Source organism: Callithrix jacchus, chromosome 16 (genome assembly GCF_049354715.1).
Source record: "Callithrix jacchus isolate 240 chromosome 16, calJac240_pri, whole genome shotgun sequence".
Lineage (NCBI taxonomy): Eukaryota > Metazoa > Chordata > Mammalia > Primates > Cebidae > Callithrix > Callithrix jacchus.
In genome coordinates this window covers 69,136,065-69,208,153 of record NC_133517.1, presented here as the reverse complement: position 1 = coordinate 69,208,153, position 72,089 = coordinate 69,136,065, and the positions used below count along the sequence as shown (strand labels likewise).

Genomic DNA, 72,089 nt, shown 5'->3' with positions numbered 1-72,089 from the left:
TGGCCCAAACTCATCTTATATTCTCATTTTGATGAATGTATTACCATTTTAAGGTTTCCAATGTACTCATGGTACCAAAAAATCAAACTATACAGGAACATTAGAGAAAATAGCAAAAATTCCTCTTTATAACTCTTCTAATTTCTTTTGTCTCTCCAAAGATAATCACAGTGAAGAGTTCTCTGTGTACCTCTCTAGACATTTTACTGAGGGATTTGAAACATGCATGTCCAAATGTATAGACTTCCTCACCAACACTATGAATGAGCCACGAGTTGAATGTTCCTGAAACTTTTGTGACAAAAATAAAATGCTGGCTAGAGAGAACAGTCGAATGGGCTCCACAATCTTGTTTTTCCATGACTTTGGGCCTGGGTTGGATATTAACAAATCCAGATGCCAACTGAATTTAGAAAATGGTGGGAATCCTCTTGACATTCTAACATTTCCATATGACCAAAGCTTTTAGCTCTAGTTCTTATGCTTCTGCTTCAGAAGACATTGCCTCAAACCAGATCTCTCTCCTGAAGGACTTGACTCCTTTAGCCAGAAGGATCCTTCCCCATTCAAGGGGAAAGAGTACAGACCCAGGAGGAAATACGTGCCTGAATGACAAATTGCATGAGTCAAAGACACTTATGAAAATGACAAATGCTATTTCAGAGGAGGAAGGTAGTTGCTTCTGCTTTCTTTTCTTCTTTTGAGAATGGGTGAAAGCCTTTCAGAGATGGTGTTGAACACAGTGCTTTGCAACGAGTAACATTTAAGGGATAATATTAGCATTAATGCTTCCTTTGGTTCCTCAGTTTTGGAGAACCGTAGTAATTGGGGCCAATCCAAGGGGATTGTGGGGTTGAGGAATAGCAAAAGCTACAAGGAGTTTCATTTTATAGACTCTTTACCTCTCTGCCTCAAGACATTTATTGTGATATGTGATTCTAAAAAAAAAGGCAGAGGCACAATGCCTTACACTAAGTAGGCACCTAATTGCTACTGATTGATTTACCTCAATTGTCAGCATTCTTACAGACCATTCATTTATTCATCTGCTCATTAATCAAAATGTATGGAGGTAACACTATTTGCCAGGCACTGTGTTCTGACACAAAAGAGGAAGTAATCAGTTATCCTCAAGGCTGTGGCAGGGATAGGCTTTCAGAGGAGAAGACACCTGAGAAAGCTTTCAAAATAGGAATTTACTAGGCAAATGTTGGGGGAGGGCATCTTATAAACGGGAGCAGAGTTAACCAATATAGGAAATATAGGAGGAGGGGCAAGATTGTGAGGTTGAAAATCATGGCCCTGACTAATTGACCAGCTTGAGCTGTCTGTCCTATAGGGAAAAAAAAAATCCCAAATATTCACTGGAGAAATATCTCCTTTAACTCAACTCAAAACTAAGTTTCATTGAGCCACCAATTTACTCAGCAAACATTTATTCAACAGCTTTGCATGTGCTTGATGCTAGCAATATAATGCCGACAAGTTTCTAGTGGCAATTTTCCTAAAAGCTCAGTAGACACTGTTAGATTTTAACCTGACAGTGATTACCATTATATTGGACACATGTCAAAGCACACCCCTATTTAAGGGACATCCACTGTAAGGACGACATTCTTCTGCATGTCCTGCACAATGCAAAGATAAATTTCTTTTCCTTTTTTTTTTTTTTTTTGAGACAGAGTCTCACTGTGTCTGCAGTGGCACAATCTCAGCTGACTGCAATCTTCACGTCCTGGGTTCAAGTGATTTTCCTGCCTTAGCCTCCCAAGAAGCTGGGATTACAGGCTCCCGCCACCATACCCTGCTAATTTTTGTATTTTTAGTAGAGACAGGATTTCACCATATTGGCCAGGCTTGTCTTGAACTCCTGACCTCAGGTGATCTGCCCACCTCGGCCTCCTAAAGTGCTGGGATTACAGGCTAGAGCCACCATGCCCGGCCACAGAGGAGAATTTGACACACTCTTTTACTACTTTCTCAAACTACGAATCTAGATTTCAATGTGACTCATTGTTTTATCTATTGCCATATATCCTAATTGTACTCTGTCTTCTAAGAGATAACATATAAAATGCCTTTGTCGGAATCATAACCATGGCTTTAAGCGTAATCTTGGGTTTGGCTCTTTTGTTTCATGAGGAAGAAGTGACTTGTCTGATGTTACATAATGAAAGTTATCAGATTATGATGGAGAACTAAGGCTGCTGATATCTATGACACTACATTGTGTTGCCTCCATAAGTAAAACATTAACGTCACCCAGTCAGTTCATAACCAAAACCATACTGTGATCGGCTCTGAGCTCAGAGTTACTGTGATCCTGTCCTCTGTCCCCACCTCCCTCTACCTCCTCCCTAATTCTAGAGTTTAAAGGGCAGTACCCTCAATTTTGAACACAGTGCCTTTGGTTTCCCTCAGTTTGGCTATCTGATTTTTTGTGCACCTGTCAGTTTTCCAAAAAGACACCTTCACCCTCACCCTAGAATCTTCGTTGGAAAGCCCTTTCACTTGCTACTTTATGTGTCTTTTTGGTAGACAAAACCACAAACGCAGATAGGCAATTAGGCATTAAGGGCAACAGTGGTTTGGGATTATTTCAGCTAATTGCTGTCCTGTGTGAAAGACTGCATCATCTCTGACAGCTGGCCCATGAGTAATCATTGCTGTTTTAGCAGTAAGTTTTCACCTTCTGTGTGATAGGAACTGCCAACACTATTTTGACTCGTTCATCATCAGAGTGGTGAATGGGAAAACTATTGTATATATCCCATTGGTGGTTGGGACAATTAAATGCAACAAAGCCATCACATTGTTACTGCCTGCCTGTTTCTGCATTTGATTTAGCTTGGCTGTTTTTACTTTTTAGAATCTGTGTATCCCTGACCTTCGTGAACATTGCACCCTGTGCCATTATTTTCTGCTGTTGATGGCAGATTGGCTGTGATGCCTTCCTTTCTTCTGTATTGGGGGTGGGGGGGGTGATGTGATTTGCATATGGTTACCCAGAATGCTCTGCCAATGATTATTTCTCTGCTGGCTGGGACACTGAGCTCGGGAACAAGCTGCAAGATCTAAATGGGTTTTTGGGTATGCTGAGTTATGTTCTCATTTATACTCGTGTGACAAGGATTTACTACCCTGACTATCTTAGCTGGGGTGGAAAAGGTCCCTGGACAGGGGCAGGATGGGGAATTTGATGTCCATATATATCCACTTTTAGAGTTTTAGACTTCTTTAGAAATAGGGATTTTTTTTTTTTAATGTCTCAGACTGCCAAGTAGAAACCCAGAAAAGGAGGAAGTTAATTCACATTCTTGCTTTCTTCTAAGGGCAAAAAAAATGCACCGGCTCATTTTCCATCTCTGCTTGGCTCATCAGTGTGCATTGTGAGCCTGTACAAAGGCCTTGGAGGGGGAATGCTGCTGAGAGCCTTACCTTCTGTGTCTTCCTTTAAACGAAATGTGCCACTTCCCTGCTAACCCTGGCTCTGGGCTCTGCCCTGCTCTCCTGATGGTGTGTTTACGGTGGATTCAGCATGCTGGGCCACACAGGGAAGCTGCACGGGGTGTCCAAGTTCGCACATCCCCACATTCCAGGCGAATGTTTCTGACATTGAGCAATGCTATGACTCTGCCAGGTTTAGGTCTGTCTGATTGGAATGCAACCCGAAAGGAAAGTCCCGGAGTGATTCAAACACTCACCTCCCCACAACCCCTTCTTGCTTTTTAAAAATTCCTTTTAATTCTCCAATGACAAACTCAGCCCAGCACTCTTGCTGACCACATGGCACTTGTTGATGCTGATAAGTGCAACTTCCCAAGAGATAGGAATGCAAGTCGTAATATTTTGTTGAGTCATGTGTACTCTGCGGCTCTTTCCCAAACATTGCATCAGACCCGTAATTGGCAGCTCCCAGGACTCTGCTGGATGACACCAAATGTCCAGGAAAAGCTCAGTCCATTTCTCGAAAAATGTAGTCTCACTCTCTCCATCTGCCCAGTTGTAATATCCTGTTCTTAAGGAAGCAGAACTCCTAAAGGGAGCAAGGGCAAAACCGGTTTTGCAGATAAGTTTGAAAAATAAGGCTGTTGGCCTTTCCCACCCACTCTGGTCTCTTAGCAACAAGACAGCTGATGGTATCCACTAGGAAAAAAAATATCATAGAACATGTGGGAGAGCCTGTCTGAATTGTTGCCTACAGCCTGATTTATTTAAACTTCCACGACATTCTTGGATGTGAAGACTTAGGAGTCAAGTCATGGGAACTTTCCCTTGCCCTTTTCTTGACCTCCATGAAGCAGATAGAGGAAAATCTCGGAACGAGAGGAACTTTCTTCCTCTGTAAGAGTCTGCCTTGTCCCGGATGGCCTTTTCCTTTGACCTCAGGAGTAACCACTTGAAAACCAGACACACTGATAGAAAATATGGGCTCCTGGGATGCAGTGCTGGGAAAATCACAGTGCTGAGGGGATGCAGCTTGGGGTACCAATGGTGACAGTCTCTCCCTCCCTGTGGAAGCACAGGCAAGAAATCCGTAGTGCCCTTGTCCCCACCCAGGGTTGATTCTCTCCACTGCAAAGGAAGGAGATTGAATCAGATCTTCTCAGTCTTCTCTTAAAGTGCCTTTAACAATGAGTCTATGGGGGTGGTGGTATGTGCGTGTATGTGTGTGTGTGTATGTGTGTGTGTGTTGTATGCCTATATATGTGTGTGTATGGGTGTGTGTATTTATGTAAACTTTATACTATATCGTGTTTCAATCCAATTCTCTCTCTCTCTCTCTCTCTCCACAGAGCTAAGTGGTACCACAAGAATTCAAACCTAGATCTAGCCAAGTTTGAAATCCATGTTCTCAGCTCCCACCTGATACTGTTACAATCTACACAGACAGGCACCATGTAGCTAGAATTTTATATCTGGTGAATTTTCTATCTGTGTTTATCCATTTATAGGAGTAGAATTGGGAGTGTTGGGGCTCAGAACATGTTATCCCAAAGTATGGCACCATGGCCTACTGGGTACTTTGAGCTGAAGGACACAGGGAGCTCACAGAAGTGAGATCCTTCTGAACTTCTCCTGCTCCCACTCCCTTTTGGCCCAGACCCAGCCATAGAAACTGGAAATACTACTCTAATTTTCACCTACCTTAATGTGGAGGAGCTGGCCAAAAATGAAATTCTCTGGCCTACCTTATTGGATAGTAGGTCATCAGACTCTCATTTTGGAGGAATCCTACCCCATACCTGGGAGGGAGAAATGCCACACAGAGAGGACAAGAAGAATAGAAACAGACAAGTCATGATGAATTTCCCCCATTAGATCATACCCTCTGGCCCAATCACATTTCTACATGGCGGTCCAGTCTTCATTCAGTCTAAGCATAAAAATGGATAGTTTTCTCTAGGTCACTGGATCTTCATTTCTGAAGGTTTGAATGCCACATCAAACTTACATTTAAGAAAATTGTCCTGCTTTTCTCTTGGCAACCAGTCTTTTGTTATAGGAATGTCATCCTTAGGACAAGTAAGGGTGAGGAAATGTATCACACCTTTGTGCTGCTACAGGGAGTCATAGAGGATTTAGGGGTTAATAGTCAGAGGAACCTGAGTCCACATCCTTGCTCTGCCTCTGAAGAGTTATGTGGCCTCAGGATTCTTTACTATGAAATGCAAATAACAAAGCCTATCTGATCAGCTTGCTATGAGAATTAGGTGAAATGATGTAAAAAACCTGGTACAGTACCTATAACTTAGTAAGTGCTGTATAAAAAGGGGAGAGAACTTCAGAGAGACAGAGAGGGAGATGAGATATTGATAGACTATAGGTTCCTTGATGAGAGGAACTTGCCTCAACACATTGTGTGGCACACTGAAGACAATTGTGGTTGCTGAGCCAAACAGATGTCTCTCTCTCTCTCTCTCTCTCTCTCTCTCTCACACACACACACACACACACACTCACAAAAGAGTGATGAATTTCACAACTTTATGTTGCTGGAACTTCTTAGTAGGGCTTTCATTTTAGAGCAATGCATCACAGTTAAAATAACCAACGTGATCTGGCTGTGGTTATTTCTTTAATTATTTAAAAATAGCAATGTGGTGGGAGTGTAAATTAGTTCAACCATTGTGGAAGACAGTGTGGCACTTCCTCAAGGACCTAGAAATAGAAATTCCATTTGACCCAGCAGTCCCATTACTGGGTATATACCCAAAGGATAACAAATCATTCTATTATAAAGACACATGCATATGTATGTTTATTGTGGCACTGTTTACAATAGCAAAGACCTGGAACCAACCCAAATGCCCATCAATGATAGACTGAACAAGGAAAATGTGGCACATATACACCACGAAATACTATGAAACCATAAAAAAGGATGCGTTGGTGTCCTTTGTAGGTACATGGATGAATCTGGAAACCATCATTCTCAGCAAACTGACACAAGAACAGAAAATCAAACACTGCATGTTCTCACTTATAAGTAGGTGTTGAACAATGAGAACACGTGGACACTGGGAGGGGAGCATCATACACTGGGGTCTGTTGGGGGGGCAAGGGAGGCACAGTGGGGGGATGGGGAGGTTGGGGAGGGATAACATGGGGAGAAATGCCAGATATAGGTGATGGAGGGAGGGAGGCAACAAACCACGTTGCCATGTGTGTACCTATGCAACAATCCTGCATGATCTGCACATGTACCTCAGAACCTAAATACAATAAAAAATTTTGTTAGCACTTACTATACATCAAGTCCTGGATCAGGTGTCTTATATTCATTGTTTTATCATTATTCCAGCTATCCTCCTAGCAACTCTATCAGATGGGTTTTCCTATTTCCCTGTCTCAACTGAGGATCTTGAAGCTCAGACCACATACCTGGTCAGTGGCAGAGAAATAATGAACGTACATCTTCCTGCTTATTAAAGTGTGTGGGTGTGGAGGGGGGGATAATTTATACATATTTGGTCTTGATAATTGAGCTTACTCCTTTGGAAAAAACAATAACCATTTACTTCCTATTAATACTGGAGAACTTGGAGCACTTGATGTTTTCCTGCACTGAACTACATTCAGTGTACACTATCTTATTTAATCCTGTTAATGACTCTGCAGGGTAGGTACCAATTATTAGGCATAAATTTCAGAGATGATAATTACTGACATGCAAGTTAAGTAATAAGCCTGAGTAACTGGGATTTAAACTTAGGTAGTCTGACTCTAGAGTGAGTTTTCCTCATAAGAGTGATCCACTGATTTTGTTCATGCCCATGAGGTTATGTGGTCTTCATGCACTTGGGAAGGATTATTGTGGCTTATCTAGAACCTAACTTCTGCTCTTTTTGGAGGTGTCCATCACCTCCTTCTCTGCCCTGAGAATAGACAATGGAAACTGAGGATACAGAAGCTGTGGAACCATAGGCCAATAGTTTAAAACTTGAAAGACTTCTTTAAGAGATCGTCTCGTCTGATGGTTTCCAACTATGGAGCATTGCTTGTTTAGTGGGTTGTAAAACTAATTTAGTAGTTCATGGCTGACATTCAAACAGTGAGGTGAGTAGAATAGAAAACATGAGATTGTGTTGTGCTTAGGGTGAAGTTGTCTCGAGAGCAGTAGCTTCAGTTATCTATATGTTTGTGTGTTCTGGGTCACTATGTGAAATGCATTTCTTACTGAGGGTTATGTTTGTGAAAGTTTAAAAAATGTTGATTTCATCCAGTGTTTTTCAAATTCTATTCCATGGCATCTGAGGAGGCCTCTGATATCTTATGGGAGATTTGGATGGAAAAAGTTAAGTAGAAAGAATTTCAGAAATGTCTTCTCATGTTTATCTGCCTTTCATGTTGGATTTTCATAAAATATTTTATCTTAAAAAGAAGAACTTTATTGAAAATAAAAAAGAATTCAAGAACCACTGACTTACCCCATTGGAATTGTGTTGTTTTGAGTATTGATTCATTCTTATATAATTTCATGTGGTAACCAAAGACCAGCTATGTGTTCAGAACAGCAACGGCTACCGAAGAATGTGCAGGAAGACGAGAAAATGTGGTTATCCCTGCCCTTAAACTGTTGATAGAACCAATCTGTTATCAGTTTATTGCTTACATCAACTATAATAAGAAAATACATGAAGAGGTTATTCAGAATTCGACAATGTATTTAAAGAGCAATCAAATGATTGCCGCAAGAAGTGATATAAAGGGATCAAGGCTGGCTGAAGCAATGGAGATGAAATTGAATATGAAAGGTTATAATTTGGTTCTGATCAGCTGCATAAATACAAGTGTAATATGAATTTAGTTGGCAACAGTTCATGAATAAAAGTGTACGTTTGTTTATTGACTTCTCTGTGAGTTAACAGTGTGTGATGGGCCAAAACCTACGTCAAGCTTGGTTATATTCAATGCATTCGTCAACATACAGTACAGAATACTTCTGTTGTGGAATTGCAGAAATGATCACTGTACGTTCCAGCTTCTCCTATATGAGGTTCCAGCTACTTTTCATTCTGGTTTGGCCCCATGACTTGCTTTGACCATTAGAATATGGTAGAAGTGAGGTTGCGTCACTTGAGCCCATTTTTCAAACATGTAGTCTCCATTCTCGAACTTGTGGAACCCCGATACAGCAATGTGAATAAGTCCTGGTTAGCTTTCTGGAGGAAGGCAAATAGTGTTGAGAAAGATCCCACCTGTACTAGCCCAGGTCGCCTTAGACCAGCCAATCTCTAGCTGATCTGCAGCTGATGCAGAAGCATGAATGGTCACAGCTGAAATCACCAAGCCCAATCCAGACCAGAAGAATTGCCTGACCTCTAGAAGTGTGAGCTAACTTTTTAGAATGTTTTGTTAGGCATCAAATCCTAACAGATGTACCCATTGGCTTGCACTGGCAAAGCCACTCTGGAAGACAATACCATGACCACATTTGATTGCTAGAAACATTCACAAGCAATGGCTACAAATGTTTATGAACTAAATGTGTTCAGATCAGGGCAGTGGGGGGGAGAAAGACTCTGAAAACCTGCTGGGTAAGGAGTTGAGAAAGCTGAGCTTGAAAAGTAAAGATAATTGTAGAAACATAAACTCCAGTTTCTGAGATATGAAATTAGTAGGAAAAGTGAGCTGAATAATTTGTGACTTCTGTGGCTGGCTCAATGTTTGGCTGCAATTCTTGTCCCATTGCATCCATTTTGTCATAGCCATATAATAGGCAGCATGTATTTTCCTACCCCTTTACCTTTGGTTTAGATGTGTGGCTTGCTTTGGCCAGTGAAATGTAGGTGTCTGTTGCAGAGTGCCAATTCTGGCCCTATAAGGAACATCTCACGTTTCCACTCATTCTCCTATACTTCTGCTATCACTGTGATAACCTGCTCTACTTGGCCCACTGGTCCCACACAAGGTGAGAAACATGTGGAGCAGGGCTACCTCCCACCACCCTGCAGCATGCTCCAGAGCCTTCCCAGCTAGCCCATACCTTCATAAGTGAGGAATTAATGCTTATTGTACATGCCTCTGACATCATGATAGTGATTCTTACCCAGAAACATACTTCTAAGATAGGATCAGGGGGAGAAAATAATTAGGATCAAGGAATAGCTGCACCAAGGAAGCAGACTTCCATTGCATTTAAGGAGGAATTGCTTTGCCAAGAAAGAAAAACTGGTAAAATTAGAAATTTTGTATCCTTGGGGATGTTCAACCATCAGCAAGATGTACGTAGTCTTTGTAGCTGGAGTGAGAATCAGACGTTCATTTCCCAGTGACCAAGATATTAAGTAATTTGGGGGATGAATAGCAGGCCATTTCAGCTGCATTTCAGCGGAGAGGGAGGATGAGCATGGAAGTTTATGTGTGTGTGCAGGGAAGCTGTTGCTTAGGAGAAGCAGAGACTGGAGAGCTTTGAATGCCTCATCAAGGTGCTGACCTTTGATTCAAACCTGTGTGTATTTGTTACTCAATCTGGAATTACTCCCTCTTACCAACAAATTCTGCTCCTGAAGATCCAGCTCAAGTCTAACTTTCTCTCTGCCAACTTCCTTTGACCTTTCTAGCCGGTAGGGACCAAAGCATCTCCGATTTTTTATCGTGGCTGTAACTTATATGCTGTGTTTTCCTTGACTTTTTTTAAGGCTGAGTTAGATGTTTTCCATGTACTCATGTAGTGTTTTCTCAAATTAAAGCCTGTTAGGCTGACCATGATCTTGTCTCTTTCCTGAAACCTGTGAACTGATGGCTTATTCACTCTAATGCCCCTGTATTACCACAATGCCCAGCATGCCATAGGGCCTCAGGAAATAGTTCTTGAATTAGTGAATATGGATTTGTCTTTTTGATGCAAGTAGAAATTCCTCAAGGGCTACTGGTCCTTACATTCTCATAGTTCTCCAAGGCCTGTGCATTTATTCATTGAACACATATTTGATGAATGATTCTTACTGTGGCTTACAAAGTCCTGTGTCACCTGGCTCCTAACCATCTCTTTGACATCATCTTCTGTGACTCTCTTTCTGAATCACTGACCTTTGCTAGTCACCTTCATTTTTTTTCTGTTTTTTATTTTTATTTTTTTTTTAGCCCTTAAATTTCCTTTCCATGTCAGAGTTTTGCAGTTTCTTTGGCTACGATTTCTTCTCCTTGATTTTCTGTGGCTTCTTCTTTCTTGTCATTCAGGTTTCAGTTTTAAGGTCTCCTTTTTTGGGGAATCCTGTTCTAAATACCCAATTTGAGGTATCTCCATCACATCTTCCAATCTCAGTTTTCTGCATGATATGCCTCGCTTTTTGATAACTTCCCTTTTTCCTTCTTTTCTTCCTCTCTCCCTCCCTTCATTTTCTTCCTTACATTTTTTCAACTTGCTTATTTATTAATTGATTGTCTTTGTTGCTAAAAATGTAAGCTTCATAATAACAAGCACCTTTTTGATTTTGTTCACTGCTGTATTCCTGTTGTAAAGTAAATAGGTTTTGAATGAATAAATGAATGAATATGAGTCTAGTACTCAGATGAATGTTGGGAATAGAGAGGGATAAATTCAGACAAAGTTATTGTCTTCGAGTATTTTACAATTTTTGCTGAATGAATGATTAATGTGTAAATGACAAAGCAAAACAAGCAAAACCCTAAACAAAATAAAACAAAAAACTGACCAACCAATCAAACATCAAAAACAAAACAGACTGGATTGTGTGTAGCCCATCTGAAGTATTTAAGCCTCAGCTTTCTCTGTGAAATAGGAATAATAATACCTGGTTTGCATGTTTGCCATGAGGATTAAGTGAGGCAGTGAATGGACAGCAGCATACCATACCTAGAATATCATACCTGGAATTCAGCAGGTGCTCCAAGAATGGTATTCTTTACTTCCCTGCCTCATCTCCCTTCTGATATGTGAAATAAAGTATATTAAGAAGCTCATATTAGTCTCCCATCTGAACCGCTTCAGAGAATTGAACTCCAATTCCAAGTATGACTTCTAGTTTTAAATCTAGTTATGAAAATCTCTCTGTGCCATGTTCTCCAGAGCGTTAACAGTGGAGGTGGAACTGATTATAGTTCATTTGTGCAGCAGGCACTTTGATTCTTTCAAAGCCTTTGTGTGACCTGGGAAGTCTTGTTAGATGCTGTTCCAGCACAATGTGGTGGGGAACTATGTGATAATTGGCTACAAGCATAAAGAGTCTGGAAATGCTACAGACAGGGCTGGTCTTTTGCAGAAGTGCAGTTGACAACGGCTGGTGTTTCCTGAAACACCACAGTTGAAGAGTCAGTCCTTTAGGTTATATCATTGCTAGATTAAAAAAAAAAACTTTAGTAGTGATTTGTATGTTAATACAAGTTTGATGAATAGCAGTGTTTAGTTCTAGACCCTTAAATAGAACTTGTTCAGCCCTGACATTCAAGACAATTGTAATATTCTACGAGCAGAACCCTGGCATGACTATAATAAGGTTAAGTGAATCCGTATTTTGGTATATTTCTTTCTGAGGCTGGGTGGCTGTGTCTAGTGAAGAGGTCCCACAAAAGCCGTGGAGAAGGGGCAAGTTTAGCCACTGGAAGGGGCAAGGTCAAGGGCAGTTACACAACAGAACTCCCAAAGTAAACCCATATCTGTTCCTAATCTATTTCCCTCCACCCTCCACCTACACGGATGTGCCCTTTAAATATTGATTTGCCCACCTTTGCGGTATGTGGTAGACTTTGTCTCAGAAGTCAGCTTGATCCCTTTGAAAGTGTTTACTAATTAAATCAGACTGGGAGGTTAGGCAACTTCAGATATATTTATCCTGTGTATCCCTGAACCCAGGACTCCTAAACAGCCCCAGAGAGGTCAGGTACAGTTTCCTGCTTACTTTCTTTATTGGAGGAAGTCCTAACCATTGCCCAATTAAGCTGAATGACACTGCTGCTTTTTCTACCATTAGCACCTGATATATTTCTAAGACAGACGTCAGAATGGCTGGAGCTAGAATGCTAAATGCTCTTAATGAGCATGGTTACGGACCAGTTTCCCACACAGCCGTATGAAATTCTCACTCAGTGACACAGCATTTGGGCCACAGACACTGACTCAAATACAATTTTGGCTTGGAAGGAAAAGTGCTGCTGTAGTAATTCACAGGTCATTTCCTTCTAATATTTTAAAATAATATTTGTTTCAGGAGAATCTGTGCACATGCATGGATGTATGTGTCTGAGTGTATGTGAGTAGGGCCTGTGTGTATGCATTTGTATACATCTTTAGCTAGGAGAGCTTTCAGAAGAGGCGAAACACAAAGTGAGAGGGAGAACTCCATTGTTTTGGGTCTTAGGGCAGTCACTGCCTCAATACAACTCCATTTCTTGAGTTCAGGCTTATTTCATTCTCTTTATCTGCTTTGGTCATTTTCACTGGTCTGATAGAGAGTGAGAAAGAGCTGACCGTGATTATAGGAAATGTCTGTTCTTGGTCTCAGGGAATCCCCTTAAGGATTCTTGTCTTAAAGGTCTTCATTAGTTCCAAGAGCAACGCCAATCACTTCATTTCTGGAGCAGTGGGCTGAAGCACTTTGGGGTGCCTGAAAGCACACTGACAATCCTGCAGTTAGCACTATGACAAAGCTGTGGGTGCTCATTGGGCTTTGCTAGGCATGGCCCTCCTCTCATGAACAGAGTCTGGAGCATTCTGCTTTCTGCATCTATGGGTCATTGTTCACAGGGCTGCTATGTCCATAATCCACAGTCTCTTAGCATTTTTACCATGAAGCTCAGAGCACCTTAACTCTCTAACCTCAACCCCTAGCTCTGTTCCTGTTAGCATAAAATAAATAGCTAGTAGTGGTGTTTCTAGTTTGAAGGGATTGCGCTTTTTAAGGTTTTGATGAATACTGCCTAATTATTCTTCAGAAAGGCTTTACCAAGCTTCTTTCCCAATAATCTATGGCAATAATTTCAATCTTCCCTACCCCCTCCCTTTTATTTTAACTTCTAGGTACACATAAGAAAGGACAAGTTTTGTATGATGAACTTGGCTAAAGAGAAGGATGTGACATCTTTGGGAACTTGAGCTGCTTGTAGGAATGAGAGCAAAATTCTGACATAACCATGATTCATCAATAATCACCATTATGCTGCTCCATTCTGTCTGGATGCACTAGTGTATAATAGTTTTTTTTTTTTTTTTTTTTTTTTTTTGAAACAGAGTTTCCCTCTTGTTTACCAGGCTGGAGTGCAGTAGTGCAATCTTGGCTCACTGTCGTTTCTGTCTTGTGGGTTCAAGCTATTCTCCTGCTTCAGCCTCCCAATTAGCTGGGATTACAGGTGCCCACCACCACGCCTGGATAATTTTTGTATTTTTAGTAGAAATGGGGTTTCACCATATTGGCCAGGCTGGTCTCGAACTCCTGACCTCAGGTGATCCACCAGCCTCGGCTTTTCAAAGTGCTGGGATTACAGGTGTGAGCCAGCATGCCCAGCTATCATAGTTTTTATGCATCCTATTAACTCTGGGTTTTTGTTTCAGAAGAAGCCTTTTTTTCTTCTTTCTTTTCTTCTTCTTTTTTTTTTTTTTAAGAGGAGCAAGGTTGAATGGTAGGTTAGCAGAGGACTGGAGAAAAGGCAGTCAGTGCTACAGGTGAAGAGATATGAACTTCAGTAGTGCCCAGTGGGATCCAACCAGCTGTTGGGGCTTAAAACTCAAGCACATTTCTTGGGTGATAATTTCCAAGAAGTAGTTAGTTTTGGTTGAGACGGCCTCTGGACTATCCCCAGCTTGTCAGTGGAACTCGGTGGTCCTGAATGAATCATAATGAAGAAGCATTACTTGTGGGATGTGGCCAACCTTTCTGTTCAGCTTTTTTCGGAGAGCTGATGGCAGCAGATGGACTTTATGAAGGCGACGGTGACTCAAAGCCTTTCTGCTCCACTATGTCCCATAAAGCTTTTATGAAGCTTCAGTCATCTTTTCAGCAGATCCTGTGTCATGAATAAGGATGCAGAAAGCACAAGGAACACCTTATCCATGGTGCATCCCAGGTTTCTAAACTTTCCAAAGAGGGGAAATTAGTATTGTTGGCTCTGGCTACGAAACCAGATTGCTGAAGCTATGGGACTTGTTCCAAACTTCAAGATCTTGTTCAGTGGGAACGATTGTAGCTTTAGGTAACTCTAGGGCTTATTGGCTTGGGTGAGAGTTCCCTAGCATCTGCTGGAATGTGATGACTATATGATGCAGGGAGGAGAAATGGAAAACGTGGGTCTTTATTGACCCAACAGAGCCTTGTAAAAAAAGTACCAACTACATACATGCAGTCTGTGCATTTCAAAAGCAACAAACAAAATCAATTTACCAACTCTCTGGAGAGAAAATGAATTATCATTCACTGCAAATTCTCCTAGGTAAGCAGGAGGGTGCTATACCTGTGTAGAGAGAAAAGTTTTATATACCCTCAGCTATGGGTCCTCACTATAATACAGTCCCATCATGTATTTCTGGAGACATCTACTTTGGAGGCTTCCTAGGATTGAATCTTTCTCATCTTTCTTCTCTTTTCTTCCTCGAGTCTTGTGACATTGATAATAATCAAAAAACAAAAATAAAACAAAACAAAAATGGTCTTAGAATAAATTTACCTGGAATCAAGTCATTGTGAAATGTCCGGCTTCTTTGACCCTCAGTATTCCCATCTGCAAACTAGGAATAATAAGACCTGCGTTTCTCCACTGACCATCAGTAAATTGAGCTTCAATTACATAGTTAGAGAAACAGTGAAATATTGCTTCCAAAGTTTAACACAAATTTTAATATTTTTACTTTCTGCTTTTAAAAATATGCTTCTCATTTTCTTCCCCTGACTAGATCTTTGACTGCCAGAGAGATGTATAAGCATCTTGAGCTCTACTGGTAGAGTTATGAGTTCTTGAATTTAGAGGTTATTAGAAAAATTTTCCCTACTGTTTTCATGTAAATTACCACTCATGGTGAAATAGAATGGTGAAATAGAATCTATTTTTTTTTCCTTTCACAGTACCTTTTTCATTGCTTCCAAACTTTTCGTACCTTTTCTACCTCTACCAACACCATCCTACACCATCCAGACTGCCACCTCAATACACTCTTAACCCTTTCCATGCCAGCACATTCTATACATCTCATTGATTCACTCATTTGCTCACTTAGCAAACATACCTGGTAGAGCCCAAACATTGCAGTAGGTACTAGATATATTAACACGTTCAAATATCTTCTTCAGATTCCTATCACCTGTCATATAAATGTCAAGGCCCATTGCCTATGATTCAAAAATCTCTGCGTTTACTTGTTTCAACCTGCTTTTATACCCTTAAATTTTTCTCCCCCTTTTCTCCTTTTCTTTAAGAAACAAGTTCTTGCAATGTTACCCAGGATAGATTTTAACCCTTAAGCTCAAGGGATCTTCCTGCCTCAGTCTCCTGGTTAGCTGGAACTGTAGGTGCATGCCACACAATCAGCTCTGCTTTTTAATTCTTTCTCTCACTACATGGTATTATGAACTCTAAGCCCCAGGTCGGCTGGTCTTCTCTTATGTCTGTGCCTTCACTTTAGTGGTCCTCTTCCAGGTGTGCCTCCCATCATGATTTCACTTGTTCAAACCTAATATTCAGTGGGGAGTTCCCAGTGTTGCTGCTTTTGTGCAACTCCCCTGACTACCCCTCCAAAGGACCCTTGTTGCTTAATATCTGAAAGTATATAATTCAAACTGCTAGTTATCTTTTTAAGCATATAGGAAAAACGACATGATTTCAAGGTAGTTAAATGAAAAGAAAGAAAGATATTGGCTTATATGTTCTCTTACCCTCCATAGAATCTAATACAGTCTTACTCAACAAATGCTTGCCTATTTATTGTTGGAGCCATATAATAACACATAAAAATGTAAAGTGATGTACTGTTTGGGTTATTCTAGTAGTATATTGCTTCCCTCTTATTTATTTATTTTTTGTATGACTTCAGATACCAACTTGATTCAAACCCTTCTCAAAAATGACCTTTCCAACTTGGCTCCTGTGGAGCCATCATCCTTCTTTTGTCCTTGCTACAGAAATACAGGATTGCCTTCTCTAATCTGGGGAGCACAGTATCAGGTAGTAAAAAGAGCTGCAGCTTTGCACAGAAAACTAGATCTGAGTTCTAATTCTCCCTGCAAATTGTTTGACTCTAGAAATATCTTGCCTTGCTGAACTTCAAGTTCCTCTTCTATAAAGCAGAATCAACAAAACCCATTATAGGGCTGTTGTGAAAATAACATATGATACTATATGAATATAGTACCAGTTTTGCTCACTACACAGTAGGGGATCACTAAATTACAGTTATTAGTTATATCAACCATGAATGCTATAGTGCTTTGTATCTTCTAGGGCTCTGAAAGAACCACTAAACTTGCCGGGATGCATACCAGCCTGCAGTGTAGTGGGCTTTTGTAGACTTTAATTTTGGGAGCTGTCCAGCATGCAGACTCCTTCCTGGTTGGTACAGAGCCTCTTTTTTGTAGTATTGTTAGAGAATAGTGGCCTCCACTTATCACAGATGTCAGAGACTTTAAATCCTCCCTCTCTTCATCTCTAGGTTGATAAAGTTTAACAAATGCCCAAAATTTGGCCCATTATATTTCTCTGCCACCTTGCCTTTGGGATTTTGAATCCTGACTGTGTGACTTGCTTCTGGGATTTTGAAGCCTGAGCCTATGTTCTGAAGCTAAATATGCACGTAAAATTTATTCACAGCACAGGCAGCTGCAGAATGGTATTCAGCCTTTTTCTTCTTTCTTCCTACAAGATCATCCCTGAGCTTCCTCTTTAAGCATCCAGACTGCTATATAGGGTTCTTGTTTTCTAAGTCTTCTGTTGCTGTGACTATCTGATAAACTTCCAGTAAGTCAATAACCCTTCTTTCCCAATTTTTTTTTGCTTATGTTACTTGAAACCAAGAACTCAGAGTGACATACCACATGTCCCAGGCACTTCATTCAATGACAAAGGATCTATGATGCATTGGCCTACCCTTTGATCTTGTTCCCGTGACTGGCTGTAAGGGTTGGTGAGGACTTCTGCTGTCATTTTTTTTTTTTGTATCATAGTTTTCATCGTTTTTAAGGAATCCTGGAGCCAGAAAGACTGTTGAAGTGCCCGCTAAACCATTGGCTTTCGAGTCACCTCCTGTCTATTTTCACAGGATGACATTTCTCACCCTGAATTGTTCCCATGTTCCAGTTTTTCCCCGCCTTTTTTAGAAGAATGGCTCAGCCAATGAAATTCTGGCACCTTCTCTTTCACACCTGAACAAGTTATCAGGAGATAAAGATTCTCATGTAACCTTTGCTGTCAATAGTCTTTGTGTAATCCGGTTCATCTCTTTGTCCTTCAGTCTTCTCACCTATAAACTAGGCTAAGTAACAGCAGAGGGTCATTTTCAGGGGAACATTTAAAAAAATTGTCATGGTAGACTGGAAGTAATAAGCAGATGGAGCCCTGAATATTTTTCACAGAGCAATGATAATAAAATGAATGGTAACAACCTTAGGAAAGATTGGGTGACTTTTGGGTTTGGATATTAGCCACAATTAGAGAAATGTGCATTCAGTGGCAGTGAGGGGCTGGGGGCTAAACAAAAGCTACGGTTTTTCTTAATCTGGTAGTGACCTCTTCTGGGGAAAGAAAGAGTCTAGCAGGGCCTCAGCATTAGGAGACACGTACAACGTTTGTACCAAGGCAACCAATGAGAGAGAGGATGGTCCCCAGAGGGAAAACCTCTCTGGTTAGATGTTTGTCCTGGGCAGCCAGGTGGAAAACAAAAATAAATGAACTGAAACTAAAAATCACTTTTCCGGGTAGCCTTACCCAAAAGAGCCCTCATTGAGAGAGCTAATGAAACCTTCTGGACCTGTGTATGCTACTGTCTGTGCAAGCTGGCCAGATCCAAGAACCAAGGTTGGTTTTTAGGGAGAATGGTTCAAAAAAGGTCCAGATAGGATATGTATTTGTGTGCATTCCTAACTGGAGGGGAAAAGAAGGGCTCTGTCAGAGACACAAGGCAAGATTCAGGTGGATGGTGACATCTCGAAGAGCAAGCCATCCTTGCTCTTCGGATGGTCCTTTAGTGGGTAGAAAATGCTCAGGCTCCTATTTCAGTCTTGTCAATTAAACTAGAATAGTACAAACCGTAAAAGTTTTTTTTTTTTTCTCTACTACACACCACTATCTTCATCTGCTACTTAAAGGTCTTGGAAGGAGGAAGAAAGAAAACCTCCAGGAAGTCTTCTTGGTGACTTCAGCAACAATTGTATTCCCCTTTTCTGGCTACCTAAATGACTTAAACTGTGCTACAGAATGGAACATTAAATCAGACAGGTTCTGTCTTGAAGAGTGCTGCATGACATTACTGAAGATACGAGCTATTGCTTCCACTTAGACCCACGGGCAGCAAGGTGCAGGGCTGATGAAAACCATATTGCCTTATCTATTTTTGAATAGCATGGGAAGAATGGGTCTTGAAGGTGAAGGGACTTGCTCAGGGCCAACTCAGAAACATGTGGGCATGGCTCACCTTAGACCTGGGACTTCCAGCTGTCTTTTTTGTTTTGTTTGGTTTTCTGTTAGCAGTTACTCCTCTTCCACCTTTCTCCAGCCCCACACTGCATTATTTTAAATTGCATTTTGGGTTTTGGGGTATATGTGAAGAGCATGCAAGACTGTTGCATAGGTACACATATGCAGTGTGATGTGCTGCCTTCCTCCCCGTCACCTATATCTGGCATTTCTCTCCATGCTATCTCTCCCTAACTCCCCACCCCGCGCTGTCCCTCCCCTATTTCCCCCCAACAGACCCCAGTGTGTGATGCTCCCCTCCCTGTGTCCATGTGTTCTCATTGTTAACACCCGCCTATGAGTGAGAACATGTGGTGTCTTTCTGTTCTTGTGTCAGTTTGCTGAGCATATTAAATAGATTAGTCATCTCTTAATATCACCTGCATATTAGATTGATTAAAAACATGGTAGCTACAATTTAAGCAAATACCACTTGATAGTCTCTGTCCATTCATGCATTCAACAGATATTTATTGGGTGCCTACTTTGGGCTCGGCACTGGAGATACAATAGCAAGCAAAAATGACAAACTCGGCCATTGTCAAAAATGTCATCAACAAAGATATAACGATGTGGTAAGGGGTTATGATGGTAAGGGTGTGGTTATTATTCTAGGGAGAGCTTCCTGAAGGAAGTGAAAAATTCTCTTCATGTGTAGCTCAGGCCTAAAAGTCTCAGCGTCATCCTTGACTTCTCTCATTTTCTTACGCCCTATATCCTATCTACCAGCAAATCTGATTGGCTCTGCATTTGAAATATGTTCAGAACCCACCTGCTCCTTACCACCTCTGCTGCCATCCTCCTTTGCCCAAACACTTTTTGTCTCTTGTCTGTATTGCTGGCATATGGTGTCTCCGCTTTCACTCATGTCTTCTCATGCTCAAAGGTATTTGGACAATACTGGGTCAAAATAAATTTCCAAGTCTTGTACTGCTGCAGGACTTCTCAGAGGCTTTCATATGCTAACTAAGGTACTGACTCTCCAAGAAATGGGTACAGAATAGAGCACATTACAGACATTTGACCCCAGGACTCTTTTCCTATAGTGCATTTCACACAACTGCTGGAAAACACAGAAAATGTTTAAGAAAATATAAATACATCACATAAAATGTTATTATTTCACAGGAGAACACGATGGGACATGGAACCACCTACAACAGTTTCATGGAACAGGGAGTCAGGTTTACTGAGTTCTAGCTGTAGTTACCTTTTCCTGACCTGTGCAGCATTCGACAAGTTATTTAATGTCTCTGGGTTTCCTCATCTGTGAAACACAGACAATAATTCCTGTACTGTCTTCTTTGCCAGGCTGTTGGAAGAATCAAATCAAATAAAAAATGTTAAAGTAAGAGCATCCCTTTCCCTCCACTACACCAAACATGAATTAAATCCAACACCATTACTGTGCTAGTGTGGACACTTAGAAAATCATTAGTATTTTCAGTTACACGATCTCTGCACTTAATCAATGAAAACAAATTAACATTTGGTTTATTTATTTAAGCAACCAGGAGTAAAACCCAAAGAGTTGCTGGCTGTTGGCTGGAAATCAAACAAAGAATTAATTGGAGCTAAGTCTGTGGAGAGTGCCAGTCTGTGACATTCATGGGAGAAAGTAAGAAAAGTCTGGAGTGACCTGGACTGCATAGTAGAAAGAAAAGTCCCTGCAGGGACCGTGTGAAAAAGACTAGAGAGGTAAGAGAACCTGAAAATACAGCACTGTAGGTAGAAAGCTGTAAAACTAGAATGACGCTGACAAAGACTTTCTTATTACCTTAGCTGATAGCGGTGGCATAATGGCCCACACAGAATCATTGAATAGCATCAGCCATGGTAATTCAGGGAAAGCCAGTGGGGCAATGGGAAACTCTAAGCTGGCAACGTTCTGTGGTTTTCATAAAGTGCCTATCCAGAGTACATGGTCCATTCATGCCAGGTCAGCAAGAAGCAGCTGCTGATGTGATGATGATTTCCCTTTTGGGCTAAACCTCAACAGAGTTCCCTTTTTCTCAGGGGCTTTTGGCTGTGACTGATGAAGTTGCCTTAGGCTCAGGATTCTGACACCCTGCAAAAGCAAAATTTGACAAATGGGATCTCATTAAACTTAAGAGCTTCTGCACAGTAAAAGAAACTATCAACAGAGTAAACAGACAACCTACAGAACAGGAGAAAATATTTGCATACTATGTATCCAACAAAGGTCTAGTATCCAGTGTTTTCAAGGAACTTAAACAAATCTATGATTAAAAAAACCAACAACCTCATTAAAAAAATGGGCAAAGGACATGAACAGACACTTGAAAAGAAAACACATATGAGGCCAACAAGCATATGAAAAAAAGCTCAGTATCACTGATCATTAGAGAAATGCAAATCAAAGCCACAATGAGATACCACCTTACACCAGTCAGAATGGCTATTATTTAAAAAGTATAAAAATGGCCAGGTGCGGTGGCTCACACCTGTAATCCCAACACTTTGGGAGGGTGAGGCAGGCAGATCATGAGGTCAAGAGATTGAGACCGTCCTGGCCAACATGGTGAAACCCTGTCTCTACTAAAAATACAAAAAACAGTTGGGCATGGTGGTATATGTCTGTAGTCCCAGCTATTCTGGAGGCCGAGGCAGGAGAATTGCTTGAATCCAGGAGGCAGAGATTGCAGTGAGCTGAGATTGTGCCACTGCACTCCAGCCTGGCGCCTGGTGACAGAGCAAGACTCTGTCTCAAAAAAAAAAAAAAAAAAGTATAAAAATAACCGACAATGGCAAAGTTGCAGAGAAAAAAGAAAAATTATACACCATCAGTGGAAGTGTGAATTAGTTCAATCATTGTGGAAGCAGTGTGGTGATTCCTCAAAGACCAAAACACAGAACTATCATTTAGCTCAGCAATCCCATTACTGGGTATATACCCAAAGGAATAGAAATCATTCTGCCATAAAGACACACACTTGCATATGTTCATTGCAGCACTATTCATAATAGCAAAGACATGGAATCAACCTAGGCACCCACTAATGGTAGACTGGATAATGAAAATATTGTACGTATACACCATGGAATACTATGTGGCCATAGAAAGAATGAGATCATGTCCTTTGCAGGACCACAGAAGGAGGTGGCAGCCATCATCAGCAAACTAACACAAGAAGAGAAAATAAAATACGGCATGTGCTCACTTATAAGTGGGACTTAAGTGATGAGAACACACGTATGCAAATGGGAACAACAGCCAATGGGGCATACTTGAGGGTTGAAGGTGGGAGGAGGGAGAGGATTAGAAGAGACAACTATTGAGTACTATGCTTGGTACCTGAGTGATGAAATAATCTGCAACAAACCCCATGACAAGAGTTTAGCTATATAACACACTTGCACATGTTCCCTTGAACCTAAAGTAAAAGTTGAAAAAAATAAATAAAAATAAAAGATTCTGATGCCTCAGACTAACTTACACTCAGTAAATACATTCCGATATATTTGTGGGCCAAAGGTCCTAACGGAGTTGGTGATGATGATGATGATGATGATGATGATGATCTTTGTATTGATAATGGTAATGCTAATAAAAAACAGCTTTCATATGGAGTCAGGTTTACTGAGTACATGAGATACAATACTCTTTCAGAGGGACAAAGCAGGATTTGGAGGATGGTGAGGGTGAGTTCTAGAGGAGCAAGCTACTTGCCCAGTGGTCATATAGCAGCTTAAAAACCACACTACAATTCACCATTCTGAATGGTAATTGTCTGGTCCTAGTAGACTAGCAGGTCTTGGAGGGCAGGGAACATATCTCATTCATTGCTATATCTCTAGGACCTGGTGTATAAAAAGTCTCAGAAAACAATCATTGATTGACTAAAGGAATAAATAAACATACGAATAACTGTTTAACGTAGCCTATTAAAATGAATTAGGTAAAATATTTTTCATTACTTGTTTTCTGATTTGTGAAGAGTCATAATTTCTTCTGACAGTAAAAAAAATTAAAAAGCAAGAGGTAGGTATCTTTTTAAAGTTTCATCCTTCCACATTCATACATTGACCAATACAAATTAAACTACTGAAGGAGACAGAGCCAGTATTTATTGGCCAAATACTCTGCAATTAATTATTTCTATCATCTAGAATATTCTTTGATTGGGTATTAATACAAGAGGGCAGAGCCTGTGGTATATTCTCTGTTATATTCCGAACAGCTAAGAACTGTGCCTGCCACCCAGTAACCACTCAATATTTTTTAAATAAAGAAATTACTGCTATGTGTTCTTTCATTTTTGTTATAAGCCCATTTATAAGGAAGTTTAAATGCAAAGTACTTTTTCCACCTACCCCTGGACCTTAACATTGAGCCTTCGTGTCACAGGCAAGAACCCAATAGAATTAAAAGGTTTTTGTTTGTACAATGCTATTTGCCAGGATTACTAAGCAAACAGGAGAAATGGAACAAAATGATAAAAACAATTTGTGGTGCTTTCCTGTGGGATTTTTGGAGGTTTTTCAAGGCATGACTAGTGACTAATGTAATTGACTTTTGGAGGAGAAGGGGAAGAAAAATGGGCACCCAATTATGGACTTTGTCTCCTGTGAGGTTTGTGGTTCTGTCCAGTCTTTGCAAAACACCACTTTTTTGGAATAGCCTGTAGCTGGGTACATAGGCCAATGACATTCACTGGAAATACAGGGAGCCTGGTCTTTCTCAGAAATGAGGGTTCATTATATAACAGAATTCAGGTGGCAGCAGAATCAAGGGACAGGGAGCAGTGGCTGAACTCAGGTGATCAGTGGTGGCACCTTAATTGCCTGGATTAGTAATGGACACAAACGTTTGGGTAGCTGCTAGGTTTCTCACAACTCGAAGGACCATAGCTCACAAAACAGGCTGACAGCTCATTCAGTTCAAGGTGAACATTATTGTTCCCATCAAACGGCTGAGGAAACTGAGGCCTGGAAATTGCACTGAACTGGCTTGAGCTACCCCACTAGGTTAACCAAGTCCAGATTTTAAACTTTCAGTGTTGTGTCATGAGCTCTTTCATTACAGAAGAAAACTAAATAGCCTCAACTTTGTCTGGCCACTAGCCCAGAGATTGGGAATGATTCATAGTCATTCTCTAATTACTGGTTTACTCTGAAGCTTGCCTGCATCTCTGGGAAGCTCCTGGTATAGAGATACATTCAATAATTACAATAGTTGTTTTTTTTTTCTGGGGGTTGTACAGTGAAGCCTAGTGAGGGAATGCAGGATAGTTGATCCCAGGGGCTTTAAAACCTCTGGAATTTTAGCAGCTCATAAATATTGAGCATTTGCTAAGGGCAAGGTAGAACACTGGAGGCTCTATGTGCAGGAGCTCCCCCAGTAGTTGCAATAACTTTGTGAGATATGCATTGTTATCATCTCCACTTAACGGTGATTGAGACTGAGGCTCAGAGAAATTGACCTGCCCAAGGTTTCTCAGCTAGAAAGTGGAAGAGCTGAGCAGCAACTTCAGGGAGTTTGACCAATTCTTCCTGGCCGTGAAGGTGCCTGTTCAATAACAAAAAACGATACAAGTGGTTCTTAAAATGGTGCTAGGACCAGCAGCATTGGCATCAATGGGGAAATTGGTAGAGATGCAAATTCTTGGCCTCACTCCAGACCTACTGAATCAGAAACTCTAGCAGTAGAGGCCAGAGATCTGAGTTTTAACATCTTTTCAGTGGATCTTGATGCCCACTCAAGTTTGAGAACTAAACGAACTAAAGCACTGTGCTTTCTCGGAAGAAAGGACTTGTACAGAGCACTCACTGCACCAGACGAGCTGAGAGCCTTGGGAAGATGTTCTTCCAAAAGATGCTATTATTTTGGGCTTTTGGACTATACATGAGAGAGTAGAGTGGAAGTAGAATCTCTTAAGAAAGAGTATGCGATGAGAGAAGGTAGTAGAAAGAGGTGACATCACAACCACTTTCTGAGAATGTGATGTGTTTGTAGAACAGGTGTTGATTATCCACTAAGACTCACTGAGATCAAGTGACTTGGTCCAGGTCAGATAATCAGTGACAAATGAATGTACTCAAACCCGGTCCCCTGACTCCTTCGAGAGTATGTCAAAGCTACATTTTCTCACTAGACTAGGGTGAGGCATTAGCGGTTCAGTGAGCCTCTGAATCATTAGAACTTCTCCTCATGATTCAGTAACTGTCACAGCTTCTCCAGACTAGATGAGCTAGAATTGAAAGAAGAATGGAAAAGATAGGAATTTGGTGGTCCCAGGAGGGAGAGAAGACTAAGGGGAGAATTCAGAGAGAGGCGCTAAGGAGACAAGGATGTCTTTTAGTTACCGCTCTGGAACCCATGGCTGTCTGCTTACCTTGATCATCATTGTCGTTATTTATTGGGTTGCACATGCTCTAGCATGTTACCAACCAGAAAATACAACACAGGCGACCTCACGTTTAATTCACAACTTTGCTAGTGATCCCAAGCAGGTTATTGAGCTTCTCTGAGATTATTTCCTCATGTACAAAATGAAGATCATTAGAGTTCCAACCTCATGGGAATTGAGGGAGGTTTTAAAAGAAAGAACATATGTAAAACTGCTAATAGATTGTCTTGCTCTTAATAAGTGCTAAATACACAGGCACTGTGTTGTTGTTATTATCTTATCCAAAGGCTGGTTCACAGGGCAAGGCAGCCATGGACATAAAAGTATGCCCCAGTGAATGAGGATGATGATTTAGCTGTTTGTGGACACATAAATCTCCCACTACTTGTCCATTTTAATCTTTGCTCCCTTATCCATCACCTCTGCCTTCTCAGCTCCTCACTCAGAGAGAGTGGTCTTAAGAAAGGACCCCTTCAATCTCTTGTTCCCAGAGAGGTCATGGGTGCATCTCATTTATTTCACTGTATCACCCAACTCTGCATGCAGTGTCCAGGACATCAGGGACTCACTCACCTGAACACCAGCTGCCAGGAGGTGGCAGGTAGACAGAGAGGAATGCTTTCAAAAAATGTCATCCTGATATTCCTTCCAATTGATTGCTTAGCAGATTCATGGCAAAGCAAGGTTTTCTGGACCCTGTTACCTCCTTTGTTTCCTTAAATGACACTAATATTTATTGATCAATTGCAACAAACCAAGTGTTTTATGATACTTAAAAAATGTTATTTCATTCAAATGTTGTGATGGTATTTGTAAAGTGAATATAATTATTTCCACTTTATAAATGAGGTAAATAGTAATGGATTTTGGAATCAGGATTTAAATCACATTTCTGGCTCCAATTAAGTCTTTTATCAGTTGATGTTGGCTGCTTCCTCCTAAAAAATGAATACCTTGATAAGGAGGCCCCTTGGCAAGGCGCATGTAGGAAAGTTTTTTAGGGAAGGAGCCTGATTCCCCTGAATTAAAGACATCTTTCTGCTCACACTGGTATATAATTTGGATCCTCTTCATTCTCTGGCCATATCTTCATGATTATGCCTTTCTACTTAGCCTTGTAAATGGACAATAACTCTACTCAGAGTCAAATTAAGGGGGTGAGCTAGACAGAAAGTTGCCAGGGGATTGATTCTATAACAGGCTCTGATATATCACTGAAAATTTAATGACATGGAACAGTTTATTTATTAATATTCCATGCACAGAGAATTCTGCTTGGAAGAAATGTTTGATAAGACACTGAAGGTGGAAAGAGGTACCGGACAGTGATCTTCTAGGGATGGTGGATCAGGCCAGGGCCAGGATGCTATACAAATCCAGGCCAGAGCAGAATCGTTTGAGAGGACAAAGGGGAGGCTGAGGCTGCTACCAACAAGCTACTTTCTCTGATTTCCCCACACATCGTAGATGGCCAAACAGTTAAAAACATATTTTCTTGAAGGAGCACTGAATCATTCCCCTGTCCAGGGTGCTCCCATCCCTGAGTGAAGCCCTGATGCTGCTCAGAATGCTGCATAGGCCCTCGTGCTCTCATACTCCTTCCTCTTTCTCCTTCTCTCTCTCCTCCTCTGGATGTTGCTGTGCAGTGTTCCATTCTGATCTCCAGCTCTAGGCCATTTTCCACCACAGAACAACACCTGCAGCTTGGAAAAGAACAACAGAATGTGTGATGGGCAAAGACAGAGAAGGCTGGGTTCCAGGACATTTCTAGCATTAAGAAGAGGAGGTTGGAATTTAGAATCTCTTGCTCTGCCTCTGCCTACATGCCTTGACCAAGATTCTTGAGCTCATCATGAAACAATATGAAAAGCAAGCATTGTTTGAACACTTAACTATTACAGGCACTATTCTCAGTGCTTTATGTGTTTATGCAAATAATTCTCCTAATAACCCCACAATATATTTACTTTTATAATCCCCATTTTAAACATGAGAAAATGGAGGCACAGAGAGGTTGAGTAACTTGTTCAAGTTCATGCATCTAGCAAACAGGGTTCAAATGCAAGTATTTTGGTGCCAGAGGTTTCATTCTTAACTACTTTGTGATACTGCCTCTCTGGAGGGGACAAAAAGCATTGGTGAAGGTGAAATAAGTCAGGTATCTAAAATCTTTTCAGACATTGAAATTGTTTGAATTTGAGTACTATTATTAGCCCTCCCCACCTCCTATATCTCTGCTATTGGTAGAAATAAAAATATGCATCTAGAGATGCCTAGAAGGGAACAGAACTCACCCAGGTGGTGCATGCAGATGGAGAAGGGACTGTCCCTTTTGCCAAAGAGTGAAGAGAGATTCGAGTGCTGTTCACCATTGTGGTCTCTGTAGTTGGCCCATGCGCAGCACGCAATAGGGCATCAGGTAATAGTCACTAAATAAGTCTGAGTTTGGATCCTTGCTCTATCTATTACCTTTGGTGAGTTAATGCAGTTTTCTAAACTCCATGTTCCTTTCATTTCAGAAATATGAAGTTGGGTAATGACTTCAGTGGTCCTGAGACCTAAATCTAGATAAATGAAGATTTTGAAGAACTGATGATAATTGCTGATATTATTCTTCTAGACCGGTGGCCAACAACCTTTTCCTGTAAATGACCAAGTAAAAAATATTTTAGACTTTGTGGAGTAGACTGTCCCTGTCACAGAAACTCAATGCTGCCATTGTAGTGTGAACAGCCATAGACAATTCATAAACAAATAGGCAGGGCTGTGTTCCAATAAAACTTTATTTACACAAAGAGGTGGTAGACGGCATGTGGCCCTTGGCTTGTAGTTTGCTGACCTCTGTATGCTATGGTCTGAGCAGTGGGAATCTGAAAGTTGCTAAGCCACATTAACAGACTGAAAATGTTCTTAAACTTTCTAGGCAAAGCTCATCTCTTCATTCCTTTCCAGTGTTAAGGATGAGCAATACTTTCCTGGCAGGGGAATCTGTGTTCTCCAGGTTTATGTTTGTTTGTAATATTTCTTTAACAGGTGTGGGTGGTGAGAGCCCTTCCTCCCACATGTTTTCCTTCTAACTTCTTATTTCCTAGTAACTGTGAACCTTCTCCACATACCTCTAGAGCTAGTCTGTGGTGGGAACACCAAGAATTTGGGAGGCTGGAACTTTGCTTGACTCCCAAATAGAACCTTAGTAATATGGCATATTTATCTAGAATAAGTGGTGTCCTAAAAAATATATTTAAAAGATGGTCATTTTTAAAAAAAATGTGGTGGGGACCTGGAAAAAGAACAAGGTAAAAATATTATATTTTATATGTTAAAGAGAATGAGCCAAATGTGCTTTGGGGGAGAGAGAACATCAGTAGCTTTTCAGTGTTTACTATTTCTCAATTATCTAAGAGGGGCCTGAGACACCACAAGTTGATGGTTCATCCAAAACCACATGAGATGGGTAACTGTGGCTCCCCATGGGAACATCAGGGGACTCTTATCACAAGAAGGGGGAAGAATGAGACTTAAACTCCTCTATTGGGTAAATATGAGGAGGCTGTCCAACCTCAGTCTTTTTTTTTTCTTTCTTTTTTTTTTTTATTGCATTTTAGGTTTTGGGGTACATGTGCAGAGCATGCAATACAGTTGCATAGGTACACACAAGGCAGTGTGTTTTGTTTGCTTTCTCCCCTTCACCCACATTTGGTATTTCTCCCCTGGCAATCCCTCCCCACCTCCCCCTCCCACTGGCCCTCCCCTTTTCCCCCTATAGACCCCAGTGTTTAGTACTCCCCTTTCTGTGTCCATGTGTTCTCATTTTTCATCACCCGCCTATGAGTGAGAATATGCGGTGTTTCATTTTCTGTTCTTGTGTCAGTTTGCTGAGGATGATGTTCTTCAGATTCATCCATGTCCCTATAAACGACATGAACTCATCATTTCTGATTGCTGCATAATATTCCATGGTGTATATGTGCCATTGCAGCACTGTTTACAATAGCAAAGACCTGGAATCAACCTCAGTCTTTTGAGCATCTGTTTGCTCTCCTATGCTGATGAAAATAATGTGAAAAGCATGTTGCCCATTGCCTGGCACAAACTAGATCTAGAATAAGTGGAAATTCGAAGTTTTCATTTGGTTTGTTGATATTATTATTGAAATCTGACACTTCTTAAATCTTAAGCATTAGGCCTATCTGAGCTGATCACATACTTGCTGGACTCATGTCACCTTTCGATGTCGTCAAGGACCCACATTCTGTCCGTCTTTCTGCTTGTTCTTCCATTCTTCAAGTTTCAGCACTGTTTCTCCTCATGGCTGCATCTCGGCTGCATCACCCACATGCATTCTGTTTTCTCAGAACATCCTCTCCGACAAGAAGAAAGGAAAAGAGGTAGCAAAAAGGGCCTCTTCTCCTATGGTTTTCTTTCTATTTGGGAGGAGAGTATTTCCAAGAAGGCCCCTTTCAGACTTTCTCTTACATACCATTGACCAGAAGTGTGTCACATATCCAGCTATAAACAAACGGCTGGCAAAGTGAGTGGGTAACCATGGTTGGCTGAGAAGACTCAGGATTCATCCATGGGACTGAAACAAGGAAGGAGGGCGAGTAGCCAGTGGGTTCGCAGGGTCTGATGAAAAGGGTACTTCCTTCCTCAATCCCTCCCTGTTCCTACAGAAACACGTATGTTGTTTTCAGCAGTTCCTAACAGAGTGCCTGGCCGAATATGGCACTCAATATATATTTTTGGTGAATAAATAATGACTAAATAAGTAATGAATAGAATTTTCTTCTTTTTGTCTTTTTTTGTTTTTCCATCTAGACCTCTGGTTTCCTCTTTTTGGAGTCTGGGGCAGGCAGCCATAGTATTCTTCCAGTCTGAAGATGACTTTCTAGATTTGCTACCATGGGAAGAATTGAATACGGCCTGTCACACTGTTCACATTCAGCCTTTGATATAAGTTGGTCAGTGTGGTCAAAGACAGGCCAGCGTGGGTGAGGCTGATGGCATACTCAAGGGCTGCATGCACAGACGTGACCAAGCCCTTTCTAAGCAAGATTGGAAGTCAAGATAAGCTTGTTCCCTTTAATCATCTCTTTGGGCAGTTTCCTATGGCTTTTCAAGCTCCCCCATCAGAATGTCAACAAAATAACAGGGATCTGCAGAAAAAAAAGTCTTAAGATAAATTATTTGAAATGCACTAAGCACCTTGGAAGCATTAGTTGTCAAACCTTTAATGAGATAATTATAAATGTCCTTTACTTAGCGCATAGCTCAAATGATCTACAATACATTTTTAGGTATCACTTTGTTGATCTAGTTTGAATGAAGCACTGGAAAACATTTCTTTACATAAGTGGTTAATCTGGATTATTTGTGGCTTCAGTCCTGTTTACCCCCATTGCTAGGCCAAAATGAGGATTTTTGTGCTCATATCTGGAAAACTCAGGGGAATAATATAGAGTGGCAGAGTGGTTGTCTAATCTGACTTGAATCTGTTTGCTATCACTTATTAGTGTGACACATTGGGCAAATGGCTCAATGTCTCCAACCTCAGTGTCCTCATCTGCAAAACTGGGCAATAATCGAGGGTGGTTCTGGCATGGTGCATGGCATAGTGTAAGGGTGAAATAAATGCTATCTTTAATTGCTTTTGACATGTTATATTCTCCAGTTTATCACTGAAACACATACTTTTTTTAAAATTGCATTTTAGGTTTTGGGGTACATGTGCAGAACATGCAAGATAGTTGCATAGGTACACACATGGCAGTGTGTTTTGCTGCCTTCCTCCCCTTCACCCACATTTGGCATTTCTCCCCAGGCTATCCCCCCCAGTTCCCCCCATCCCTCCCCTATTCCCCCCAATAGACCCCAGTGTGTAGTGCTCCCTTTCCTGTGTCCATGTGTTCTCATTTTTCATCACCCGCCTATGAGTGAGAATATGTGGTATTTCATTTTCTGTTCTTGTGAAACACATACTTTTTACAAAGACAACTGTAGTTGTCACCTTTGAAATATAGATTATGCCATGTGGCTATCCCAGCATCAGCCTATCCAAAAACAGTTCACCAATATTGTGAGGAGGTTTCCGAAGTCTCGAAATGGCCCTGGGCGCTTGGATTATATTGAGCCTCATGCCACTGAAAACTTTGACCAGACAATCAAGGTAGTTTAAAAACACTCAAGAAATAGGTCTTTCTTTGCTATGCAAAAAATTACTTTCCTTAAACGGACTGATTAAGTTACTCAAAATCGTCACTTCAGGTTTTTTGAATTGATTGTGTCCTGCAGTTGGTGTGAAACATGAAATCGTGTAACACTGCAGCGTGAAGTGCCCATGAAACCAGGAGCTGGGCAATGTTGGTTCACCACACCTGTTCAGTAACATCATGGCACCTCACGCGGCTCATCTCACTGTGCTGGGACTCCGCTTTCTGATCGCTGAAGTGAGCAAACAGCCATTCATGTTGTTCGGCTGGTTATTCTAGAGTAAAAGGTAAACATTTTTCATCATGGCAATTATTGTAGCTGCTGTGGTATTTGAGGAGTTTTTTCAGAAGCCAGAAATTTCTTGGGCAAAGGGTATGAGAATTGTTGTTTTTCTATGATCAATTATTTCCAACTCTCTGAAGATGCGTTAAAAAAAATTCTGATTATCTGAAAATCTGAATGAAACAATGTGGAAGTTTGGGCCCTCTGAGAAGCACACAGAGAGAGTAGGATTAGCTGTGCAGGAAATTTATTGGAGGAAACACCTGTGAAGAAAAAGCGAGAGGAAGTAGGAGAAGGCAGGGAGAGGCTTCAGACCTGCTGCAGGTCTCACATCTGTGAAAGGAGAGGAGGAGGAAAAAAATTGAGTGGCAGAGTCCCAGATTGTAGTACAGCTCTAAATTCTAGTATTTGGCATGATCAGAGGGAGTTCTAGAGCCTGTCTGAATACTTTCATGCCTTAAAACAGAGATTCCCAGTCCCCTGGGCATGGACCTCTACTGGTCCGTGTCCTGTTAGGAACTGGTCCGCAGAGCAGGAGGTGAGTGGTGGCCCAGCCACTGAAGCTTCATCTGTATTTACAGCTGCTCCCCACTGCTTGCATTACTTTCTGAGCTCCACCCTCTGTACTATTAGCAGTGGCACTAGATTCTCATAAGAGTTCTCTATTGTGAACTGCTCATGTGATGGCTCTAGGTTGCGTGCCCCTTATGAGAATCTAATGCCTTATGATCTGTCCCTGTTTCCCATCACTCCCAGATGGGATCATCTAGTTCTAGGAAAACATGCTCAGGACTCCCACCAATTCTACATTATGGTGAGTTGTATAGTTATTTCATTATAGATTACAATGTAGTAATAATATTAATAGAAATAAAGCACACTATAAATGTAATGCAATTGAATCATCTCAAAACCATCCCCCTGCTCCCTGATCCCATGAGTCTGTGGAAAATTTGTCTTCTATGAAACTGGTCCCTGGTGCCAAAAGGGCTAGGGACTGCTGCCTTAAGGAACAGGTCCAGACCAGTCTCCTTGTGGTGTTTAGTCATTGGCTGGGGGGTACCTAGGGAAGGTGTGACCGTGACATGAACACAGCAGGTATCAGTAGCTGGGGCATTCAGTCAGCTTCTCATGGCAGGAGATCTGAGCATATATTGTCATGGCCAGCCCCTAAATTTCTTGAAGTTTTCTGTTTGGAACACAGACTTTAATGAGTTTGAAAAAAAAAACCTAGAACATGTGTGATAATAGAGATTTATTTACCCAAAATCAATGTTTTATTCCTTCCTTTGATTTCACTTCCTCCTCTGTTTCAGCTAGGCCAACCCTGTAGAAAACCCCACCCAAGTTTGCAGAGTTCCTCATTTCACATTTTTTAAAAAGAAAATCTGTATGTGAATAAGCCACTTGTACTTCCTTTGTTTTACATGCTCAGGGAGTTATGATTTATTTTCTTGGGTTTCACAGGTTTTCTCCCTCAGCTCTCCGGTGGCAAGGTCTTTGTTTTGGGATGATGACATGTAATAGAAAAACCATACATTTTGTTCCATGAGCAGACACAAATAGCTGTGTGACCTTGGGCAAATTACACACCTCTCTGAGCCTAGGTTAACCCTTTTGTCTAATGAATCTAATAATAGTATCTACCTCACTGAGATGTTATAAGTATTAGGAGAAATAATAAATATAAAGTTCTCAACACAGTGCCTGGCACACTGTAGGTGTTTAATAAATGCTGGATGGATGGATGAACCTGAAGACTGGAGGTGGACAGGCCTTAATAAATGCTGGATGGATGGATAAACCTGAAGACTGGAGGTGCACAGGCCTTTGTTCCTTTTCCTCCTTCTTGCAGTATCCCTACCCCCTTGCAGTCAGAGGATTTTGATGAGAACAGGTGGATGGATAACAGACTAGAATCATAGCAACAAACAAGCCATTCTTGAGCATTGATTGTGCACAGCCACTGGGTTAAACCCTGCAGGACAAGAGGAGGACACTGAGGCATTGTCTGTCGTTGTAGAGGTTGCATTTCCCCCATGGCATTAGGCGTTCAAAGATATAATGACTGGGGACATAGGATGGGGAACAGCGTGATTGAAGGTGTGGTCGCAGGCTAAGGGTGGCAGCTTGGGAAATGGTGGAAAGTCTGATGTGAGGAAATGGAGAAGATGTAGCTGGAAAGTTGTCTTGGGATCAAACCCCTGAGGGTTCTGAAAGCCAAGCTGAGGAAACTGGACTTGATTCTGTAGATAGGAGGAAGTCAGTACAGGCTCTCAAAGAGAGACTTGAAATTCGCTGAGAAATGGCATGTCTGAACAACCTGAAGGCAGGAGGTTGCCCTTGGTAGGTTGGGTCAAACACTGTTGTCAGTAAATGAGGGTTATAATGTCATCATTTTTCTTTTCAATATAGTGGCAATCTCTAATAATGGACCATTGAGGGCTAGCATGTTGCTCTTCCCTGTGAGGAAAAACACTAGGAGTGGAAGTTTTAATCTTTGTTATAAATGAGCTTGCTTTAGTAGAGGGGAGAAGAATCACACTGGACTGCTAAGTCATATTTGTTCAATCAGTGGCATTTGTTCTGAGCTCCTACCACGAGTCAGGCCCTGTGCCAATGGCTGGGGTGTAAAAGCAGGCACATTGCCTGCTCTCACTGGGCTTTGCATTCTATTGGGATAGCAAAACAAGTGAGTGACTGCAGTAGTACATGACTAAAGGCCAAAACGAATGGGACAGACAGGGAGTGATTTGAAAATTTGCTGGAGAAAGAGAATAGTAGAAGTTAAAATAGCGGAGAAAGACTTCTCAGAGGGAACGAGACCTCAACTTAGTTTAGATTTATTTTTTTTAATAAATAATAGTTGTGAATATTTGGGAATATGTGTGATATTTTGATACCCATATACAATGTGTAGTAATCAAATCATGGAAATTAAGATATCCATCACCTCAAAAGCTGACCTTTTCTTTGTATTGGGAATGTTATAATTCTTCTCGTTTAGTTACATTTTGAAATAGATAATACATTAGTGATAATTATAAGTTCCCTTCTGCACTATCAAATACTAAAACTAATTTCTTCCATCTAACAGTATTTTATTTTTTTAAACTTTAACCAATTTCTCTTTGTGGGGAGTTGAAGCTTGGACGTATGGCATATAAAGAATAAGAGCATACCCATTGGAGTCTGACTGGATGGTATAGACGGTGAATCCACTTCCTAGCTGTGCTCACTAGAGCATGTTATCCTCTGTGTCCCAGTCTCCTCACTTTTAAAGTGGAAACACTGGTGGAAACTCACATGTAGGGTTATTAAGTAGACAGAGCATGGGTCAGAAATTCTTTTCTGTAAAGGACCAGATAACAAATATATTAGGCTTTGCAGGCCGCTTAGTCTCTATGTCGACTTCCCAATTCTGTCACCACAGTGGAAGGCAGCTGTAGACCACAGGTTAACAAATGAGTGGCTATATTCCAAGAAACATTATTTACAGACATCAAAATTTGATTTATATCCTTTTCGTATGTCACAATCTATTATTACTGTTTTGATTTTTTTCAATCATTTAGAAATGTAAAACCTTGCTGGACACGGTGGCTTATGCCTGTAATCCCATCACATTGGGAGGCCAAGGTGGGTGGATCACTTGAGGTCAGGAATTTCAGACCAACTTGGTGAAACCCTGTCTCTACTAAAAATACACAAAATTAGCCCAGTGTAGTGGTGCATGGCTGTAATCCCAGCTACTTGGGAGGCTGAGGCAGGAGAATTGCTTGAACCCAGGAGGCGGAGGTTGTAGTGAGCCGAGATTGTTCCATTGCACTCCAGCCTGGGCAACAAGAGCAAAAATCCATCTCAAAATAATAATAATGATGTAAAAACCATTCTTAGCGCTCTAGCCATACAAAAACTAGTGGCATGCTTGATTTTCTTCACAAACCATAGTTTCCAGCACCTGTGATAGAGTAACAGGCTCCAAAGGTCATCTGTCATTATTTTTAACCTTTTTAGATGGAAAAATGGAGGTTAGAGGATTCATACAAGACTCCAAAAAGAAATTTCTGCCATGTGGGGGTCTCGTCAATTATCTTCTATCAGCTATAGATATGTACAAGGGAAGTACAAAGGATTCTGTAAAAGACTGATTTCTTTTGCTAGCATAAGTAATGTATCTGAATTCTAAAGAAGCCTCACCTTCCATGTAAAGCTTTATTTAACAGAATATTTAATGAGATAGGATTATATTCTACTCTTCAAATGAAGAGTTCTGTTCAGCTAAGAAAGAAGCACTGCAGCAACACAGGGCACCAGCTCTGAGTCTCTTCCTGTATTAAGATTGTTCTTGCATTGCTGTAAAGAAATACCTGAGACTAGGTAATTTACAAAGAAAAGAGATTTAATTAGCTCCCAGTTCTGCAAACTGTACAGAAGCACAATGCTGGCATCTGCTTGGCTTCTGGGGAGGCCTCAGGAAACTTACAATTATGACAGAAGGTGAACAGGCAGTAGGCCGAGGGTGCAATGGGAGAGGTGCTACACACTTTCAAATGCCCGTATCTCAGAAGAACTTATCACTATCATGAGGACAGTACAATGGAGGATGGTGCTAAACCATTAGTGAGAAATCTGTCCTCATGAGCCAATTACCCTCCACCTGTCCCCACCTTCAATAATGGGGATTACATTTTAATATGAGATTGAGCAGGGAGCACACATCCAAACTATACCACTTCCTCAACTCAAATTTCTCCCCACTGATCAACTCTCTTTACATATGATTTCCAAGGCTCTAAAAATGGCAGCCACAGGAAAGCAAAATATTCCAAACAGCAGAGAAAGGTTGCTTAAATGAAGGAATATACCTTCTTCAGTGAGTGGTAGTTATTTATCTGGGGTTTGGCCATGAATCCAAGACAGAAATGAAAGACATATGAGTGAAACAAACTTATGTTTGTTTTTGTTTGTTTTATTTGTTTAAAAGAGTTAAAACTTTGGAATTTTTTTACTTTAAAATAAAACTTACCTATTGAATGATCTGTGATTTACTCTTTTCCCCAGGCTCAGCAAGCTCTGTTCCCTCTTCCTCACTTTCTGAGGAAGAGTGAATGTTTCAGCTAAAAACAGGTGTCAATAACTGTGTGAAAGAAAAAATGAAAAGGCAGATGTGCCTAGAAACAGTACTTAATTTAAAGCTTCGTTTTCCCTTAGCCGGAGGGAATGTGTATCTTACATTGTGTGTAGCCAGGTGTTTTGGAAGGCTTTTGAGTACCGTTAGCCCATTGGTTTCTCAGATATTTTTTAATTGCAAAAAAAGTGCTTGCATGCCATCTAAATTTACTATTTCTCCTTCACCCACCCAGGGTAAACCAAAAGATACGGTACAGTCTAGGAGACTAACCAACTTCCTTTTAGCTGATCTCCCTGACCCCCACTTCCCATCCCTCTTTGTTCACAAAACATCCAGAGTTATCTTTCAGAGACAAACTGTTGCCTCCTCTGCTTACCTTGTTGGGGGCCCCTCATTGGCTATGGGATGAAGTCTCATCTTCCGACACAACATGTAAGTGTCTCTAGCATCTGAGGATGTTTCTGTCTTTTCAGTTACATGTCTTCTCTCACTTTAGACTTTGCATTCAAGTCAAACTGTGGTTTCCAAAAGTCACAGCCTGCTTACATCTCTATGCCTTTACCCACGCTTTCCCCTTGGGATTGAGTGCTTTCCACCCAAGAATCAGCCCAGCTTGGGGGAAGCCTAGAGATAACAAAGGACCCAATCCGAGGAAGCGCTATAGCAATTCTATAGCAACCAGGCCTCTCAATTCTCCCTTACTCCTTTCAAACATCAGATGTGTCCATTATTTTGAAGAATGAGAAGTGCAAGAGTGGGTGGAAGAACCCATCCCTGCATCAGCCTCACATGTTCTGAGCATCCTCTCTGTCCTGGGTGTGGGAATGTAGCAATGAATTAGCCCTCAGTGAACTTGCAGCTAGCAGAGAAGATGAGAGCAGTCCATGAACTCCCAAAGCACCAGGCAGGAAGTGATAAGAAGAATATGTACAAACGGAAGCCTCCATAGAAAGCTCAGAGGAAGGAGAAACTATATGAAGTTGGAATAATCAGAAAAGACATTTTGAAGCATTTGCCCTGTGACTTTAACCTTGAAAATAAGAAATATTTGAATATGCAGAGAGGGTGGGAGAGTCTGGATGCCAGAGTTCAGTCTGTGCAAAGGCAAGGAGGTGGCAGATAAGCTGGGCTTTCAGAGAACAGAGAGCCTCAGATTAGAGCAAGTGGGAGCTGAAGGAAGAAAAGACAAACTGATGGGTCAGAGGCAAACAATGGAGGAATCAAAGGTGTTGGACAACAACTAACCTGCAGATTCCCTGCTCCCAGCCACCCACAGACTCAGAAAGCTTCTTTCCTGATTCAGACTGGAAAAGAGGTTGCTTGGCAGTGGTAGGAACGCTGAGCTTGGTCAGGATGCTGCTGGGGTGCCTTCAGGACACCAGCAAGACAATGCCAATGCCTTAGAGTTGTCTTAGAGGAATTTTGTCTATTTTGACTTTCTACTGAGTTTATTAGAAGCATATTCCCTAAAGTGGGACATCAGGGTCAACTGCTGATAAGAATTCAGTATTGAAAAGAAAAAGTCAGAGGAGTGTAAAGTTATCGTGTGTGTGTGTACTCACCTTCTTCCAGAGAGGTCAAAGGGCTTTTCCAACATCATCTCTTTAGGGCTCAATGCTCTCTATGGCTTGGTAAAGGAGGAAATATTTGAGCAGTAAGAGATAAATCTGAGTGAGAATGAAGGTAACCAAGTAATTTCTTTTATGTAGATGTTTTCCATGCAAGACAGTACTTGGTTGGCTAGAGCTGGTCCTTGACTTCTGGGCTGATTGGACTCTGATTAGAGTTCTACCACCTGGTATGTCTAGTCAACAAACATTTTCTGGGCCCCAACAAAACATCAGGAACTGTGCTATGTCTTAAAATAGGTGTATTGGGTAGAGGCACAAAGAAATAATGGAAATGACCTGTCTTCTTGAGAACTGTGCATTTAATGGAGTGAATACATATGTGCAGACACTTTCAGTTCAATGTACTAGGGACCCGGTGGAAGTTGGCACTGGATCCAGTGGGAGCCCAGAGGGAAACAGCTCATCCAGCCTGACCTAAGGTTGTTGGAAAGGGCCAGGGAGGGTTGCCTAAAGGAGCTGACACATCAGAACAATTAGCATCTTCCAGTGGTTGGTCCAGCTTTAAAATCACAGCACCTCGAAGCTGGCTATGCCCGAGGTCACCACACCTGTCAAACTTGATAGTCATCACCTGCTTAATGATCTGATGTTCCTCTCAGCTTCAAAGAACAAACGCTTTCTGTTTTGCTGACTATGTGTCCCCACCACATAACAGTGCCCAACACCTAATAGGTACTTTAAAAATGTGGATTGTTGGGCTGGGCGCGGTGGCTCACGCCTGTAACCTCAGCACTTTGGGAGGCCGAGATGGGCAGATCACAAGGCTCGAGACCAGCCTGGCCAACATGGTGAAACCCCATCTCTACTAAAAATACAAAAATTAGCTGGGCATGGTGGCATGTGCCTGTAATCCCAGCTACTGGGGAGGCTGAGGTAGGAGAATCGCTTGAACCCAGGTGGCGGAGGTTGCAGTGAGCTGAGATCATGCCATTGCACTCCAGCCTGGGCAACAAGAGCAAGACTCAATCTCTCTCTCTCTCTCTCTCTCTCTCTCTCTCTCTCTCTCTCTCTCTCTCTCTCTCTCTCTCTCTCTCCCCCTCTCTCACTCATCTCTCTCTCTCTCTCTCACTCATCTCTCTCTCTCTCTCACTCATCTCTCTCTCTCTCTCACTCATCTCTCTCTCTCTCTCACTCATCTCTCTCTCTCTCTCTCTCTCTCTCTCTCTCTCACTCATCTCTCTCTCTCTCTCATACACACACACACATACACACACACACACACACACACACACACACACGGGTTGTGTGCCAAGGAAGAAAATGTGAGCACATGAATTTTCACTTTTTCTCTCCAAGTGCTAAGGGGAATCCTGTTGTAATATTTAATAACTGCCTACTGCATTCTTAACTCTGTGCCAAGTCTAGAAAGAAACAATAAAATCAGGAAAAACAGAGCAGAATGTTTGGACCACAAGGACCCTTGGACATGAGCTGTTTCTATAACTTATTTCTACCACAGAAAACAAGTTCAGAAAAGTTTCCTTGTAACTGTGAGTACAAGGTCACCCAGGTAATTAGTAGCAAGTAAGTCTAAAGTCCAAGTATCCTTATTTCCAGTCCTCAGTTCCTTCCTCTGGGCCGTGGGTATTGTGTCAGTTACAGGCATGTGCAGAGGACACACAAAGGAGTCTGGAAAGGACGTACTTCTTTTGCTGGCGTACAGAATACGTCTGAATTCTAATGCAGCCTCATCTTTTAAGGAAGGCTTTGTTTAACAGAATATTTTATGTGATAGGATTATGTTCTACAAAACCCAAAATTTTAAAGGATGCTTTCTTTGCTGATCTGTAATTGCTTCTGGCGGGTGCACCTTCCACTTTATAAAAAAGATTCCTTTCCCTCTTTCATCTATCTCAGAGAGGCTCCAGAGGGAAATGTTGGGAACAAATGCTTGTTCAAACTGTAATAGTCCCTTGAAAAGTGAAGCCTGAAATCCTGTAGGGATCTCTGTGTTCTTTCAGAATTGATTTTGACACAGTAGAACTACATCCTAACTAGCTTCCATGCCAAAATATATTGTGACTACTGATTGGATAGCTTAAAGACTATTAAAAATATACATTTTCATACCAACAGCAAAGGGTAATGACTCTTATCCCATAACCTGGGAATTATTCTTAAAGAACTTTTCAATTTTTTTTAGTGATCACAGATTCAAACCTACTAAAGAACATTTTCTAAAGTGGTGAAAGAAATTGTAAGAACGAATTACTTGGAGGGTGGGAAATACTGTCTTAATGGAAAACATTAAATGACAAAAAAAAAAGTGCTTCAGGTAAAACCAATTTTTTTTCTTGTATTATCAATAATAAAAATTCATAAATTTTTAAAAATGATTTTGTTTGTTTGTTTTGCTTTTTGTTTTGTTTTTGAGACAGAGTCTTGCTCTGTCACCCAGACTGGAGTGCAGTGGGGCAATCTCAGCTAACTCAACCTCTGCCTCTCACATTTAATCGATACTCCTGAGCCTCCTGAGTAGCTGGGATTGCAGGCAGGTGCCACCATGCGCAGCTAGTTTTTCGTATTTTTAGTAGAGACGGGGTTTCACCATGTTGGCCAGGCTGGTCTTGAACTCCTGATCTCAAGTAATCCACCCTCCTCAGCCTCCCAAACAAAATTCTGGGATTACAGGTGTGAGCCACTGTACTCAGCCAAAAAAAAACCAAAACAAATTCATAATGTTTTACATTGATTAAGTGCTTACCCTGCACTGGGCATTCTTGTAAGCTACAGGAAACAATGCATCTAATCTTTACAATAACCCCATAAGGAAGGTGCATTAATATCCTCACATTTCAAAGTGAGGCACAGAAAATTAATGTAACTTGTTCAGGGTCACATTCTCGGAAATGGTGGAGTTTACATTGAAGCATAGGTAGTCTAGCTCTAGAAACAATGCCTTTTTTTAAAGTTAAAAATTTGAATACCAAAGTTTTTAGAAGTATACAAAGTATACATAACCTGTGGGCATACCTCTTGATCCCCAAATTTCACTTACATAAATTGATAGAGACACACACAAATATTTCTGCATAAAAATTTTTATCAAAGCATTTCCCCCACTAATGGAAATTGGAGACAATCCAAATGCTGCAGTTAGAGCTCTATTAAGTGCCCAACTTTAAAATGCAAAAGTAATATAAAGTACAAAGGGAAAAATGAAAATTACTCATAATTTCTATATTCAGAAATAACCACAAAGACATTGCTGCATATATCTTTCCAGCTTTTTTTCTATTTTTTGTTTCTGTTACAAACTTGGGGTCATACTGTATATATTGCTTTATGACCTGACTTTTCTGTGTAGATAATGTTTTAAATGATCAAGTCATTAGTTATTCTTTTACCGCTTATTTTAATGGCTTTATGATATTCCATTTCTTGTGCATGTCATGATTTATTTAATAAATCTTTATTGTTGAACTCATGCTCATTTAGCCATTATTTCATGGTGCCTCAATTGATGGTAACCCATCAGTCCCAGGAAGTAGCCCAGACTCTCTAACTTAGAGTTCAAGACCTTCCGTGATCTGTCCTTACTATTCCAATTTAATCTCTCTGTGTTTTGTTTCAGTAACCATGGATGATAGCCAAATAAAACCACTTGCTCAAAAGTGTAACTGGATGTTTCCTACAGCACCCATGCCATTCCTCTTATTGCATGTATTTACCTACTGATCTAGCTATACTCTACTAGACTGAAAACTTGCAAGCAGAATTTCTGACTGAATCAGTTTCCTAATCCAACATTGAAGAATAGTGTCTTGCACTTAATAGATGCTCAAAAATATTTATGGAATAAATGAAGGCAATGTAATATTATTTTTAATAGTGCAAAATTATAAATGATTCAAATATCTAACAATGGGGACAACTTAATGATAATACTTTCATTCTAAATTTGGAGCAATAATCATGAAAAATATAACAAAAGAAAAACGTTTGTAAATAATATTAGGTATAAAGAAGCAGAACATGTAATTAAACGTACTGGAATTTTAGCTGTTTTTGATATCTAAGTCTGGGGAAATCAAAAAAACAGAAGGGAGCTTAGGTAGTGGATGAGGGGACTGATGTTTTGTTTGGGTGGACATAATGGGTAAATGTTTTTTCTTAATTTCTTGTAATGTTTTTAAAGCTAGTATATTAACAAACTACATATACCAATATATTTATGACTTTGAGATAAGTTTACTGGAGAATGGGATATAAAGAATACTTTTTTCTTATGTAAGATGTTTCAACTATTTTTTATATTGCTGGAAGTAGTATAATTATCAAAAACATCCAATGAAGTAAATATCAGTATCACCCGTTTTAGAACATTGAGGCACCGAGCTATGAAATAGTTTGCTCAAGGCCACACAGCTAGAAAATGTCTGAGCTTAGACCTGAGGTCCAGTTTGTTGGACTCCCAAACTCACGTGGTTCACCACCGTGGAATAACACCAAATATATTAATATTGGTTGGGACCCAACAAGAAAAATATCAGCTCATCAATTTAAAACAGAATTAGACCCTACTTTCAAGAGACTTAAGGTTTTGTTTATGAATCAGTACCTACAAGTGTGAATACTACTTGGAGGAAAAACGTGATAATTTCTTCATAGCACCCACCCTCTTCCACCTTTAATTGTTCAGTGCATTTCTGTTTATTCTGTAATATTCAAATGTCTCCTCCTAGAAAATAGTTCCCCATATCCCCTCTGGTTTATGCTGGTTTCCTGTTATAACTTCTACTATATTTGACCCAGCAATCCTTTTACTGGGTATATACCCAAAGGATTATAAAACATTCAATCATAAAGACACGTGCACACGTATGTTTATTGCGACACTGTTCATGATAGCAAAGACTTGGAATCAACCCAAATGCCCATCAATGATAGACTGGATAAAGAAAATGTGGCACATATATACCATGGAATACTATGTAGCTGTAAGAAGGATGAGTTCATGTCTTTTGCAGGGACATGCATAAACCTGAAAACCATCATTCTCAGCAAACTGACACAAGAACAGAAAACCAAACACTGCATGTTCTCACTCGTAAGTGGGTGTTGAGCAGTGGTAACACATGGACACAGGGAGGGGAAGGTTACACACTGGGGTCTATTGGGGTCTGGGGGGCCAGGGGAGGAATAGCAGGGGGTGGGGAGATTAGCAAGGGATAGCATTAGGAGAAATACCTAACATAGATGATGGGGTGATGGATGCAGCAAACCACCATGGCACTTGTATACCTATGTAACAAACCTGCACATTCTGTACATGTACCCCAAAACTTAAAGTATAAAACAAAACAATGAAAAACTTCCACTATAATGCTTAGCATCCTACTACCGTGTTCCCTGGAGGTAAGCTTCCCTATGGTAGGAATCGTCTTCAGTCTCTGTGTCTTTGTTCCCACTCCGCACAACGGCCAACATGTATGCATTTACATTTCTCTTCAATGAGTTCTTTTGTTATCCCTTTACCACAGGCATTCTTTTGGAAAACCCCAAACCCCAAAATGTGGCATAGCAATGTACTGGTGCTAAACAAATATTTAAATATAATGGCTATAATTACCTCACGGTTCCACAGAAGGCTTCCTTTCTTAAACACAGGCAAACACTCTGATTTGTCACATTTTGAGAACACTTAAGTGTCACAATGTCCTTGTGCCACGTTTGATCTCATGGCAGCAGGGACAGGATGCTTCCTTCCTAAGATTTTCTTTGCCAGGTTCTTTTTTATCTCTTGAAACCACTCTAAAGTGGAATGCAGCATTTTGTTCAAACACCTTCTCCAGTTCGAATGCGTAAGTCCTTTTGCTCTGGAATACTGATTTTCAATTTGTTTTCTTACAATTTAAACAGTATGATCCCTTACCAAGGTCTCCATTTGTCTCCCCTATATTTTTCCTATCCCCTCTCCCTGGCTTCCTCTCTTGGCTGACATCGTCCTTCATTTGTCTTCTCTGTATGCATTTTCTCTGTTGTCTACCTTAGAGACTGCCTTCTACTGCTTATTCATGCCCCAACATGGTCTTTAGCCCTTGAGTCTCCAAAGCTCCAATGTAAATATACAGAACTTTCCAGAGTATGGACAATTCACACTTTATGCCTTCATTTAAGATTTCCAGGAAAGAAAATCTGGCTCATTTGGGGTCTGGTGTCTATCTCTGGTTGCTAAGCTCAGGCTCACTTAAAGAAGGTCACATGGGACATAGCACCTAATGACCTCAAAAAGCAGGGTGGAAGTGATGGCTAAATTGACAGAACACTTACAGCGCTTTAAAATTCTGACTTCCTGCTCCTCTAGCGCTATCTACTATTCTAAATGTTTCTCACATCCATTTCCATGTACTCCTCTCTTCCCACTCTTTTGGCCCTTACATATCCTTGCTTAGATTGCTATGATGGCCTCTGACTTGGTCTCCTTGTGTCTGATCTCTCCCCTAAGCTGGTATACGCTCCACACTACAGCCTTCAAAAGACATAAAGTGATCGTGCCATTTCCCTAATTCAAAATCCTCGATGACCTCTCATTGCTTATGAAATAAGGTTTAAAGTCTGTGGGACAATGCTATGTAAATTCTTTTTTTCTTCTTCTTCTTTTTTAAATTATACTTTATGTTCTGGGGTACATGTGCAGAATGTTCAGGTTTGTTTTTTTTTATTATTTATTTTTTTAATCTTTTTTTTATTGCATTTTAGGTTTTGGGGTACAGTTGCATAGGTACACACATGGCAGTGTGTTTTGTTTGCTTTCTCCCCTTCACCCACATTTGGCATTTCTCCCCAGGCTATCCCTCCCCACCTCCCCCTCCCACTGGCCCTCCCCTTTTCCCCACAACAGACCCCAGTGTTTAGTACTCCCCTCTCTGTGTCCATGTGTTCTCATTTTTCATCACCCGCCTATGAGTGAGAATATGCGGTGTTTCATTTTCTGTTCTTGTGTCAGTTTGCTGACAATGATGTTCTCCAGATTCATCCATGTCCCTACAAACGACACGAACTCATCATTTCTGATTGCTGCATAATATTCCATGGTGTATATGTGCCACATTTTCCCAATCCAGTGTATCATCAATGGGCATTTGGGTTGATTCCAGGTCTTTGCTATTGTAAACAGTGCTGCAATGAACATTCGTGTGCATGTGTCCTTATAGTAGAACGATTTATAGTCCTTTGGGTATATACCCAGTAATGGGATTGCTGGGTCAAATGGAATTTCTATTTCTAAGCCCTTGAGGAATCGCCACACTGTCTTCCACAATGGTTGGACTAATTTACACTCCCACAAATAGTGTAAAAGTGTTCCTTTTTCTCCACATCCTCTCCAGCATCTGTTATCTCCAGATTTTTTAATGATCGCCATTCTAACTGGCGTGAGATGGTATCTCAATGTGGTTTTGATTTGCATCTCTCTGATGACCAGTGACGATGAGCATTTTTTCATATGATTGTTGGCCTCATATATATCTTCTTTCGTAAAGTGTCGGTTCATATCCTTTGCCCACTTTTGAATGGGCTTGTTTGTTTTTTTCCTGTAAATCTGTTTGAGTTATTTGTAAATTCTGGATATCAGCCCTTTGTCAGATGGGTAAACTGCAAAAATTTTTTTTCCCATTCTGTTGGTTGCCAATTCACTCTAGTGACTGTTTCTTTTGCCATGCAGAAGCTGTGGAGTTTCATTAGGTCCCATTTGTCTATTTTGGCTTTTGTTGCCAATGCTTTTGGTGTTTTGTTAATGAAGTCCTTGCCTACTCCTATGTCCTGGATAGTTTTGCCTAGATTTCCTTCTAGGGTTTTTATCGTGCCAGGTTTTATGTTTAAGTCTTTAATCCATCTGGAGTTAATTTTAGTGTAAGGTGTCAGGAAGGGGTCCAGTTTCTGCTTACTGCACATGGCTAGCCAGTTTTCCCAACACCATTTGTTAAATAGGGAATCCTTTTTCCATTGCTTGTTTTTGTCAGGTTTATCAAAGATTGTATAGTTGTAGATATGTTGTGTTGCCTCCGGTGCCTCTGTTTTGTTCCATTGGTCTATATCTCTGTTTTGGTACCAGTACCATGCTGTTTTGATTACTGTAGCCTTGTAGTATAGTTTGAAATCCGGTAGTGTGATGCCCCCCACTGTGTTCTTTTTGCTTAGAATTGATTTGGCTATGCGGGCTCTCTTTTGGTTCCATATGAAGTTCATGGTGTTTTTTTCCAGTTCTGTGAAGAAAGTCAATGGTAGCTTGATGGGGATAGCGTTGATTCTGTAAGTTACTTTGGGAAGTATAGCCATTTTCATGATATTAATTCTTTCTAACCATGAACATGGAATGTTTCTCCATCTGTTTGTGTCCTCTCTGATTTCGTTGAGCAGTGGTTTGTAGTTCTCCTTGAAGAGGTCCCTTACGTTCCTTGTGAGTTGTATTCCAAGGTATTTTATTCTTTTTGTAGCAATTGTGAATGGCAGTTCGTTCTTGATTTGGCTTTCTTTAAGTCTGTTATTGGTGTAGACGAATGCCTGTGATTTTTGCACATTGATTTTATATCCTGAGACTTCGCTGAAGTTGCTTATCAGTTTCAGGAGTTTTTGGGCTGAGGCAATGGAGTCTTCTAGGTATACTATCATGTCATCTGCACATAGAGACAATTTGGCTTCCACCTTTCCTATTTGAATACCCTTTATTTCTTTTTCTTGCCTGATTGCTGTGGCTAGAACTTCCAGTACTATATTGAATAGGAGTGGTGAGAGAGGGCATCCTTGTCTAGTGCCGGATTTCAAAGGGAATGCTTCCAGTTTTTGCCATTTCAGTATGATATTGGCTGTTGGTTTGTCATAAATAGCTTTTATTACTTTGAGATACGTTCTGTCAATCCCGAGTTTATTGAGGGTTTTTAGCATAAAGCGCTGTTGTATTTTGTCAAATGCCTTCTCTGCGTCAATTGAGATAATCATGTGGTTTTTGTTTTTGGTTCTGTTTATGTGGTGAATTACATTTATAGACTTGCGTATGTTGAACCAGACTTGTATCCCCGGGATGAATCCTACTTGATCATGATGATTAAGTTTTTTGATTTGCTGTTGCAATCAGCTTGCCAATATTTTATTGAAGATTTTTGCATCTATGTTCATCATGGATATTGGCCTGAAGTTTTCTTTTCTCGTTGGGTCTCTGCCGGGTTTTGGTATCAGGATGATGTTGGTCTCATAAAATGATTTGGGAAGGATTCCCTCTTTTTGGATTATTTGGAATAGTTTTAGAAGGAATGGTACCAGCTCCTCTTTGTGTGTCTTGTAGAATTCGGCTGTGAACCCATCTGGACCTGGGCTTTTTTTGTGTGGTAGGCTCTTAATTGCTGCCTCGACTTCTGACCTTGTTATTGGTCTATTCATAGTTTCAGCTTCCTCCTGGTTTAGGCTTGGGAGGACACAGGAGTACAGGAATTTATCCATTTCTTCCAGGTTTACTAGTTTATGTGCATAGAGTTGTTTGTAATATTCTCTGATGATGGTTTGAATTTCTGTGGAATCTGTGGTGATTTCCCCTTTATCATTTTTTATTGCATCTATTTGGTTGTTTTCTCTTCTATTTTTAATCAATCTGGCTAGTGGTCTGTCTATTTTGTTGATCTTTTCAAAAAACCAGCTCTTGGATTTATTGATTTTTTGAAGGGTTTTTCGTGTCTCAATCTCCTTCAGTTCAGCTCTGATCTTAGTTATTTCTTGTCTTCTGCTGGGTTTTGAGTTTTTTTTTGATCTTGCTCCTCTAGCTCTTTCAATTTTGACGATAGGGTGTCAATTTTGGATCTCTCCATTCTCTTCATATGGGCATTTACTGCTATATACTTTCCTCTAGAGACTGCTTTAAATGTGTCCCAGAGGTTCTGGCATGTTTTGTCTTCGTTCTCATTGGTTTCGAAGAACTTCTTTATTTCTCCCTTCCTTTCATTGTTTACCCAGTCAACATTCAAGAGCCAGTTGTTCAGTTTCCATGAAGCTGTGTGGTTCTGGGTTGGTTTCTGAATTCTGAGTTCTATCTTGATTGCACTATGGTCTGAGAGGCTGTTTGTTATGATTTCAGTTGTTTTGCATTTGCTGAGCAGTGCTTTACTTCCAATTATGTGGTCAATTTTAGAGTAGGTGTGATGTGGTGCTGAGAAGAATGTATATTCTGTGGATTTGGGGTGGAGAGTTCTGTAAATGTCTATCAGGTTTGCTTGCTCCAGGTCTGAGTTCAAGCCCTGTATATCCTTGTTGATTTTCTGTCTGGTTGATCTGTGTAATATTGACAGTGGAGTGTTAAAGTCTCCCACTATTATTGTGTGGGAGTGTAAGTCTCTTTGTAAGTCATTAAGAACTTGCCTTATGTATCTGGGTGCTCCTGTATTGGGTCCATATATGTTCAGGATCGTTAGCTCTTCTTGTTGTATCGATCCTTTTACCATTATGTAATGGCCTTCTTTGTCTCTTTTGATCTTTGTTGCTTTAAAGTCTATTTTATCAGAGATGAGAATTGCAACTCCTGCTTTTTTTTGCTCTCCATTTGCTTGGTAAATCTTCCTCCATCCCTTTATTTTGAGCCTTTGTGTATCCTTGCACGTGAGATGGGTTTCCTGGATACAGCACACTGATGGGTTTTGGATTTTTATCCAATTTGCCAGTCTGTGTCTTTTGATTGGTGCATTTAGTCCATTTACATTTAGGGTTAATATTGTTATGTGTGAATTTGATACTGCCATTTTGATGCTAAGTGGCCGTTTTTCCCGTTAGTTGTTGTAGATTCTTCATTATGTTGATGCTCTTTAGCATTCAGTGTGATTTTGGAATGGCTGGTACTGGTTGTTCCTTTCTATGTGTAGTGCCTCTTTCAGGAGCTCTTGTAAAGCAGGCCTGGTGGTGACAAAATCTCTGAGTACTTGCTTGTTCGCAAAGGATTTTATTTTTCCTTCAGTTCTGAAGCTCAGTTTGGCTGGATATGAAATCCTGGGTTGAAAGTTCTTTTCTTTAAGAATGTTGAATATTGGCCCCCACTCTCTTCTGGCTTGTAGTGTTTCTGCCAAGAGATCTGCTGTGAGTCTGATGGGCTTCCCTTTGTGGGTGACCCGACATTTCTCTCTGGCTGTCCTTAGTATTTTCCCCTTTATTTCATCCTTGTTGAATCTGACGATTATGTGCCTTGGGGTTGCTCCTCTTACGGAATATCTTTGTGGTGTTCTCTGTATTTCCTGCATTTGAGTGTTGGCCTGTCTTGCTAGGTAGGGGAAATTTTCCTCGATGATGTCCTGAAGAGTATTTTCCAGCTTGGATTCATTCTCTTCGTCCCCTTCTGGTACACCTATCAAACGTAGGTTAGGTCTTTTCACATAGTCCCACATTTCTTGGAGACTTTGTTCATTCCTTTTTGCGCTTTTTTCTCTGATCTTGGTTTCTCGTTTTATTTCTTTGAGTTGATCTTCGACTTCAGATATTCTTTCTTCTGCTTGGTCAATTCGGCTATTGAAACTTGTGCATGCTTCGCGAAGTTCTCGTATTGTGTTTTTCAGCTCCTTTAATTCATTCATATTCCTGTCTAAGTTATCCATTCTTGTTATCATTTCCTCAAATCTTTTTTCAAGGTTCTTAGTTTCTTTGCATTGGTTTAATACATGTTCTTTTAGCTAACAAAAGTTTCTCATTATCCACCTTCTGAAGTCTAATTCCGTCATTTCATCACAGTCATTCTCCATCCAGCTTTGTTCCCTTGCTGGTGAGGAGTTTTGGTTCTTTCTAGGAGGCGAGGTGTTCTGGTTTCGGGTGTTTTCCTCCTTTTTGCGCTGGTTTCTTCCCATCTTTGTGGATTTATCCACTTGTCGTCTGCGTAGTTGCTGACTTTTCAATTGGGTCTCTTAGTGGACACCTGGATTGTTGATGATGAAGTATTTCTGTTACTTGGTTTTCCTTCTACCAGTCTAGCCCCTTCGCTGTATGACTGCTGAGGTCCACTGCAGGCCCTGCTTGTCTGGGGTGCACCTATAGCAGCTGCGGAACAGTGAGGGATGCTACCAGTTTCTTTTTCTGCTATCTTTGTCCCAGGATGATGCCTGCCAAATGTCAGTCTTTTGGATATAGAGGGGTCAGGGAGCTGCTTGAGGAGACAGTCTGTACTTTATCGGAGCTCAGTTGCTGAGCTGTGAGCTATGTTGTTCATTCAGGGCTGTTAGGCTGCTATGTTTGATTCTGCTGCAACAGAGGTCATTAAAAAGCCCTTTTTTTCTCAAATGCTCTGTCTCGGGGGGTTGGGGCTTTATTTTTGGATGTCCGTTGAGGTGTCCTGCCCAGCTAGGAGGCAGTCTAGTCACTTTTTGACTGCAGAGGCTCTGTCCTGCTGTTGTGAGGTTTGCCCTGTTGCTGCAGGCTTTTGCTCTTCTGCTGCGGTCTCCGCCACGGGCTACGCCCTGCAGCGGTGTCTCTCTGTTGTAGTGGGTTGCCTCGGCAATGGCAGGCTGCGTCAGCAGTGGGCATGTATCTCAGTAGGGGTGGGTTGCCTCGGCAACTGCAGGCTGCGTCAGCAGTGGGCATGTATCTTAGTCAGGGCGGGTTGCCTCGGTAATGGTGGACGCCCCTCCCCCACGGAGTGTCTCAGGGACCGTATCCATGGCAAGCATTTGGAATCACCGTTTTGTCTGTCCCAATGCGCTACCCCTAACGCTGTGTCCATGCAATCCCCTGGGCTGGCCCACTGTCCAAGTCCCCTTTAGTCTCAAGTTCAGCCCTCTCAAGTCTCAGGTTGCCAGTTCAACAGGGCACCCGGACAAGCGTGCCTCGTGGGAAGCGCTGGGTAGGGCCGGCCACCGCCAACCCGGCTGCTGGCTTCTCCAAGCAGAGCCTCTGCCTGGTGTCCCGTGTCTCCTTTATACTTGGAAATTTCCCCGTTCTGTGGGCAACGAAGATTGGTCTGAAAATGCAGCTCTGACTCACCTCTCCACGGATTAACCGAGAGCTTCAATCCTGGGTTGTTCTCATAGCGCCATCTTGAGTCCCCCTCCCAGGTTTGTTACATAGGTAAAATAGGTGCCATGGTGGGCTACCTCTACTTCCTTCATCCCTCTGTCACTGCTTTTTCACTTGGTCTTACCTCTGTGAATGATTGCTGTTCACATGTGCAGACTTTTCTCTTCCCTTCTCTTGGAGCATCTGCAGCTCTTTGTGTCATAGTACTTGGAAGAGTGACCAAAACACAGCTGGGGCCCAAGAAATGGTGGCTGCTTGCATGAAACATGAAGGGCTATGGGCAGAATGCAGGACTCATGGTTTGATTCTTGCCATTGGCATTATTATCCCATCTTAGCAAGTTTGCCTAAGCTGTGCTCCCTGAATCCCTAGGGATTCACAAAAAATTGTGAAAATTATAATGAAAAAAATATGTTTAGTCTTCCTAGTAATACGCAGGCTCAGCCAAAACAAAACATCAACTTTTTCTTTTTCTTTTTTTCCGATGGAGTCTTGCTCTGTCATGCAGGCTGGAGTTCAGTGGCACCATATCCATTCATCACAACCTTTGCCTTCTGGGTTCAAGCGATTCTCCTGCCTCAGCCTCCTGAGTAGCTGAGATTACAGGTGCCCGCCACCATGCCCAGCTGGTTTTTGCATTTTTAGTAGAGATGTGGTTTCGCCACTTTGGCCAGGCTAGAAATTTTTCTAATTTTGATGGAATGAAATCAATTTAATAGCAACTCTACCTCATGGTAATTGGAAGCCCCAATCTATAGCTTCAATTGAAAAAAAAAAAAAAAAACTAGGAAGCAATGAAATTGCTTTAAGGTATTGGGTTTTTTTAGTGAGTACACAGTCTTTAACATTTAAAATCTGTTAAGATTAAAATAATTGGTACAAAATACTGGAAACTGCCCTAAAAAACCTGGGACTCAGTTTCAGTATCTATAAAATGGAGAATAAATTGCTCTCTTAGGTAGTTTCCAGCTCAGACATTTATGTCCTAGCAAGAGGCTAAAATTACCTCGGTTCTTATCTTTATCCTTCATTGTACCAAAGTGTCCTATCTCTTTGTCAATTTCCAATTCCTAAATCAGGGATTAGCCTATATTAAAGGCTACACAAATACTTATTGGCTACATGACTGACCAAGCTCTGAACATGTTCTGAGAAAGGAGAAAAATGATTATATTTGAGGATATAGATGAACAATTTATGGAATGATGATGAGTTAGACCACATGACGTTTACAAAAGACAATGCTGGGGGCCCTTGAAAACATACAGTTGGCGAATTAAATAACTGTGCTGCTAGGTGGGAATAAAGTTAGGAAGGAACTCAAGGAACCAAGTGATCCCTTAGGAATGGCCATAGAGCAGACAGTGAGGACAAATAGAGAATTATTTTTAGAAAGAAGGAAAAGAGACATAGACAATTATTGCACACTGAATTTTATTCTCCCACCTTATTGGTCATTAAGTCTCCTTCTTTAGTTCATGAATGAAGAAATAAATAGAACATGATCTGTGATAACTGAAAATCTGACTCAAAAGATAGAATTTATAATGCCATGATTATGATAATGATGATGATGCTTATCAACATTTTCTAAGCATCTACGATGGATACTTTGTGTAATGGAGTAGGACATTAAGGAAGGAGAGAAGATGATAGACTAAGGGAAACTAAATGAAATTGTCAAGTAAAGGAACTTACTCCAGTACGAGCAATCGATATTAATCCCCCCTTTTCCTTATAGGGTCAAACAGACCTATATTTGTATGCAAGTGCACCAATTACTAACTATATGACTCTGGACAAGTTGTTCAGCCTCTCTGAGCTTAGATGTATTATCTATAAAATGTGACAAGTAATAATGAATTCACAATATTATTGTGAAGATTAAGTGAAATGCTATATACAGAAGTAATTTGTAAACTGCAAAGTACTATGCACATGAGATTCAAAACATTAGCTCTTCATGTCATTTAACAGTTAGGTAGAGCGTACATAAGCAACCATGAATAACAGCGAATAATTTTCTAGTAGGAGAGGCAAGGATATGTGTGTGGCAAGAACTGAGTGAGTGAGACAAGGTAAGAGAAACACAGAAGTAATGAGAGCTGGCTCACAGGGGGTCTTGCAGGCCATTGTCTGCAAAACAAACAAAAGCCCTCCTTTGTCTTTTACTCTGAGTGAAAAGGGAACCCAGGGTGATATTTTGAGCAGGTGAGTGGTATAAAATAATGCATGTTTTAAGAGGTTCACTCTGGAGGCTGTGCTTAGAATATAGTATGGGGTGTTAAGGAAGAAAGCAGAACATCAGGTGGGTTTTGTGGTAACACAGGCAAAAGACGGTGGTGCCTGGAGCCAGAAGAGAAGTAGTGTGATTGGTGAGGAGCAGTTGGTTTCTGCTATTTTCTGAAGATAGAGCCAACAGCACTTCCTGACAAATTGAAAGTGGAATATGAGAGGGTGACAGCACAAATGATGACTATTCCTAGTTTGGCCCGAGCACAGGAAGGACGAGGTTCCTGTCCACTGAGATGGGGAGGCTTCAGGTTATACGGTTTTAAGAGAGGACCATCAGGGATTCAGTTTAGGGCATGTTAAGTTTGAGAAGTTCATTAAGTAGCCAAGTAGACATATCAAGTAGTGAGTTGAATATACTAGCCTGGGATTTGGGAGATCGGGCTGGGCAGGAGATGTAACATCTGGGAGTTGTTGACATGTAGATACATGGTCCTGGGTGTGACAGTGATCTGGCTGCGACATCTGTCACTCCATTGATGGCCAATGTTAATTCGGCTGATCTGGCTGGCTAGCTGGGTGTCCCTTTCCTCGCTCACCGCTGCAAGTGCATTCTTCCCAAAGCTGTGCACTTGGTTGAAGAGGATGACCATTCCCTGACAGAGGAGGACTGGGGTTTGGTCAAGGATATATGATTAGCTGTGCTCTGCTCCTAGAACCTCCAAACAAGCTCTCAAGGCCCATTAGATACATAGTATTTAAGAAATGCAGGGCAATTAACAACTATTCCACTACTAGCTTTTCCTAAGATTAATTTCACCTTATTTTGGCATAGGTCCAAGAAGTAAAGGTTTTCCCCTTCCATTCTCCTCCCTCTACTTCTTCCATCTCTCTTTCCTACCCCAATGCATCCTTGCTTCTGTATAGAACCATCCATTTACAATTGAACTCTCCGGTGCTTTTCTAGTTTATCCGTCTGTCTGTACTTGGTTTCAACAGTGCAATGACTGCACACTTTGTTGGGATTTTGGTTCAAGCCACAAGGAAAACAATAAAACTGAAGAATATAGGAAATGAACTCATGGACTTGGCTTTGGAAAATTGGGTCACCACTGAGAAACCAGGGACAGAGAATTTTTGCACAACTGTACACAGAGTTAGGTGTCATACAATGTCATTGCCTTCAGAAAAACCAACATCATAATTGCAAGTTTATTTATTCTGTATATTCTTGGGGCCAAATGCTTGTTATTTTTAGAGGGAATACAAGAGAACCAAAAGAATTGCTTTTTGTCTTCAAGTGGTATATATGCTTTAGCAGGAAAAGTCAGTGCTACTCATAAGAAACCGTAAGAAGTATTCAAGAGAAAAGGATGGGAAAATGGGTGAATGAAGAGGTTGCTAAGAAAATAACTTGCCCCCATTTATCCATTGTGTTTCAGATTAAATGTCACATTATTTGCAAAATTTTCATTGTTTCTCCATAAAAATAATCTATAGATCCATGAGAGCCACAAAACTTCAGAGAATAATGATCCTTACTATATTACAAATAAAATGTGCTTGATTACTGGGAAAATAATGTACTCTCTTAGTTTAAAAAAACAGAAAAAAGAAAAAAACAGAAAAAAAAATAAAAACAAAAAAGAAAATTTTATGGCCCAAGAGGACCATGAGACTATTTTTGGTTATGTTTTCTATGTACATATTTACCTTACAAAAATGAGATCATAATGTACTTCTTTGTAGATTGTTTTCTCATTGGCAATAGAGCTGAAGAATTTTCCACGTCACCAGGCACTTTCCTACTACATTGTTTGGGTATCTGCTTATTATCAATATCATGGCTATATTATAATTGTGGGATTGTGGCTTCTTTTCTTTTGTGCCTTTTCAGCATCAAGGACAGGAAGATCTTGCAGTCACAGAATGTTAGAGAATTCAAAACTCCCTTAGACATCATCTAGTTAGCCTTCTGTTGTGCAGATGGGAAAGTTGCGTTAAATGGATTTACAGGTCAGATGGTCAGAAAGCTACAGAACAAGAATACAAATCAAATGCCTGTATTCTGAGCCCAGTGTTCTTTTACTGTAACATCTGGACTCTGAGTCAGTCCTACATTTGTGAAGTACTCACGCAGTAAAAGAAGAGGGCATACTTTGGCAGGAGAAGTTTGGGGAGGACATGACAGCAGAACTCTCTGTGGTTCTTTTGGAACTTTTAGTTTTACTTCAAACCCTGAGACCCCCCAAGTTTCATAGAGGGGTTAAGTTGAATTGTGTGGTATGGGGAGGAAACAGTTTTGGGAAAGGAACTCATAAGCTCAGGTTTGCAAAACCCACAGCTGTACAACAGCTCAGCTCTAGCCAGCACCCTGCAAAAAACTTCTAAGAGAGTATCGGGCCACCTAGAGTCTCACTTCTGGTTTCACATTATATCTGAAGGGCTCCCCCCGTCCCTTAGCACTGAGCCCTGTGAAACCTAATGACATTTTGACTTTGCTGATGGTGAGAGATTGTTTTAACTTTGGACGCTTACCAGCTAGAGTGTTCTGGATGTCTTTCAATCACTTTCCGTGCCTTCTTGCTGTAGAGGAGGAGGGTAGTGCTTGGAAAGCCTCGGATCATCCTGAACAGTGAGAAAAGAGCAGGGAATGCTGGGAGTTCCAGCCTGCTGTGGAAATGAGGCACCATCCTCCAACTCCCTGTCCCAGACCAAACCTGGCCATGCCACAGTGTGCCTAACACTTTTCCATGACCTCAAGATAAAGTTCACATCCCTCAGCATGGTATCCAAGACCCTGTACCTCCCCTTGGCTCACCTCAGTCTCATCTCTGCCATTTTTGTCTTCAGCAACACCAGTCTCCCTGTAGGTTCCTGAATGAAGTCATCCTACTTTTCCACCCAGTTCCTCCTTTCTAGAATTTTCTTTCTCTTCTTTTATCTATGGTTAATCTTAGTTAGGTGGATTTGGTATCTTTTCCCTATATTTCTATAAATATAAAATTATATAATCTGTGATAGTTTCCAAAATATTCTTAGCCTTATTTAGCCAAATTATTAAACTTTATCTTAAATCTTATACTCCTATCTAGGATCAATATTATTTCACCCAGTGACACATTCCAAATCACTGACACCTGTGAAACATGCAGCGTTAATGAAGTACAGGACATCAATTTACTTAGCATCTAAAAAAAAAAAAAAAAAAAGACACATTGCTTGTGTTTCCCAGCTGCAAATTATCTGGATGGCATAGATGGTTTTCTCTAGTGTTGCACTTAGGATATTTACTTAAATATTGGCAATGATAAAATGGTGGATTAAAAAAATTGCACATTCATCAAAAGTAGGCAGCCTGATAGAAATGCATAAACATGGTACTCATCTCAAAATTAAATTACCATATGTACATGGTTTGACTTGTCATTTATGTACTTGTATATTTATATACCCATCATCCTTAATCACCTACAAGAATGAATGAGTGCATTTAAGAACAAATGTTTGCAACATAAGCTAATAGTTAATTGAAAATTTCTTCTTGGAGGAAAAGGCTGAGACAATACTGGAAAAGACAAATGCTTTTTAAAAGACCATAACACTCACTGATCCCATACAGTCGAATTTTAGCTCCATCTAAAGAAAATTCCTGTTGAGATGTCTCAAAATTATTATTTTTAAAGCATGCCATACCCAGCACAGAGAGATAACATATCCAAAAGAACACTGAATTTAGCATTAGGAAAGTTGGGTTCAACGCTCTGCATAGCCTTTTCTGGTTGTGTGATCATAAGAAATTCTTGTGACTTCTCCAAGTTTGTCTTTCTATTTAGTCTCAGAATAATGCTGCAACCCTGCAATTGGGTTTGAAGAGCACAAAATAGATGAAGATACTCTGAGGTGCAAAACAAATCTGAATTGCATCAATTTGTGATTTTTCCATTCACACATGCATTGTGTAAAAATCAGGATCCCAAAGCGCAGAAACACTACTATTATTACCGGTGCCATTATTACAACTGCTGCTGTTAATAATGATGATGGCTGATGTTTATCAAGAGTTTTCTGTATGCCTGCACTGTTTTAACATTTTACATAAATTAATAATTTACATCTCCTAAAACTCCTATGAAGTCATTACTATTATTTCCTCCATTTTACAGATAAAGAAGTAAGACTTGGAGAAGGTAAGTAACTTGTCTAAGATTATACATCGAGGAATTGAAGGAATTGGGAATTGAACCCAGAGTTCAAACATTAACAATGTCACTCTACTTTTTGTCTCATAATACTAGTAAAATTAGTTTATAGTTAGGTAGTGGTTTGTGTCTGTCATAGCAATAATCTCATTTTATCCTTGCAACAGTCCAGTGAAATAGAGGTCAATTATCTTTATTTTACAGATATGAAACTTGGTCAAAAAGATTAAGGGATTTGCCTAAAGTCACAGTGCTCTGTACGAGTGAAATCAGATGGTTCTCCCACTATGGTGGCAACTAAAAACTTCTCCCATCCTGTTTCGGATTCTACTCTACCTTTACTGGCACCATCTCATTGAAGAAAGCGTCTATGAGGATTCCACTGGAGTCTTGGTGTGTTTTGATTTGTTTTGAGAGCTTTTTCTTCTCTGTCATTCTCTGAGGCACTGTCTATTATGCATAAGACTAATTGTTTCTACAGGCATCACCTTGTTCTGCAGAGCTTAGAATGAGCTGCAGTGAGTTTCTAGCCCAGATGTCATCAGCATTGTAAGAAATGACCCTGGGAGGATGACCCCAGGTGAACTCAACCTCTGATGTCATGGTCACCTCCTCCCCAGGTTCTCTGTGAACATTTTCTACACACGATCTCTGTGAGAAACACATGGCCACACTTGAACAGAGCATCCACCATGTCATTGCTCGCTGCAGATTTTAAATGTGCACCCTCCCTCCTGTTTGCAGTTTTGGACACTCTCGATCCTGGCCTCGATTCCCTGTCTAAATCCTCTTGCCTGTTGTCTCTCAGTTATGCCATCTTCTCTGTGTGTCTTATAGCCCTGTGCTTGGGCTATTCCTTCAGCTGAAACTTCCCTCCCCTAACTCTTGGCTTGGCTAATGTAAGCTCAGTTTAATTAGATATAACCTGCCCCCAGAAAGCCTTCCTTATGCAGTTGTCTGCTCTTCTCTGCTCTTCCATCTCATCTCGTCTCTCTTCTCACTTTAGCATTTATTACATTGCCAAATAAGTTAGCACTGAAATAGTCTGTTTAATTATCCATCTTCCGCACTATACTATGAGCTCTTTGGAGGCAGTGGTTTTGAATATCCACTGTAATGCCTGTACATAGTAGGTGCTTAAAAAGTAGCTATTGATCCAATGCTAACCTCTGGCTCTGAAGTCGCCAAATATTCTGAAAGATTTTTAAATTAATATCTTTGTCTCCTAGACTATGAGTTTCTTGCGGGCAGATATTCTGCCTTATTCAACACTATGCCCTCAGAGCCTGGCACTGATGAGGCCCTTAGTAAATGAGAAGCTCATTCAAATTTCAAACCCTCTAATATGCCACCTAACCTGTTCAAAGCCTGCCCCGCCTCTTCTAAAATATATCCCTTTCCACAATTGCCTCATCTTCTATTTTTTTTATATCCAGTATCTTCATTTATTGTCTCACCTACAGACTGTAGCACTTGCTTTTATATTATTTGCTGTCATTTTTTCCTGTGTTTTATGTGTTTATATCTTTTCCCTGCTAATGAAAATATAAGTGGGGACAAAACCATACCATCTAATTTTCCTTCCCTCTTTCTTTCTTTCTTTCCTTTCTTTCTTTCTTTCCTTTTCTTCCTTCCCTTTTTTCTTTGTTTCTCTTTCTTCCTTCCTTCCTTTCTCTCTTTCTTTCTCTTTCTTTCTTTCTTTCTTTCTTTCTTTCTTTCTTTCTTTCTTTCTTTCTTTCTTCTTTCTTTCTTTCCTCCTCTCTCTCTCTCTCTCTCTCTCTCTCTCTCTCTCTCTCTCTCTCTCTCTTTCTTTCTTTCTGACAGAATCTTGTTCTGTTGCCCAGGCTGGAGTGCAGTGGCATGATCTCGGCTCACTGCAACCTCCATCTCCTGGGTTCAAGTGATTCTCCAGTCTCAGCCTCCTGAATAGCTGGGATTACAGGCACTCACCACCATGCCCGACTAATTTTTGTATTTTTAGTAGAGATGGGGTTTCTTTATGTTGGCCAGGGTGGTCTTGAACTCCTGACCACAGGTGATCCAACCCCCTCAGCATTCCAAAATATTGAGATTACAGGCACAAACCACCATGCCTGGCCACTATCTAATTTTCAATATGTTAAGAATTCCATACTGACTAATAATAAACTCCTATTTTTAGAGACAGGGTCTTACTTTTTCACTCAACTGGAGGGCAGTAGCACAATCACAGCTTGCTGTAATCTCCAACTCCTGGACTCAAGTGATCCCCCTGCCTCAGCCTCCTGAGTAGCTGGGACTATAGGAGTGCATCACAGTGCCTGCCTAACTAAAAAAAAATTTTTTTGTAGAGACAAGTTCTCACTAAGTTGCCCAGGCTGGTCTCAAACTCCTGACCTCAAGTGATCCTCCCATCTCGGCCTCCCAAAGTACTGGGATTACAGGCATGCGCCATGGTGTTTGGATAATAAGCTTTTGTAATGTGCTACTGTGTAAGTCTTTTATACACAGATCAGATTGATATTTACAACTGTAAGAGGTTGGCACTGGGAAAGCTACAGCGTGGTAAGACTCAGAACTTTGTCTTATGTGTTATCCAGATGATGAGTGACAGAAGCAGAATTTAAATACAAACCACTCTGGCTGGGCACAGTGGCTCAGGCCTGTAATCCCAGCACTTTGGGAGGCCAAGGCAGGCAGATCGCCTGAAGTCGGGAGTTGGAAACCATTCTGACCAACATGGACAAACCCTGTCTCAACTAAAAATACAAAAATTAGCTGTTCGTGGTGGCGCATGCCTATAATCCCAGCTATTCAGGAGGCTGAGGCAGAAGAATCACTTGAACCCAGGAGGCAGAGGTTGCAGTGAGCTGAGATCATGCCATTACACTCCAACCTGGGCAACGAGAGCAAAACTCCATCTCAAAATAATAATAATAATAATAATAATAATAATAATGATATATTACTGCTTCTGCTTCTGCACCATGGACAATTTAGAAAAACAGAGAAGCAATAAAAATATAAAACCAAGTACATTTCTGATTGAGTACCTAGAGGCAACCGCTGCCAACATTTTGGTACATGGCTTTTGTATTCTTGGCAATCATCTTCTACGAGGGCTCTCAATGACCTCCACCTCCTTCCTGATACACTTTTGTGTAATCTTCTCCCCTTGAGTGTGGGCTGGGTTTAGTGACTCGCTCCTAATGAACAGAATAAGGCAGAAGTGATTAGAAGTAACTTCTGACATTAGGTTATACAAAGACTGTATCTTCCATCTTGGGTGTCTCTTTCTCTGAGATACCTTACTGTGGGAGAAGAAAACTTGTATTGTGAGCAGAAATCTATGTGGCAAGGAATGGATATCTCTGATCAACAACCAAAAAATACCTGAGACCAGCCAAGACCCACATCAGCAACTTTGGAAGCAGATTCTCCTCAGCAGAGCTTTATGATGACCTCTCCAGTCAACACATGGAGTTTGTCTCTGTTAAGGTGAAAAAGTGTAAGTCTGAGGGTCTCAGTTAAGTGGAGCCTGGACCGCAGACCCAGAGTCTGGGATGGAATACATGTTTGTTGTGTAAGCCATGAATGTTGGGGGTAGTTTGACAAATACAAATAGGTAAATAATATATAATCCTAGACACACTTATATGAATATTTTAGTCTTCTATGTTTTACTATCACACATCACAGTTGAATTTATTGAGTGAAGTGAACTGATGTTATCTTTGTGTTTAACAGACTTTTAAAAAAAACTTTAAATTGTAAAATAGAACCATAGATAGAAAGTGCACAGTCCACACGTAGAGTTGAACCAGTTATAAACAAACATCTTGGTTCCAATTTCATTATAGTATATTTTTTAAATGGAATAAATATGCAGAGTGTATGTAAAATCAGGGACTGTTTCCTCTTCAAAGAGAAGATGAAAGGAATACTAAATAGATGCACCATTCTGGGATAGTTTATGAATTAGAGTCTCTAAAGCCGTATGAAATTTTGCCATATACTTTTCTGTAACCAACTAAAGAGGAAATTCTTAGTCAGAAAATCAGTCATCAGGAAGACGTCTAGAAATTATGTCATGGTGGAACAAACATAGTGTGTGGGACAGAGTGGGGCCTCAGTACAAAACTGATGAATGGATGAATAGACTTGGAAAAAGCATCAATTTCTCCTCTCAGAGCTTGGAAATGTGTGAATGCCATATTTGTCACAGCATATTTGAGCCTTCGTTTTCTTGTCTCTAAAATGAGAACACACTCATGAAGTTGTGATGTTTAAAATAAATGGCACCTTTATATAAGGCCCTCGATAAATCAATTACTAGTGAATAATAATTTCAGGCTTAAGGTACCATCTAATAGTGATTTATTGTTACATTCATATTGATTGTGCACATTTTAAGTTATTATTTATTTGTTTAATATTTTAATAAAACTTTTTATCATGGTGTAATACACATAACATAAAATCATAAATCGTAAAACCATCTTAACTATTTTTAAGTGTACAGTTCCCTGGTATTAAGTATATATCTATTGTACACACGTGACACCATCCGTCTCCAGAACCTTTTCCATCTTGCAAAACTAAAATTGCATCTGTTAAACAATAACTCCTTCTCCTCTTCTCCCAGCTCCTGGAAACCATCATCCTGCTTTTCCTCTTCCTGAATTTGACTACTCTATAAATTTGAAGGTCTTTCTTTAGATGCTTCATATAAGACGAATCATATAGTATTGTATGTGTCTTTTCATGACTGGTTTATTTCACTCAGCATAATGACCTCAGAGTTTATCCATGTTATACTATATATCTGAATTGTTTTGCTTTCTAAGGCTAAATAATATTCCATTGTATGTATATGCCATTTAATGTTTAATACATCTATGTACATGGACAGACACTAGGTTGCTACCCTCTTTTACCTGTTTTAAATAATGCTGCTATGAACATGAATGTACAAATAACTCCCTGAGATCTTGCCTTCAATTCTTTGAGCTATATACCCAGAAGTGGAGTTACTGGATCATAGGGTAATTCTATTTTTAAATTTTCTGAGGGACTAATTGCCATACTGTTTCTCAGAGTGGCTATACCATTTTACACTCCCATCAACAGTGTACAAGGGTTCCATTTTTCTGCACGTTCTTTCCAACACTTATTTTCTTTTTTTTTTTTCCAAAAATTGGTAGCTAATCTGTTTTTTCAAAAAGTACAGCCATCAGTAGGATTGTGATATGTGGTGCAACGTGGATAAATCTTGAGGTCATTATGCTGAGTGAAATAAGCCAGTCACCAGAAGACACACACAGTACTATATGATTCCGGTTATATGAGGCACCAAGAGCACTTCAAATTCATATAGTAGTCAATTTCAGGAAGACAGAAATGCATGTGAAGTGGTATCTCATTGTACTTTATAAACATGTTATTTTGGCCTGGCGTGGTGGCTCACGCCTGTAATCCCAGCCTTTTGGGAGGTTGAGGTGGGCAGATAACCTGAGGTCAGGAATTTGAGACCATCCTGGCCAACATGGTGAAAGCTTGTCTCTACTAATAACATAAAAATTAGCTGGGCATAGTGGTGAGGAGGCTACTCTGGAGGCTGAGGTAGGAGAACTGCTTGAATCTGGGAGGCGGAGGTTACAGTGAGCTGAGATGGCACCACTGAGATGGCACCACTGCACTCCAGCCTGGGCAATGGAGCAAGACTCTGTCTCAAAAAATATATAAAAGAAAATAAACATAAAAATTTCATTTTTATTAGATGATACATGATCATAATAAATTATTTTTAAAAGTACAAAGAAGAAAGTAACAAATTACCCCAAAATTCCACCAGCAAGAAGTAAATCGCCAGCCTTAACCCTTGGTGGACATCATACCACGTATCAGTGTGCATAAAAAAAAAAAAAAGAATTGGAAGCTATTCAGGTAAACAGCTAGTCAATTCAATATCCTACTGGACATATTTAGTGAAATAAAGCATTTACTTAACTTCAGTCGAATACAACTAGGGGAAACTGAAGTGAAACTCAAGGAATTGCTGAAATTTAGATCATGTTTCTTTCATGGCCAATGATATTATTTCCTCAAATATTCTTCTAAGTTTAAATAAAAACATGCTGAAACCATGTAAATTAGTACCATGTTATTTGCTTTTAACATAAATATTTCAGTTTTTCAGGCAGCATGAATTCTCCTTCTTCTCTGAAAAATCAAGTGACTTTCACTCTTAATAGTGCCTCCTACTTTCTTTCTTTTGCCTCCTGATTTTTTTTCTTTTGTAATTTTGAACTTAAGTGATCGATAACACATTCCATTCTGCCAACAACATTTTTGCTGTTGGGTTGTCTACACTATTTAATGCATTTAGTCCTAACGACTAGTTCTCATAACCATAACTTCTTTATTCTAGAGATGTGCTTTTTAATAAAAAAGGAAATAAAGGTATCTTGTTATTGTGTTGAGTCTTCCAGTATATTTTACATAATGTCTCATACATTCCCTGAATTCTTTCATGCTTGAGAATGTCTTCAGTTTTAATATTCTTGGGCTACACATTCTTTTATTTGGCTATGTAGATACTACTCTGATTTCGTTTGGAAAAATGTTTGTGTGGAGAAGTCAGAGACCAGCTTGATTCCACCTCCACTTCGTTGTGTGTGTGTGTATATGTTTTTTTTGTTTGTTTGTTTGGCTTGAATGAAAGCATTCTCTATGATTACTATTGATCATGATACATTCAGTGTCTCTATTTAAATTACATTGTTTTTCTTCCTATTTATTAGTTTTCTTATGATTCGCAGATTTAGTATAATAGTTTTCTAATATCAGAAAAATCTTCAGACATGAAGTTACCCGTCTGAACACTATTCTGTTTGTTGGACGCTGTACTTGAGAAATACAAGTGACCTTATGTGGGCCAGCTTTGAAGTGCTTATTTATCACCATCTCAGATGGATTTATTTGCTTTATCTTTTACCTTTGCATTCACTGTGATGTCTAAGGCCTTTTTTTATGCTATTGTTTGAATTTTTAGTCATGTCCGGTCAGTTCTTTGCTGGTTACGTTGGTTTATTTAATCTGTAAAGATGTCACTTTGGCCCTTCCTTGTTTCCTTAACTCGGTGATCTTCCTTTTCATCACAGCATATGGCTTCATCATCTTGTTTTTCAGTCTTGTATAAATGATTCCATACTGAGTTTTTTATTGTTCTTTTGTGGATTGTGTTTCTTTTCTCTTCTGTGCTCTAGAATGTTTGCATAACTGAAATGCCATTTCCCCCCCACCCCCTTTTTTTCTCATGCTTAGCTTGGTGAGCTCTGCCCAGATCATCTCTTTGCCCTGATTCAAGGTGGAGGACACATGATTGTTCCTTTGTTGCCTTATCTTTAATAAGGTGGACTTGTCTTGGCATTTTTAGTTAAACGTATGGGCTGGCTGTTTCTTTCTCAACGTTTTCCCAGACTCTGAGGATACCAGTGTGGGTGAGAGCTCAGCTCTAGTTGCTGGTTGACCCCACACTGGTTTCATCTAAGAGTCCACAAAGTGTCCTGAATCAGGGCCCACCACCAGCTGCATCTCCCTTTCATTCACCACCTCAGCATAGGGCACCGCAACAGGTTGGGCTGTGATGGCCCTTGCTCTTTCTGCTAAAGTCTAATGTGCTTCACTAGACTCTATTTTCTAAAAGTATTTGTTATATCATGACACTCTTCTGCTCAAAATCTTGCTCAAGCCAAAGCCTTAGATGCTTTCTAGGCTTCCGGGTGATGGCCACTGGCACCACTCTCCTGTCCCTTGGCTTGCTTGGTCCCAGTCACATGGATTTCTTTTTTGTTTTCTCTCTCCTCTCTCTTTTTTTTTTTTTTTAGATGGAGTCTAGCCCTGTCACCCAGGCTGGAGTGCAATGGCACGATCTCGGCTCACTGCAACCTTAAAAAAAGGAAATAAATTTATCCTGTGATTGTGTTTAGTCTTCCAGTATATTTTACAAAATGTCTCACATATTCCCTGAGTTCTTTCATGCTTGAGAATGTCTTCAGTACAACCTCTGCCTCCTGGGTTGAAGCATTTCTCCTGCCTTAGCCTCCTGAGTAGCTGGGATTATAGGCGTCCACCACCACACCCAGCTAATTTTTGTATTTTTAGTAGAGACAGGATTTTATCACGTTGGCTAGGTTGGTCTCAAACTCCTGACTTCTTGATCCATCTACCTTGGCCTCCCAAAGTGCTGGGATTACAGGCATGAGCCACCGCGCCTGGCTCACACTGGCTTTCTTGCTGAGCCTCAAATCTGCCAGACCCACTTCGTCCGCAGGTCTTTTGCAGTGTAGTTCCCCTGCCTAGAATACTCTTCCCCCAGATGACCACATGGCTTCCTTCCTCAAATCCCTCAGGTCTAGGCTGAGATGTCAGGATATCAGTGAGGTCTTTGCTCTCATTTATATGGTTAAATATACTTTCATATATACTGTTATATAAGGCAGATGACCTGGCACCCTCCATCCCCGTCTCTGTTATTTTTCTTCAAGGCACTTATCATCAGAAACATTTTATCTTCTACTGTCTTTTTTTTTTTAATCATTTGCTTCTTCTCTCAACCCATGAAAATATAAGACAGCAGCTTTTTTTCTGCTTTGTTCCCTGTTATCTTCAAGTTTCTAGAATGGTGCTTGACACAGAGTAGGCACACACTTATTCGCTGAATGAGCAGATAGATGAATAAATGAATGTTATGTGGGACTTCTTGCTTCAAATGTTCCTTGGCCATTTTCTTTGCTATTTGTGCATGTTCCCCATTCCTACATGTTCTTTTCCTAACTGTATCTTTGAGATTTGCACATGACATTAGTTTCTGGTGAACCAGAATCTTGTTTCTTTTCTTATTTGCTGTTTTTGAAGTTTGTTGAATAAGGTTCCGGTGTCTTTTCCTATTAAATAGTTCCTGGTTAATTTTTGGCTTATTGTTCTTTTCTAATTTATGTGTATGTATGTATGTATGTATGTATGTATTTATTTATTTATTTTGAGGTGGAGTCTTGCTCTATCACCCAGGCTGGAGTGCAGTGGTGCAATCTCGGCTCACCACAACCTCTGCCTCCTGAGTTCAAGCAATTCTCGTGCCACAGCCTTCCAAGTAGCTGGGATTACAGGTGTGCATCACCAAACCTGGCAACTTTCTCTATTTTTAGTAGAGATGTGGTTTTGCCATGTTGGCCAGACTGGTTTTGAACTCCGGACTTCAGGTGATCAACCCATCTTGGTCTCCCAAAGTGCTGGGATTACAGGTGTGTGCCACTGCACCCCCCTAATTTGTGTTTACTTCAGTAGGTATCAGGGGAGGAAGATGCTATGATCCTATTTGTTTTCTTTCAGTTTTATCCATCATTTGCATTAAATTATGGGTCTTCCTGCACTAGATTCTACAGATACTAAAACAGCAGTGCAATGGGTATAAAACTCAGGCTACAACATTTATAAAAGATATGTTACTTTCTTTCTTTTTTGTACTAGACCTTAATATCTACAGCAAGTATAGCAAGCCTCTGCTCCCTGGTGCTAGAAATTTGATCACAGTTAATCTGAGATCCCTTCTCTGTACCAAGGTGTTGTGTCTAGGTTTTTTGTTTAAAGGTAGGGGCATCACCTGTTGTTGAAATTTTGAGGGAAGAGAATAAAGGAATCTGTTCCAGATCATCACCTCTCTTTGGTGGCACCAGCTAAGCCAATGCTTGTTCTTATATGGCCTCCTCCTCTTGTCCCAAATGAGTGTCTGCTTCATGGCCCTTGTTCACCTCACAGGGCTCTTTCAGGTCCACGGGCTCTTAGCTGCTTTGGCTGCATAGTAAATATTTGTTCAGCTTGCACACCATACTGAGTACCTGAGAACTCACCACTTTCTCAGGTTCTATCTGGCAAAGAGGTTTATAAACTAATACAGGTTCTGTATTAGTCCATCCTCATGCTGCTATGAAGAAATACCCAAGATTGGGTAATTTATAAAGAAAAGAGGTTTAATTGACTCACAGTTCCACATGGCTGAGGAGGCCTCAGGAAAATTACAATCATGGCAGAAGGTACCTCTTCGCAGGCCACAGGAGAGAGAATGAGGGTCCAGTGAAGGGGGAAGCCTCTTATAAAACCATCAGAGCTTGTGAGAACTAACTCACTATCATGAGAACATGATGGGGAAAATCACCCCCGTGATTCAATGATCACCTGGTCCCTCCTACGACATGTGGAGGTTATGGGAACTAAATTGAAGATGAGATTTGAGGGGGACACAGCCAAACTATATCAGGTCCCCTCTGTGGTAGAGGCCCCAACTTTATGGGGATTCTGTCAGTCTTCAACTCCACCCCCATCTTTACCTGGCATTCAGGTAACAAGGCATAGGGCTTGTTTCCAAGGACTTTCTTTTTTCCATTATCCCACCCCATGAAATCTTCATTTAATTTTGGGAGACAGGAAACAGCTTATTTGTGACCTATGATGTATTCTCTGTCTCTGGAGCCAGTAGTTAAACTTTTGAAGATTAAAAGAGCTTTACCTTCTCTTATTATTGCTCTTCCCTGAATCACCTGATGCTACTATGTCTAAATGCCAGAGTAAGAGAAGATAAGAAAGAGACTAGAAATACTGGGAAATATCAGGAAGACTATGTTACTTAATATGTATCATTTTATAAGTGAGCATTCAATGTATCTCCAAAACCCTGTACATTGGTTGTAGTCCCCTCAACATCCTACAAAGTCTACTGACTTTGGACTTGGGAAACATGAGCCTCAGTAAGATCTGAGAAAAACCTTGTTTGAGTCTTGCATTCGGGTATTTGAACAGATTTTATTTAACACATTAGTAGAGAACAAGGGAGGAATGTACTTAAGCAAAGGGGACCTTAAGGACCTACTCTGTTAGATACACTAAGGAGACTCTGACTTAAGTTCAAATAAGATTTCCAGGTTCTTCCTGAATTCTTTTTCTGCAATTGGCTCAGCAACCGAATGAAGACACTTGATGAGTTATGACCTTTGCATGTACACATCACTCCTGTGGGGTAGGAAGAAAGCAGCATGGACACTGGCTGGGAACCCCCTGATTCTCTTCTTGGTTCTACCCCTGAAACTCAGAACCTCAATATGCTCAACTTGAACGTGTGGGTAAGCATGTCTATTTGGCAGAGCTATGGGGAAGCTATGGAGAAATTATTGGGTGGTGGGGGAAGCATGTTCATTTGAGGAAATGCTTCCAGTTTGCCCTCAAGAAAGGCATTGGTTGTCAGAGTGTGGCCCATTCTGGGTAAACTCTTTTTCCCACATCTTGCCACCATGTGTAAGCAGACCAGGTCTCCATCTAGCAGCTGGTCACATTACCTCTGTTTCTCAGGTGGGAGAAGCAGTTGGGCATTCTTGTCTAGGTAAAGGGATGGATGAGTGGGCTCAGTGATTGCCATAGAGAACTGACCATTCTAGAACATGGTGTTGTCTTCACTTCAGACCTCAGTCTTGGTTACACACGTGCTGTGCTAAGCTACCATGCTAGGCTGAGTAATCCCGCTCTCTTTTGGTAGAAGTGATAGTGGTGTGCTTGTGCATCTAGCAACAAGACCCTGACTTTGTTTCCTATTATTCCTCTTGTGTGTTGCAAGCTGAGCAAATACTCCTGGAGAGAACAGATAAGTAGATGGAATGCCTACAATAATAACACCAAAAGAACTTGCCATGTGGTTGGTGATGTTAATAGCTAACAGATCTTGGGCGTTTATTTCTCAAAGCACTTTGAAGATATTAACTCATTTAATCTTCACATAACTCTATGAGGTAGAGACTCTTATTGTTATATTCTATAGATGAGGAAATAAAGCACAGAGAGGTCAAATAACTTGCTCAAATTTATACAGATGCTAAATGGCAGAGCTGGGGTTTGAACCTGGGGAGTCCTGAGCCTTCCATCTTAACTGTCATGCTGTTCTTAACATGTATGTACCCTAATCATGTTAGTCTCTTTTCATATTGGTCTTTCTCTTGGTTTACATTTTGTGTCTTTTTACCTGGTGTAGACTCAATGAAATTCAGCCCCTAAACTGGGTGGAGGTCTGCGAGATGGGCAGGATAATTATATTTGAAGGGGATGGAAGGTAAGAAGGAAGTCTAAAACTGATAAGTGAAGGGCAGAAGGTGTGGGGTAACCTTCCTTCCAAGGCTCTAAGAGCAGGGCTCCAGTTCAGCCACCCTGCCCAGCAAAGACCAGCCTTATCCCCCAGTCAGAAGGACAGAGGCTGACTCTGGAATCTGCATGGCTGTCCCTGAGAAATGGGACTTCACAGATTTGACCTGGGATAATCTATAAAGTAGTGGCAAGCCCAGTGGTGGGACAGTCTGCAGAGGCTGAGATGTTGAGTGAAAACTAAACTGTCAGTTTGAAAGATTCTGTGAAGAGGATTTACTAAAATGGAGACAATAGTACTACTACTAAGAATACTTTGTCATATTTTTCTCTTGCTTTATGAACAAGTTTTCTACCGGGCTGAGTAGAAGAGAGACAGACCACCATGGGCTTTAGGTGTTTAAATGTTTTCTTTCTGACTTTTTGAGATTACGACTGCTTAGAAATTGGAAAAGTTCGAAGTTAGCTGCCCACTGACTTCTGGTTCACAATGACAGCTGGGTGGGGCCTTCCAAAGCTGAACCCCACAGCTTTTCTTGTTAAAACTGTGGGTGAGAAAGAAAATGAAGACCAACAGTACAGCCTAATAATTGATAGAATCTGGAACGATTCACAGTCATGACGGGTAGATGGGTCTGGATTGAGAAAGACCTACCTTGGTTCCAGCATGTAGCATACTCTTGCTTTTCTTCATGAGAAAAATTCCCCTGAAAAAGCAAGAAGAGTCTCTGCTTTTGCCCACTCTCTGAACCTAGACTCACCCCTAAGCTTTGCATCATACGGAAATGAAGCAATCACTTATTTCCCTTCCTCATGTGCTGGTCTCTCAACCATTATTACTTATCTTTCCTCAAGCTCCCCGTTTCCCATTTTCCCCAATCCAGGCAGATTCTGCAAATCACAGCAAATTGCTGGGCAGGAATCAGGGGACAATTAAAGTGACCACAGGGAGGCAATAGTTCATGAGAAAGCTCTGGAGACAGCTACCAAGCTAAAGTCTTGAGCCACTGCAACTAGTTCTGCGTGCTGGGCATTGGGCTGGTATTATCATCTCTAAGTACTGGAAGCTGGGCTGAGGGCTGAGGAAGGGGTACCGTATTCAAGGCAAGAGCATCACAGGTGAAAGCTCGTTGTTAAGTAGGAGTTAGACTCGGTTCTGAACATAAATCATGGAATTGAAATGAGAATTGGACAAAGAGGGCAATGCACAGTGCAAATCACTTTTTCTGGCATTAATAAATACTGACATATTGACCTTGTCCTGCCTGAGGTTGAGTAAAACAAACAACATTATCAGCAGCAACAATATCAAGAGGCCAGTGAAAAATGATGCCCCACCCCCCAAAAAATAGGTATGTATTTTGAGGGGTGGGTGGGGACGTAATAACTTCAGGAAGGCAGAACAGTCTTGTAAATGATTTTCCACAAAATATCTAGATGATTATTTTAGACAACTGTGTGTCATGCACAGAAACTCTATGAAGCCTTGGTCTCTCTGAAATGGAAGCAGAAGTCTGGAAACAAGATCTGAAGGGAAATAAAGACAAAATATGGTTTATATTGGGGGAATAGTGATGGGACAAAATAAGAAGAATATGCATCAATGGCTGGAATTAAACCATGTGAGAGGCAAAAAGGGGCAGTATCATTGCTCCGTGAAGGTGTATCGCTGGTGTGGAGAACTTAGTTGAGAAAATCTTACAGAGCTGGGAGAAAAAAGGGGACATGGAGTGGAAAGAATTAAAAAAAAACAATAATCCCTGAGCTAAAACAA

At 40.7% G+C, this 72,089-nt stretch overlaps 2 long non-coding RNA genes across 2 annotated transcripts; both read left to right on the top strand.

Moving 5' to 3' along the window:
* Nucleotides 1-13,589: 13,589 nt before the first annotated feature.
* On the top strand, nt 13,590-31,314 carry LOC144579759 (uncharacterized). The gene is made up of 3 exons (XR_013528105.1): nt 13,590-20,814; nt 28,007-28,131; nt 30,306-31,314. It is a non-coding gene; the product is annotated as an uncharacterized LOC144579759 (long non-coding RNA).
* Nucleotides 31,315-31,316: 2 nt separating this feature from the next.
* LOC144576508 (uncharacterized) lies at nt 31,317-64,279 on the top strand. The gene is made up of 2 exons (XR_008477222.2): nt 31,317-31,983; nt 58,358-64,279. It is a non-coding gene; the product is annotated as an uncharacterized LOC144576508 (long non-coding RNA).
* The last annotated feature ends 7,810 nt before the right edge of the window (nt 64,280-72,089 follow it).